At 39.8% G+C, this 56,692-nt stretch overlaps 3 protein-coding genes across 4 annotated transcripts in view; all 3 read left to right on the forward strand.

Annotated features, from left to right (window-relative positions):
- The window catches only part of EFCC1 (EF-hand and coiled-coil domain containing 1), a 49,526-nt gene extending 35,512 nt beyond the window's left edge, over nt 1-14,014 (forward strand). Inside the window, exons 4-8 of the mRNA XM_042823162.1 lie at nt 320-455; nt 786-948; nt 6,815-6,973; nt 9,865-9,934; nt 11,389-14,014. Coding sequence (XP_042679096.1) covers nt 320-455; nt 786-948; nt 6,815-6,973; nt 9,865-9,934; nt 11,389-11,522 — 662 coding nt within the window. The 3' untranslated portion in view covers nt 11,523-14,014. The remainder of the gene's footprint in view (nt 1-319; nt 456-785; nt 949-6,814; nt 6,974-9,864; nt 9,935-11,388) is intronic.
- A 12,896-nt stretch (nt 14,015-26,910) lies between these two features.
- Nucleotides 26,911-30,050, forward strand: GP9 (glycoprotein IX platelet). The gene is made up of 2 exons (XM_042823165.1): nt 26,911-26,974; nt 28,835-30,050. Exon 2 carries the CDS (start codon nt 28,842-28,844, stop codon nt 29,466-29,468), a length of 627 nt encoding a protein of 208 aa, XP_042679099.1. The 5' UTR covers nt 26,911-26,974; nt 28,835-28,841; the 3' UTR covers nt 29,469-30,050.
- A 10,263-nt stretch (nt 30,051-40,313) lies between these two features.
- On the forward strand, nt 40,314-53,249 carry RAB43 (RAB43, member RAS oncogene family). 2 transcript variants are annotated; one of them, XM_042823163.1, is made up of 3 exons: nt 40,314-40,541; nt 50,131-50,314; nt 51,280-53,249. In XM_042823163.1, the coding sequence occupies exons 1-3, from the start codon at nt 40,332-40,334 to the stop codon at nt 51,531-51,533; spliced, it is 648 nt and encodes a 215-aa protein (XP_042679097.1). In that variant the 5' UTR covers nt 40,314-40,331; the 3' UTR covers nt 51,534-53,249. The 2 variants fall into 2 exon arrangements, with proteins under 2 accessions (XP_042679097.1, XP_042679098.1); XM_042823164.1 differs by having other exon boundaries at nt 50,137-50,314.
- The last annotated feature ends 3,443 nt before the right edge of the window (nt 53,250-56,692 follow it).

A 56,692-nucleotide genomic window follows, 5' to 3' on the forward strand; every position in this document is an offset into this window, starting at 1 on the left:
CCTGCTGAAGATCATATATTCAATTTCATACGTGAAAGGCAATTGTGCTCCTTAATAATACATCATCTATTCACACTTAAATGAAAGTAAAGAAACCTTTACTTTACCCTGCAAGAGAGTGCTGAAGTGCTCAGCATTCCTAAAATAATAATCTCTGCTGAGATGACATTGCCCAAGCTCTAAGCCTCTTTCCACAGTTGAGGAAAGACCCAGTACTGTGCCTTACTCAACCAATTTAAACCTCTGTCTCACCAGTGTCAGTTGTCACAGCTGTGGTACATTGGGGTTGTTTTGCAGCTGAGCAGCTTTGATTTCTCAGCAGATGAGCAGCTGTTCCGGGCAGTGGAGGGCCAGGCGGCCTCTGATGAAGAGGAGGAGAAGTGGGCAGGAGGCCAGCAGCCCCAGACAACCTATGTAAAGGAAATAGTGGCCAAGCTCCCTTGCTGTGGCAGTGGGTATGTTCCTGAGATTTGTTTTACTTGAGCCCTTTGAGAATGTTCCCTCGTGATCTGTGGGCACTGTGGCTTCAGTAAGAGGCAGCAATCTTGTAGAACCAAAATCAGCAGGCCCATGTGCAGCATGGGGCAAACAATGACTTAAATGCTCACACCTAATCCTAATGAGCATCAGCTGGGACCTATTCATTGCCTGCTCTGCCAAAAGATCTGGGGGAAGGTTGATTTGGGTTTTTTTTTGTGTGTTTTTGATGTTGTTTTATATATATTTTTAAAACACAGATCATCATGAGTTTTCACTCACTTTTTTCTTCATATATATACTCATAGATGTGATGAAAAAAAACGGAAAAAGTTCTTGACTTACTTGGAGACCAGCAGTGCTGATGGCTATGAAGCTGCTGAGGAGCTAGAGGAGCGAATCAGCCAGCTCTGTGAGCAGCTGGAGCTTAAGGGGCACGAGGTGAAGAAACTGGAAACAGATATGGAGGAGGTAACAGGTGCCAAGCATATGCTGAAGCAGTTGCTTCTGTACCTTTAAGTGGCTACGCCTGTATCCATATGAATTTTATTCTAACCCTTTCACTTTCTCTCCCTGGCATTTCTCCCTCTGCTACTCTTTTGCAAAACTATGTCATGCTTTCCCGTGCCACCTGCATTTTCAGCATGGCTCCAACCTGAACCTCCATTTGTCTGGAGTATGAAATGTGCACCAGCTGCAGTCAAACCCAAGCTCTTCAAATACCATTCTTTACTGAACTGGCCTAAGATGTTCACTGATAGTGTTTTTAGGACAGGTGCTGCTATAGCCCAAAGGGCAACGTGCTAACAACAGGATTACCATAGGCAGCTGTCAGTGGTCCCTCAGCTCTGGATGATGCACACTTCGTGTCCTCCTACTCCTCTGGGAGCACAACAACTTCAAGAAATCCTTCCAGCTGACTGAGATGCAGATATTCACCGTTTTTCTATCCTTAAAAGAAAATCATTTAGGTTAGTCTGGCTAGCTCTGAGACTTAAAACTAGCATATTTGTAAATCAAAAAATAGTTCCCAGGTTTAGCAGCATGCTCATCTTTGCTTTAACAGAAGTTGTAACCATAGTAGTTCAAAGCCTCAGTGCAGCATCCTGATAGTCCCGTGTGATGTAACTTTGAATCCTGCAAATGGCAGCAAATGAAAGACATAGATTTAAATACTATCAATCTTTCTATGAAACAAAATAAGACAGATTGCTGACTCATTGCAATGTAAATTTAAAATCAGAAGGATTAGTCATTTTGAGCCTGGTAGAAATGTATTCTTAAGGTCCTTTACATTTACTTACCCAGTATTGTATCTCGTGCACAGCTTTTGGTATTTTTTTTTGCTGCAATACAAGCAGAAGAGTAATAAGTAATTTCTGCCAAGACGTTTACCATCCTTGTAATCAGTGCCACATGAACTGGAAGACTGAGAAATGCTCTCTCAGATCTGATTTGCAAATAAATATATTTGGTGGTTTAATAAACAAACCACCAAAACGCTTTTACTGACCTGAAAAAAATACTTTATGTGTTGCTCTATGTACTTCTGTTTGGACTTGCTCAAGGCTGAAAGAATAGACAAATAACAGCAAAGCTAACAAGGAAACTCGGCAGGCAAGTGCAAAGCAACACTCTCAAACACTGATTAATAACTGATCCAATCTAACACTGTAAAACCAGGGTGAATTTTTTTCATGTCTTGAAAGTTCTTCTTTCAAACAACTGAACTATTAAAAAAAAAATACTGAAGACCTGGGAGGAAGATGTCAGGACAGGGGCACAACGGGTGGAGAAAATATGACCAAATTCTAACAATACAGAGAGATGCTGCCAGGTGTTGTGTTGTAAAGAAATGCCAATGGTTTTCTCTAAAAGATCCCTTTAAAACTGTCAGTCTAATTAGAAGACAGTAATTAATGATCTGTCATACAGGTTCAAATGAAAAGTTCATTCTAACCTCACATGCTTGATGGCAACAAGCAGTGGTTATTTAGAGAAAAGGAATGAAGAACAGCACAGAGAATTTTCCTCTTGGTATTAGTCACCTGGTTTCCAATGAACAGGGAACAGACGCACCTTCAACCAGACAATGCACTGACAGCTTCACGTTTAATGGCCAGTTTTGGAGCTATTTAACATCTACTTTCTCTACATCCTCTTTCATTCGCTGGCAATGCATTTGGTATCTCCCAGCTAGGAGTCACACAAATTAGTTACAAAGAGACAAGCTTTGAGGACTTGTTTTTGTTCACTTTAAATCCGTCGCTGAATCATCCACTCTTACTTAGTTCTTTTCCTTGGGAAAAATAGCTTATAGTCTTTTGCAGTGAGTGTAACCAACTACTCCTAGCCTGCTTCAGCTCTCTTTGTATAGAAACCATTCCTTCCCTTATTCTATTTTATTTTTCAATGTACCTTTCAAGCTCTATTACCCTTTTTTTGAATGAGAAAAGCTGAATACAAGTCCATCACAGCATAATTATTGTTTCTGTTCTGTTCCCACTTCCTATTCTGATAGCTCCTAGCAAATATCCTTTTGATCTTTGGTGACCACAGAGCTATTCCCAGGAGATTACAGCTCTCCTAGATCTCCTTGAATTGTAGTAATCATCACTGCATGTTTATGACATGGTGTACCTTTCCTATATGCCTTATTTTGCTATATTGGCATTGAACTTCTTCTGCTCTTTTATTGCAGTTATTCAGTTTCATGCAATCCAGCAGTAATTCTTTGCAGACAGCTTTGATTACATCCTTCCTCCCACCCCCTCAAAACGTATCAGTAGCAAACAAACACTTTGATGTTCACTCCTCCTCGAAATAATTAATGAAAATGCTCAGGTCTTAAATCAGATCTTTGTGAGATCCTTGCTAGTGAATGCTGACCCTCCAGTCTGGGTCTGCCATTCTGTGCTCAACCCCCATCTTTTAATCACTGTGCGTCCAGTTACATTTTGGCTATGTATCTTCTCAAAACTTTTATTTTGAGAAGAACTTTTATTTATTTTTTCAAAATACACTCATCTGAATTAACATTATTCATACACGCTCTCAAATATATCTAATGGATTCCTTCTTTATGTTTGTCTACATATTCACCAAGTCCCTTGTGCATTACAGTTCCTGACAATTTGCCAGACAGCATAACTGATACTCCCAAGGCGACGTGCTGCTCCTCAAATCTCTGCAGCATCTCTTAAAAACTGGTGCTACATTGGCCACCCTCCATTCCTTTGAGGGTGAATTGATTTAAAAGATAGTTTGCACAGCACAGTTCATCACTTCATTCTGGAGTTTTGTTGCTGTTTTCTTCCTGTTCTGGGAAACTTTTCTCAGCTTCATTGCTGGCAAACATGAGACTAATATGACAGCCTCCTTAACTTCAGTAGAAAATACAATGCAGTCCTTCAGGGACTTCTGCAGACTAATTAATCATAGAATCATAGAATGGCCTGGGTTGAAAAGGACCACAATGATCACCTGTTCCAACCCCCTGCTGTGTGCAGGTCGCCAACCAGCAGCCCAGGCTGCCCAGAGCCACATCCAGCCTGGGCTTGAATGCCTCCAGGGATGGGGCATCCACAGCCTCCTTGGGCAACCTGTTCCAGTGCCTCACCACCCTCTGGGTGAAAAACTTCCTCCTAATATCCAACCTAAACCTCCCGTCTTAGTTTAAAACCATTCCCCATTGTCCTATCACTGTCCACCCTCACAAACAGCTGTTCCCCCTCTTGTTTATACGCTCCCTCCAAGTACTGGAAGGCCACACTGAGGTCTCCCTGGAGCCTTCTGTTCTTCAAGCTGAACAAGCCCAGTTCCCTCAACCTTTCTCACAGGAGAGGTGCTTCAGTTCTCAGATCATCTTAGTGGCCATCCTCTGGATCCTCTCCAAGAGCTCCACATCTTTCTTATTCATTATCCTTCTTATTCATTATTCTAGCTTTATTTGCGTGCTGTACTCCAGAGCTCAGGTTTTTCCTGCAGCATTCTCTCTCTTTTTTAAGCGTACCACCTACCAGCAAACGGCTTATTCTCAAAACTGACATTTGGCAAGGTAGTATTTCCATTTCACAACCAAGGCGCAGATCCAAAATCGGGCTGTGCTAAGGGACTTGGGTAGAACCCAGGACACAGCCCACTCCTCTGAGCCCTGCAACCCAATTATTCACCACCCCTCCTCATTATCTAAGTTTTAAGAATAGCTTGTGCTCTACAATCATCATTTTCTTGTTTGCAAATGTTAAGTTATCAGCAGCTGTTAGATGTAACCTATCTAGGGAAAGCAGTCAGAATGTTTTAACACTACATTGAGCTACTGTCTGAAAGCACATAAGATGAGAGAAAAAACCCAACATATGCATACATACAAATGTATGTAAATATAACAGTATCCAGAAACTAGCATGCTTACATAGGACAAGAAGACCGTTATACTAAAACAGCTAAGAAAAAAGGTTAACTACAAGCCAACACGACTAAAGCAGCAGCTAAAAGCAGTGGCAACATGATGGTATGGGCACAGGGACCTGGCAGGGTGTACCAGGATAGATGGGCACCAGTTACCAATTTCCATGAGCATCTGTTTGACTGCATTTTTGGAAAGTCCATTTCCCACATAAAAATAATGACATTTCTTCCTTTTGTGTAACTTTGTATGACTGTTTCTGCTCTACAGGGAAATATAACCACTTCCTGTGTTTAGTGAACATCTGTGGCAGGTGGCATTTACAATGCAGAGGCTTTCTGCAATGTAATAAAGGAAACCTTCTGTTTAATTCAATGAAAGCCTCACATAGCCTCTAGAGCATCCCAGTCAGACTGCTGCCACGTTAGGGTAACAAAGTTGGCTCAACATACAGGAAAATATTAGTTTCTTTGTCTAAAAAGGTGTTCAGACAGTGATGTTGAAATCACTGTTTGCAGATGGGCCAGGTTAAGTGATTCAAGCTTCTGTAGCTGTTCTGAGATGCATAGCTCAGATGAGCTGGAAAGCCTCACACAGCAAAGCACACAGAGAGTTAATGTAACAGGGAAATTTGCATCTGATGGAGCAATAAGTGCCAACTAACAGCCAACTTTTAGCACTGTCAGAAACTAAAACCTTCTGCAAGGCTCATTGTGAATCAGGGACTAATTTATTTTTTTACTCTAATGACATTTATGCGTTAGGGAACTGAAATTCTTTCCCATTTATTAAAAATCCATTAGGATAGAAATCTCCACAAATAAAATCTATTAAGTACTGCATATATTGAGGTCTGCAGCCCTTCTGGTTCTCTGTAAATACTCCTAAAACTGCAATAAAGATAAAAGATGACAAACAAATGCCAGCAAACTTAGCATTTACCTCACATGATTTTGATTTTCAGTGTAATGTTAATAAACAGATTTAGATTCTATTTGCAACAAGAAATTTCATAAACTGGTAATTTCAGAATGCTGGTTTCAGCAACGAGTGGGAAATGAAGTTCATAAAACTGAAATCTGTCAGTGCTCTCAAAGGTCCAGAATTGACATATAAGTGTCATAGTTTCCAGAGGATGCTTTCCAGGCTCAAGTTAGCAATGCATCTGCAGTGGGTGTGGGTCTGTGGCAAACAAAGATATTCACTTTTTCAAAAGGTGCAGTGGCATTCTAGTACAGTATTAGTCACTTAAGTTCTGCATTAAAAAGTAATGTTCAAATCCTAAACATTTTTTTTCACAGGCAGGTTTAGAAAACTTACAGATTGGTTCAGCTTTGGTAGGTCCAGATCTAAGAAGACCACTCCTGTGCAGAATTTCTGTACATCATTCTAAAGTCTTGCTGAATCTGGACCTTTATGTGCTTAGTTGCAAAGCGTGCCAGTGTTTTGCAGAACCAGAATCTTGGAAATCATTCTGTAGGACTTTTCTTTTTTTCCCTCAGCCAAAATACTTTGAAGAAATTGGGTAATTACCTTCCTGTTTCAGTGAATATACAGAGAACTGACTTGGAGAAGCTGCAAGACCAAAACACAACGACATTGGTGAGGGAACACAAATCAGTTATGTTTTATAGAGGACCACAGGAATGCAAAGTGTTAGAAAGCTGAAGTAGGAAAGCCAGTACTTACAAGATCTAGAATGATCTGCTAGCATCCGAACTTGAATGAATTGCCATTATGTGCAAGTGTGAAGCATGCATTTCCTAGCAATTATTAATTCTTTATGTAGTACATTAAAGAAATGTATTTTTCAAGATAATCTTCTCAAGAGAACTAACATTTACCAGATAAAGGGGATAATTCAGCTTTGCAATTGTTAGGCAAGAAAGTTAAAAGCTCCAGTGCTTTAATTCCTGTGTCATTATCCAGATGAAAGGCCCATTGCTAACTGAACTGCAGCAAAAGGTGGAGGAAACGGAAATGTTGAAGATGGAGCTACAGATGTTGGAGACTGAGAGAGTTAGGCTGTCACTGGTGGAAGAAAAGCTCATGGATGTTTTACAGCTTCTTCAACAGCTGCGAGACTTGGTATGGCAAGAAAGTAGTCCAGTAACTTAAAGCTCCTTATGATAGTGTTTTTTCAAACCAAAAAATGATATTCATACATTCCATTCAGCACAAAATCCTTTACACCAAGAAACATTTTTACATGCATTTGCCTTTGGAACTGCCTAGTGATTTCAAAAAACTTTTAAACTACTCAGGATGACTTTCAAAAAGAGTCCTAGAGGTCTCCTTGGATGTGGGTCCTCAGGTTCTCATTATTTAGGGGAAACAAGATAAACTTCCTTTGAAATTACATATCAGCATGGACTGCACGGAGGTGTGGTAAAATGCAGCAACAACACCATCCCCTTCAGTACATTACATGACATTATGGTGAAGGAAGTGAAAATATTTGTCAAGTACTTAGGTAAGCAGAAAGTGGCCTTCCAGGCTAGAATTTGGCTAAAACACTCTAATCTCTTTTTTCACAAACCTTTTTATGTCTCAGTCTCAAGTCACAAGTTGTAGAAGGCTAGGAAGTGAGCACTCCATGACAGCTTGTCCAGGAGCACCAGCAACACTGTGCTCAGGCTCAGGCTCTACCTGCTGTACAGCACCCATGCACAGTGGCATCTTCTGCCTTGCCATAGCAGCTGATCAGAGGGATCCTGCCTTTGCAAAGCACGGGCTCCTGGCACCAATGGAGGCCAAGACCTGAGCCTGAACCTGAGGTCAGTGTTCTGTAGTTGAATAAGAGTCCAGCTTCTCCTCAGCAGTTTAGGAAGCCTGCAGCAAAATTTAAAAAAAAAAAAAAAGAAAAAGAAAAAGCTGGGAGCCTTTTTTAAACTGCATCCTACAATAGCATTGATTCAGTATTAAAAATACCCCTTCTTATATACCAATATTGTATTTTTCTGTGAGAAGTTTCTTATCTGATTAATAATCCAAGCATGGATTTATAAAGGTGCATACAAGGACATCACAGAAGTACACGGCCAGGGTGGTAAGCCTTTAGAAAACAAATCTCAGTCTCTTTCTTGGGGACTGATAATGGCCAGCCAAAAGACAGGCAAATTGGGTAATCTGCAGAACATGGGGTATGTTGGGAGCCATACTGTACTGCTGGGAGCTAATATCTTGGATAATGATTCAGAATTCTCCTCAATTTTCAGCAAAGCTTTACTTAATCTGTGTGAGATGAGAATGCTTCCTCAGATGAGCACTGTGCTCTGGTAGGAGCATGTTCATGTTCCACTGATGACTCCAGGGAACAAGTGCAATATCTCATAATGTGGTAACTTATTCTACACTTGACAAGGAAATTCTCCTTTCATATTGTTAGTCTGACATATGCATCAATAACAATCCAGTGGAGGATTAAACTAGTAACAATTATGAGTGGCAGCCTGCATAATAACTTCCTGTGTCAAGACTTCAACATGTCATTCACTGGTCACTTATATTATTGCAAATCATTTCTGCTTAGGAGACAATCCATCTCCCAGCGTGCCATGTCTTGGTGATAGTAGCACTTAATGCTAATCTTTGCTAGAAATAAGCCATCGCATGCTGCCAGCTTCCATAGCACGAGTACGGACAATGATATTGTCAATGAACAAAGAGATTTACAGCATTCCCAGTAGAATTGAGCAAGGATCCCCTAAATCTCTAATGGGTTACAATTCAAGCAAAAGAAAACTTATTCATGAGTAACTATAGTTTTAAATGCCATTTTTTTTTTTATTACATATTCCTTCATGTTACAAACATCCCAGTATCTCATTTGCAACAGAATCTACTAGAGAGCAATGACTTTCCAAAGGCAAACACACTTTGTCAGGAGTATTAAAAGCTCACAATGTGTTGCAGAGATCCTGCGTAATCCCAGCCTGCCACGAAAGTCTCCTTTTCTGGAGATATTCAAAACTTATCTGGACACTTTCCTGTGGAATCTACTATAGGGAACCTGCTTTAACAGCAGGGTTGGACTTGACGATCCCTAAACATCCCTTCCAACCCCTAAGATTCTGTGATTCTGTTATTTTTGATTCTGTGAACCTGTTTTTTCACTGTGCACCAGCCCCACTGGGGCAGATAGGCAGAAGGCAGATGACCGACTTTAGAAAGCAGTGGCAGTGTTGCCTGAGCTGCTGGTAGGTGCATCATCTTTCCTCCAGAACAGCTTTCATCTAATTTCAGTTTGCAAAGTTTTAACAAGAACAATCTGTCCCTGTAGACATGGAGGCTCTAAGTGTTAATTAAAATAATTGCAAGACCATTTCCCATAAAGCACGCATTAGTGTCTAGATAGCAAAATTAAGAGAGTTTGCTTTCCAGATTATTATGAACGTCACAACAAATTTCTAATATAAAACTATTAGTAAAGCAGACTGTCCAAATCCTATGTAGTTTTTACAGTCCTCTTTTGCTAATGATTATTACATCTCAATCTCAAGGTAATAGCAGGCCTGCCACATGGCATAAACAATCTCTGATTTGTCTACACCTAAAATAGTCCCCAGTAAATCTTAGAACAGATGGGGCTGAGAAGCTCCTTCTGAGATAACACTACAATATTTGACCATTTCTTTTTCAACACAGGCTTAGCAGAGGCCTGAACATTTATTATGCACCTGCTGCTTACACTGCTTGCCATCTAGATTTGTTCACACACAAGACTCAGAAAACAACACTGACTGACTACAGATTCTCTTTTTACATCCACATTAAGGGACTGGGGACAAACTGCCGTTATTAGAGCAGTATCTAAGTTAAAATGCATGAAAATAAAGCCAGTACCAGGTCTTGTATCATCAGGATTCAGTTTTGTTTTGATTTTTCAAATGCAAACACATCGTGCATAGATTTTACTGCCTACATTTAAACTGGTGAAGAACATAATTGTGCCATAATATTATTTTGTTTTTTCAAAGAACATATCTAAGCGAGCCTTGGGGAAAATCTTGCTGAGCACTTTGGAATCCTGTCATGACCCCCAGCATGGTAAGAAAGTAAATCATGCATGAAGACCAAGAAGGATGAAAATAGTCCTTTTAGGAACAACACTGGATAATGAAAAAACAAGTGTGAAAAAAATACTCCAAATGCTGGGGGAGAGGGTGAGAGAAAGAAATACTATCCAGGAAGATTACGAGGAGACAATGATGCTTTCTAGTCTACTACACTTCAGAAACAGAAAAGCATCCATGGCATTTTTTAGCTAGATTGTAATTGGAGTTTGGCAGTAGGGGAACAGTTCAGTACTCCACTAATGTCTTTAGGGCCTCATTCAAAAACATGACGCTGAATATGTAAGCCAGCTATTTATTAGGTTCCTCTCTGGGTGCATGTCGTATTCTTGTTCTGCAGCAACAACAAGGGATTAAAAAAATATTTTCATAAACTGCTTCAACCTTGAACTCCTCTAATAATCTTTCATTTTCCCCTTATGAAAATTGAGCTTGCAATATCCTCTCCCTGGACAATGGTCCAGTGTACCAGAGCTGTCTTTGTAGGAACTATACAGGGATCACAACCCAGAGGTTTAGACTTGATTACTTTGTTCCTATTAGCAGAGCATTTGTACTTACCTTCAAAGAAGGAACATTCTGTACCAAGTTTCAGAACATGGTTTGTGGGGATTTTTAACAGGGAGATGGTAATCAAAGACAAGATTATAGAAGAGTAGATGTGGCCCAAAGGTTTGGTTTTGGAGAATATTAGTAACAGTGATTTAGGAAGAACAAATACAAAGCATCCTGGATTTTTCTGTTCCAAAGCCTTGCTGTTACTACTGTGCAGCAACTGGCTCCAAGACACCCATACAGAAAGAAACTGTATCTGACCTATAGATCAGGTATTGCCTTGTCAAACACAAGAGGAGAATCCACACTACACATGTCCAAAGGCACTACTCATGCTGCAGGGGAGTGGTGACTCTGAATGATGCTGCTGAAACAAACTACCTCCCTCTGTAACTGCAGCACAGTTCAGCTTTCTAAAATGAGTTAAATATTGAAGTAGCCTTATGAAGCTCTCTGTACATTCTGTATCACCATTGCCATAAGCTCTTCACCTTCTCTGCTTTCCATTTTCTGACTGCGCACTTAATGTGACTTAAGCAGCTTTCCTAAGTCTCTGAATCAAACATTTCCTACATGTTTGACAAGACTAAGTAAGTGGATAGTTGGATGAGCAACTTTTCACTGTGATACAAAATAGTAATTTTTATACAAGTACATGAGAACTCAACAAGCAGTGAGTAAAGCAAGAGAAATAGTAAAGAAAGCAGACCCTTTTTCTGTAGAAATGGGAATTTATCATTTGATCTCAGAATGTAGATATTGTTTTAACTACTTGCACTGGTACCTGTAAAGAAGACAGCTTGAGTTATGATAGCTTAAGTGCAAATTTCTGTCTTTGTTCAAATGATAATGTTTGCCATTTTCTTTTTAAAGGAAAAGCCCACCTGTTTGAAGTCCTAGATACTCTTTACCATGAGTTGACAGCCTGTGAAATCTTACAAAGCCAGCCTCTGGAGAAGGCTCAGAGTCGCCAGTCCTTGTCTAACCCACTGGTCATCTCCTGCTGAGCAGCAGTGCCAGCTACAGCCACACAACCAACTGAGCAACAGCTCTCATTCATTCAAAGATGGGATGAATGAATAAGATTTGTCAAATTCAAAGTAGCTCAGTAATGGAGAAGAGCAACAGAATAATAAAGCCATGATATCAAACGTCTGCCATTTCTGGGAAGAGCATTGGTTTGTCAGCTAACATCACGTCCTCCCTTAAGTTAAAGAGCATTACCTTACTTAGCAGCTTAGCCACGCTTGCACAGTGGACCTGGAACTGAACTGGTTAACCAAATAAAAAGAATTCCAAATACATCAACCTGACCCATGTAGATTTACAGCCCTGGTTATGCGCTGCCTGAGCACAAATTCTAACTTTTGTCATAACTCAGTTCAAAAGCAAAAGTCTGCCTATGTATTCAGTGGCAAGTAAACTGCTTCTGTAACACACAAGTAACCAAATGACTATATTAAAAACATACACTCAAGTGTATGCCAGTAGTGCAAGTCTTAAGGACTCATGTATAAAATATATTTGTGTGCGTCTGTATATGTGATTCAGTTATTCATTTTATTTAATGCTAAAGATAGATTTGCTATCACTATGCTGAATTTCATATTTGCAATTACACAGATGCCTACAATAGCCCTTGCTGACAAAAGGCTTAGATTTTATATTAAAATTTGCATTTTACTTCTTGGAAAAGGCATAATACAACATTGCTCCCCAGCCCAAGGGAAAGGACTGAAACATTCACTTTGCAGCAGCTGCCATTGTTGCACAAGCAAAAGCCACGTGCAGTACCTGACCTTGTTTTCTCATTTAATTTCCCTCAGTGCAAATGGACTTACACAAAGATGGACCCCACTAGCAAACAAATTAAAGTAAAATGCTGAGCCTAACCATGGTGTCATTTTAATCAGCAACCAAATAATTCCTGGGGGCAGAGTTGGAAGAAAAATACATATTGCTTCCATAATACTTTCACTGTTTTATTCAACTCTCAAACATAGAAATTAAGAAGCAAAGTCCCTAAACCATTCAGTTGAACTTACGTTGTTTAGAAAATGCACTGGAGATCTTCTAAGAATATGAATTTATTTGCCTGAGATAGTGCCAGCGATGAAATAAGGCCATTCAATTCAGAACTGTGCATATATGAATTTTTTTTCCATGAAAATTGATTTCATATGAAAAAAAAGATCCATGCCACAATCCAATTTGGGGATTAAGAGGATTTCTATTTCTTTTTGTTCATAATGCACTCATATATATATGCCTAGGAATTTCCCAGAAAGAGAGAAAATGTCATGAAATTATTAGATAAGCATGATCTGTGTGTGTATTTGGCAGTAGGAGCATTTCAGAAATAGGTTTGTAATACACGTACATGCCTGATTATGGCTACCTTAATGTATTGCAGGATTCTATCAGCATCCAAATTAGTCATATTTACTGTATCCACTCTAGATATACATATGCATGTGTACTTGTATTATATATACTTAACAATGCCTTAATAGTGCTACGTTAATTGTATACTTTTTGTATCTTTTTCACCAAGTTTCTACTTAACCTTCTCATCTGTTTCTCTAGATGTAAGCAGACTGACGTGCTAATAACAAAAGAGGGGAGGAGCAATACAGTCTGAGTGAGTGCTGCCCAGCTCAGCCAAGCAGCAGTCGAGCCGTAAACAGAAATTGGAAAATGCCACTTATCACCTAAGCTGGTGTTAAGGAAATAGCAAACAGCTGAGATAAATGGAAGATTTTCTGAATAAACAAACACCATTTAACTGACATAAGAAACACCTAAATCATATCTTGTTAAGTTAGCTTCAATTCATTTCCTTAGAAATGGCTATATCAAAATGATTTTTGATACATCAGCATATCCTGATTAATCTTTAGAGTTGCACTTCCCTCTGTAATTTTCAGTGTAGCTGGAGAGAATGTTTCATTGCTGCAGCAATTCAGGTGCATATAAAAAAGGCTGATTATTTTAACTTCAAAAGGCAATTTATGTGGAGCAAGTCAAACTTACAGTATTTCCTAAGAAGAATGTTCTTCAGGATGGATCAAGAGGCAGCCCTCATATCCTGTAAATCAGAGGCAGAATAAGGCATTGCGCTTTTTAAAGACCTTCTTTATTGACCTTAAAATTGATTATTTTCTGAAATACTTTTACCTCAATGTTTTATACTAAGTCTGTCAACCTCAGTGTTACTGGGCCTGATTAATATTTAATACGAAGCTGTATAAATCTCTGATTTTAGATCAATGTAACTGAGAAACTTCTAGCTCTGCCTCAAAAGCAGGTAGGCTTCCACAGCTTAATTTATTATTTGGAATTCATTCAAGAGAGACTGTATAGAAATCCTGAGAAGCAAACCCAGCGCCCTAGGTTTTCTGGAGACCTCCTTCAGTCCAATTACCTCAGCAGATTTCAGCTTCTTTTTATTAAAAAAAAATAAATAAATCTTGCCTTTTGTAGTGTTTGAATTTTTACCAAATAAACAGAAATACCTGATCATGTCTCATTATTATCTTCACACCATTTCAAACATTAATGTGGGAGCAGTTATGACCCGCACTGTTGGCTGCATAACAAATGCCTCCTTTGAATGGCCCTTGCTGTGTGATTTCTCATTAGCATGTGGATCTTAGATTTTCAGAGATGAGTGCTTCACATTGCAGGGAACAGATCACCTTTTGTAAAAAAAATTGTCCACGTGACAAAAACTGAGAAGATAACAGAGCACATTCAAGAGCATCCCATTTAAAAAGTACAACTGCAAACCCCTATCACAGATCTCTGCAAACTCTTTTATGTTTACCACACGGTAATAAAATGGCCATTTGCTTCCATGTTTACTTGTCAGTTAAAAAAAATTCACAGCACATGTGCTGCAAACATAGCAAGTGTAATTGCCCATCTAAAACTTTGCATACGTAGTCAAAAGCCCTCAGAACATACCTTCCCAGCATTTCTTTGTTCAGTAGGAAGAACAGTATGGAAGAGCACACATGGCATGCTACCAGATGAGACCAGAGCTCTGCTGCACAGGTTCCAGCTGGTAAAAGGTCACTTAGGTCTTGGCTCGAAGGTAACCGAACTATTGTCTTTGTTTAAAAAGCCAATGGGCATCTATAAATGGGCTAAAAAGACTACAAGGGCTAAATAGTTATGCTGGATTTGAGACACTGTAGTTGAACTCCGGCCTCATATCATGCTGGATTTCATTCTGCCACCAGCATGCTCATTACAAAATCTACATTTTTTTTCCCCAGATAGTAATTCCATTCTTACAGAAAACAGAAAATTTCCTTTGATTCACGTCTGCTGGAACTCCCGAATATAATTAATTTCCCACAGAGAGTTCCTTGCTCACCACTAACTACAGAGCAGTAAGTCCTCAGGCTCTCAGATATTACGCTTTAACACTGATGTCCACTCTTTCCCCAAAGAGCTGCCTGGAATGGTCCAGCACTTCTGACCTCACCCGTACAAGTCTCCTCCATTTTTTACTTACTACAAGGTATGAACTACTAGTGTTTTAAACTCCATCTGATATATAAAATTATATAATGATTAAACCATTTGTTTTCATTGAACTTCTCTCTGAAACAGCTGAAAGTGACCTCTTGTCACCTATGGGATTTACAGAATTTTAGCACCAAATGAAAGTGGAAGTCTCCAGCCAGAGCTGCTCTAAAAGGCTCAAAACTGGTGTTTGCATACACTTTGGGAAGAAAAAAATCCCTGGCATTGGCATGTATGTTTGCTGAATTTGCTGACATTGAATTTCCTCTCCTTTATGATACGGTCAATTAATTTACTAGATGGTGCATTTCATGATAAAAGACTGTTTAGACTTCAGTCTTTGTATTCATTTTACTGCTAAGAACACTATTAAACAGTGCTGCATAAAATGGAATTGCTAGGTATGATAGAATGGCAATACATATTCCCAGCATGTGTGTCTTATCACATTACCAGCTGAAGGGTTTCTCATAGATTTATAATTTAATGGAATTTAAAGACATTCAATCCTTTTATATTTACATTATCTTGTTTTATAATTTTATTCATAATTCTGCATAATGCAAAAGTACCAGATTGTGTTTCTTAGTGTGCAATTCAGTTGTGCTCCAAACTACACTCAGATACTCTATTCTGTGTGGGTTTTTTTGTATGAATGGCACTCTTGAGAGCATGACACAATTACCCTACAAATTACTATTTTATGATTCTGCCTCAAAGAACTATGAGCTAACTTATCTTTGTCAAGGAGTAAGCAAAGACTGTAGGATGACATTGAAAAATATCACCATTCAAGTGGTTTTACCCACATCCTCACTGCAAAGCAAAAAGGTCATAAGATCTAAGTGTCTGTAGTTGAAAATAATTTTAGTTCTTGAAAAAAGTTTCATTGTTCTGGCTGTGCTGACTCTTTAGTATTGATTTTTTATTTTTTTTTTTCCAAGTACGAGTGGAAAAAATTACTCTGATAAAGTAAATGTTCAGTACATTATCAGGAATTTTCTATCTGGATGATGGCAAAAAAATAAAAAAATAAAAAAAATAAAAAACTGAAGAAAAAAAAAAAAAACACAAGAAAAAAAGCAAAACCAGAAAATAAATGGAGGGTCACATGAAAGCTGAAAATACAAGGAGACAACTTGCCCTAACCATATTTAGACATGGGGGGCCGGCGGGGGGGGCCCCCCCCCAAAAAAAAGAGCAATAGCAAGGGAAGGTCATTTTGTTTTTAAACTGATTATACACTCACAGTGCTAGTCCAGCACTGTGTACTGCTTTCTTTCTTGTCAAGCACTGTAGTTCTAACCAGCAGGGATCAGCTCTGAGGACACCCAAAGAAGTCAGTGCTGCTGCTAATTGCTCATGAACAAACATCTGTCATGTGCTGGGCTGAGACACCACTGCCTCATCCACTGAAAGACTGATAGTCACCCAAAAACGTCACTGGGTTTTGAGAGTCATTTGAAAGACTCTTGAATGTGCTCAGATTTTAAACACAACAGCCTCCCAGGGCCCCTCTGAGAGCTGCCATTGAGAGTGTGTAGCACATGCTACTACCATGGAAACCATTTCTAGGTCACCTTTACATAACAGCACAGAGAAAACATCACCAGCTCCACCATTACAGCACACTTCTTTCCAATGAAGAATGCAGTAAACAGCTTAACTGTTACTGTAATTGCACATAATATGCCACAAATAACAAGGTATACTCTCCTCGGTATAAAAACGGGAATGTACAGACTATGTGTGAGGTGTTCTCTCAGACTCTGCTGTTACACTTCTAGTCTTGTAGGGAGGGAAGCAAAATGCCTGATCCCATGCATCCATTTTGTAACTCCAGACGTATGACAACTTGTGTTAAACTTATGCTTTAGGGAAAATCATTAATGCTAGAGAGAATCTATCAAGAAGGAAAACACACTGGAGCTGCTTTTATGCATCTGGCTGAAGCTACATATAAATAAAAGTGACAGAACTAATAATTGGAGTCACAAAATCAGATTTAAGGAGTCACTGAACCAAACAACAATCTAGGGAGTAGAGACAGAAAAGAAATGGGAAACATTTCAAATCCTGAAACAGAAATATTTCAGGACATGAGAAATAAGAAATAATTGCATATCAGATGCTTTTCTACTCAGAGAACACCAAAGGTTTGCTGATGCAGATGGGAGAATCTGAGTTTTTTGCAGTGAACACTCTAACCTAATTATTTGAAGTATGGAATCAAGATGTCACATCTATGAAGGAAGTGTCTTTAGCATGGAATTTGGAAAGCAAACTTATTAATGAACATAAATAAGGTTTTTGTATTGTATTGATAAATGTGAACATTTTATTTCTGTGGTGATATTTTTAACAAAAATGTGTTGCTCTCACTTACACTACAAGATTTTTAGCTTATGCATATAGCCCTCCATTTCAACAGCTATAAAGCCTCAAGAAAGACATTAATATTTATAACTATTGTTTGGTTTCTTTTTTCTAACTTTTTCTTCCAAAGAGAGAAGAATTGCTCATCTAGAAACCATTATTTCATAAAAAGGCAGTTGTTGCAAGTCATTGAGTGTTGACCTCAATCTATACTGTTCCATTGAATGTACAAATCATCTCCAAACTCTTTCATGTTCTTTTTCTATCTCCCGTGTGAACAGGATAGCAGCAGGTGTAGAACTGAAGCAACACTGGCAAGGTAGAACTGCTGCTTTTGTACGTGGCATTTTAAATGTTACCACTAATATTTTAAAAATTTTGAATGTGAAGAACTTCATGGCAAGTTAGGATAAAAATCTTCCTTTTTTGAGGAATGTTTCTGAAGGTACATTAGCAGAACTTGGATTAGTATTTGAAAAAGTCTGTAAAATTAGGGAGAATATAATTCAGTAGAATTTAATATAAGCTTAAATATAGATTACTGACTAGTAAATCATATGAGAAATAACTAAACATCATGCTTGTTTGTACTATAAGACCACATAGGTCTAAGAGATCAAATATTTGGTGGCCCTGCTAGGCAGGGGGGTTGGAACTACATGATCCTTGAGGTCCCTTCCAACCCGGGTGATTTTGTGATTCTGTGATTCTGTGATTCTGTGATTCTGTGATTTGATCAACCCACATGAAGACAAATAATTAAATATTCAATAGCCTATTGATAGAATGACATCATCAGAGAGGAACTAAGAATACAGAGGTACACGGTTTTGCCCCGGAATGGTACTACATTCAAACTGCAGCACTGCAGCAGGATTACACCCACCTTCACACAAAAAGTCTGAACAGTACAGTAGCTACAGTAACCATCTGGGAAAAGTGGAGTGGAAATTCAGGTTTGTGCACTGGATCAGGAAGGACTTAAATCACAGTGTCTTCCAACCTAGATGAAGGCCAATGGAATCCTGGGCTGCAGGTTAGAGATTGATCCTTTCTTTCTGCTCAGCACTGTATCTGCAGTGCTGAGTGCAGCGCTTGCTTCTGGTACGAGAGTCCTTTCCCGAATTTCCAAAGGGAGCCTAGTGAGTGGCCACAGAGATGATCGAGAGACTGGAGAAGCTGACAGAGAGGCTGAGAAAGAGGCTGAGAAAGCTAGGGCTGCTCAGCCTGGGCAAGACGGGCCTTCTACCCTAATAGGCAGGAACAGAATTAGTAACAAAAAATCAACATATAGGCCCAAGTGCTACTAAAAAATAGAAAGAACCAAATCCAGCTATTTGTACGTATTCTTTGGAAATTCCTTGTTACAGACTGCAGATTCGATTCACTTCTGTGCAGATAAATAAACTGTGTAAATAATTTTGAAGTTGGACCTGCTATTGAATGATAACATTTTGGAGACCTGGTTAGAACTTCTGCTGAAAATTAGCAGTTGGAGATCTTTGGAAGATAGCGGAAGTGTAGTTTGACTGGCTCATAAATTGTCAGACAAATAAATAGCAAATACAATTCACATTTTCCCTTATTTTTTCACTGTCACTCCTTTTCCAGCCAATATTACATAAAAATTTCAATGCAAAGTACTGCAGCTACAGACCAAGGAGTTCTGACAAGTCACTTTGTGGCCTACAGTGGCTATGTTACCTTGCAAGTGTGTTCAGCAGACCCCCAGAAAGGTCTTTGGAAAGATTTTTCACCGTGATAAGGAGAAAAATGAACTATAGTTGAAAAGTCATTCAGATTTGAGCTTATTTCCTTGAAATAAGTTACAAGAATGTTCAGAAAATACCTTCAGCAAGCACTGTGCTGTTTACACACTACCTCATCCTAACTAAACACAATGTAATTTTGCTACTCAAACAATTTGTGCATTCCATGTTTGCTTTGTTTAATCAGCAATGACAATGAAATGATAAATTGCTATTCAGCTACATCTGGAGCACTTAGCCAATCACTGAAATCCAACCTTCCCCAGTTTCAGATCTTCCAGTATCCACTGTTTCCTCTGACCCTAGATTTTGTCTCAGAAGAATAAATGGTGCTTTGTCTGGCAGAAAGCAGATAAGAGATATTTCCCAACAACCAGCTTCTACACTGCCTGGTCAAGGACAACTACTTGTGTCAGTGCTTTATATTCCCTGCTCATTTCTAACAATTCTCATTTGTCTTTGTGCTCTAAAACACATGTATTATTTATTATGAACCAGCCCACAGAACTCCCACCAACTTCACAATGTTATGTGGAAAACTCTCCTTAGGAGGGAAATATCCATAATTATTGTTTCATCAGTTGATATTCACATATTTTTCTGAACAAAATAAATATTGGATACGCAAGAATAAGGAAATATTTCTCTTCATACCATGAGCAGAAACTGTAAGCATAACAATCAAAAATGCTTGCATTTGAAAAGCAAGAGAAAGGCAGCAAGCACATGCCTTCTTTATTTTGTTTGCTTCGCAGACAGATAATATTATTCCCACCCATCCTCTATGCACTTTTTTCAGCAGTCTGAGACAGCCTGGTGGCCAAAATCTCAAAAGCCAAAAGATTTGCATCTACTCCAAAAGCCTAGTGCAAGGCATTCTCATACTCAGAGCTGTGATGAAGTTGCATTAGTAGAAGATCATTCAATGCCTTGTTTCTTACACCCACTTATCTCTAACATGAAAATAGCAGAAAATGGTCTTTAGCTTACAGTCTGGACAAGCAGAAGTTTTTAAGGAAAACTACCACATAAAAAGTACTAAATCTCAAGATGTGATATATTATGATTCTTATACAATAATAGGCTGAGTGCAACTTTGTTGATTAAGAGTTGGAATATAGTCCTAACAACAGAATTTCAGCAGGGCTCTAAACCTAGGCTGGTTTTGGGCAGCTTTCATGCATGCTCATATACTCACAGTCATTCTGAATGCTTGAAAGAATGAAACTACATAAAGACAAATGACCTGTTCTAGAACAAGTAGGCCTGAACCAGGTTATGAATTACTACAAACTATGCCTCTTCTTCTCAGGACAACAGCTGCAGGATAAATCTGCATATTGCATACATCTCTGTTGAAAATAATGGAGTTGTAATAGCTGGAACAGATGGAAGGATGAAAGAGAAAAACTAAGTGGTGAAGAATATACATCTGTCTCTGGTAGCATCATAATGCTGAAATAAGAATCTGGAGTAGACAGAAAGAAGTGCTTTTAGAGAGAGAAATTGAAAAAGGTATATTAGCTATTCAATTTCTTTTTCTTCCCTATTAATTAAAGATAAGTTGTGCTGATTTGTAAATTGTAACTATTACTGTGTTTGGATATTATTTTGGAATAATATGCCCTTCTCTTCTTCAGTTTTGACAAATGTTTTTGGATTAAAGAAAAGGAAACAGTTTCTGCAGCATGCGTCCACAAAGAATTCATCAAGAGTAGCTGTTTTTGAAGAGGCTGCTGAACAAATGAGACCTCCACGATCCATGTCTACTCTGGTTCTCTAAAGAGGAAATATATATCCCTACTATCACTATAATTCTTAATTCGCTTAAGGCTTTACATGGAGTTTGAGTGATTCCTTGGCTTTCTGCATGTGATGAACACCATGATGCATCACCAAGGCTGTCTTGTAAAGAATGTAGTGACAGCTGTTCGTTTGCAGGTCCTCTTTTTCACACTGCCAAGGATGACCACAAAAGCCTTTGTCATGGTCAGATTGCACAAGCAGATTTATACACTTGTCTGCTTTTCCGCAGCGGCTGTACAATGATATTGCTGTTATTTTTGTACTGTATCAGGTAGCACCCAGGCTGTTCATTGTATTTTAAGCATTCTGCCCTTGGGGCTTTTCCACATATAAATGAAAAATGCCGTTAGCAACTCTGGACTCATGAAAATTCCCATCACGCCAGCAACTTTAAAACCTCTCAGAGATGAATATCAGGAGCGTTTGTTCAGAGTCACAAGTATTTTCACCCTCTTCAAGACATTGGTTTATGTGCTGACTCTGAGGAAAAAAGACAGGTATTGAATATCAGTTCACAGACTTCCCTGGAAATAATAGAAGCCTAAAAATAAGGTGGCATCTGCACTGTGCATTAGTTGTATCCAGTATCCTGCAGGCTGAGAAAATCTCAGTCTTCACTGAATTGAGAATTAGTTCCTCTGTTTCTTTTCTCAGATGTTCAATTTACGTCCACTAAGAACTTTGCCCCAAGTAAAATTGCTGACTGCTCTGTATGTTCTTTTATTTCCACAATTAATCACAGCCAAAACAAGATGCTTCTTGAACAAGCTTAGGGCTTTGATGGTGATGCTTGACAAGTCCGGAAAAAGAAAAAGAAAAAAAAAGTAATTTTAGAACTCTGAAAATTAAGAGATTCACATTTTTCTCTTCCCACATGAAACAGATTTTTTTTCACCCACAACATACGCCTATTTACTGATCATATAAAAGAAAGTCCTGGCCTCAAGCCATAGGTCCTAGCCCTAGAAGTTAGTTTTTTTCTCTTCCAAGAATCCCTCTTTCAGCCAGGTGCTGACACACATTAAGATTAAAAAAAAAAATGCTTATGTATAGGCACTGTTTTCTACAACAAAACTATAGGCTCTTAATTCACTACCTTGAGTAGCAATTTCATCATTTCCATTTCCATGTATACATCTACCATAGCTTCCTTATCATACACCTGGCTGTGGAGTGGTGAAATAGTTGTCGCCCACCTTACTGATTTAGATTTATCAGAAATGCCCCTGTGTAAAGAGAGGAAGAAAAGGGAAAATAACAGGGGTCTTTAGGGAAGTATTAAAACATCCCAAATAGTGCAGAAGATAAGTAATAGCAAAAAGCAAAACATGGAAGTAAAACATCAGACAAAGTACTCTGATCTCACCAACACGCTCTAGGATCATAATGAAAGGCCCCCCCTTTAAAAGAGGGAAAACTACCATGTATTTCTGAAGGAAGCTGATCACAGGGATTCGATGGCAAAGGGAGGGAAGCAGAATCTCATGGATTTCATTTTTTCATCCTTTTATCTGAAAAAAAAAACCCCTAGGATTTCAGAATAATTCACAGGAGTTGTTGGCATTAAAAAAAATTGAAAGAGAAAATAATCATTTTTGCATTCACAAAACCTGAACAATGTTCTTTAGCTTCTGTAAACTAAGCTAGGCCTTCAGAAAGAAGCCAGCAAGGTATGAGATAAATACCAGTTGATTTCACGTGTATAATCGGCACAAGCTGTTGACTAAAGTAGATAAAAAACTTTTCTCTCTCAGAGTTCCGTTTTTCCCTGTTAGATGCTGAGATACCGCCGGTCCTTCCCTGCCTGCCAGCACAGACAGAACTACGCTGTGTTACTGCAGGACAACATCATACCACCAACATTCATCAAAATTGATGTGGAAATGAATTATAAATAACCTCCAACTAGCTCCATTAGGAAATTTCACTGCAGTACAGCCATCAACACTGTGTTTGAGCTAGAAGGAGCAAATGAGGGCAAAGAAAGAATTAGATTATGTGGGAAGAGACTTACAGCATCTTTAAATGAATTTCCAAACCTCCTCAGAGGAACATTGCTTATTTGTTCCCCACTATATGTGGTCACATCATTAATTCATCTGTCAGCTTGATAAAACTGACTCTCCAAGCTGCTAAGTATATTAGGATTCAGTAATAGAAAAAAACAGGATTAGCATAGCAGCATTTCTGCTCTTACGATTTTATCATGGATCACATTATATGAAGATTTCCTTCGGAACCTAACACTTGAAGTCAGGTTATGATAGATGAAGCTCTGGTTTTACTAATACTACTAGTGACTGTGAGCAGAACTTGAAAAAAATGTAAGCTTTAATGACCACAATCTTAAATAAAAAAAAAAAAAAAAAAAAAAAAGAAAGAAAAATAAATCAATATATTTATGCTATTAGGGATGCAGTGCAAGAATTGGAAAACTGGGATTGACAGTAAAGTTAACTCCCATACCAAAGCAAATACTGTACGGTAATACATTTTTGGGAGCATTGTTCATGACTATCTTCCCAGCCACATGAAAACTGCAGTTTTGTCAGCACCTTCTAAATAGGCTAAGTGTGTTAGCTAGAGAGTGCATTCTTAGCAATCCATCTGCTTTGCAGCAGAGTTCAAAGGCAGCAGAGCCTAATCTGTTCAGTGACTTTCTGTCCATGATCAGAAGTCCAGGCAGAATTTTCTGCAGGTCCCTGTGGCACAAAGAACTGCAGATAAGTCTGCAAATTTGCAAGATTGAGCAATGCTGATCTAGTACTCGATCTAGTGGTTGGCAACCCTGCCTGCTGCAGGGGGGTTGGTAATTGATGATCCTTAAGGTGCCTTCCAACCAAAGCCATTCTATGATTCTATGAATACAAACAGTACATAAATACAACACTAGTACGGAAAAAAATAATGTGACTGCAGCTGGTCACACCAGAAGAAAATATCTCATCACTGAAAACATATCCAAAATCAAATGCTTTATTTAATATATATATATATGTAGTCACAGCTTTATAAAGGGTAATGTAAAAACTCAGTTCTAATTCATTATGAACAGTGACTTAAATTCTACAATTAATTACCACAGGAAACTCATTGCTTAGGCTTTTCCAATACAGTCTTTTAAATCAGATACTAATTAATTTCTAATTGATCTTCCCAAGATCTAACTGTTCAGCGTGACCATGAAGTTCAATGTCCTGCCTTCAACATTTCTAACTCTTCAAGCAGAAAACAGCAGAACCTTAGCTAATGGCACTGAAGACTGACTTTGTTTATTATCAAACTTCTTAAACAAGGAGCTCATCACAGCACTCAGCAATGCTCACTCTCATGAATAAGCTCACCACATTTACCACTCTGTAACTTGGTAAGAACACTTGGGTATCTTTGGCAGGCTTGACTACATTGTTACCAGGGAATTGACTGGCATTCTGACATGGTTCAATTGCAGAGAGTTCTTTGGCTGTCACTCTGGCTACATCCATATACTCAAACTGGATCTGGGCAGTGAAACAATCTGGAACTGAAGATATCTCATCCAACCATGCATACCTGGAGGGAAGATGTTATTTTGGACTATCTTTGGTCTGGCCCCTACTACTGAACTTCTATTAGCACCTGGAGCAGGCCAGATGCGTTTCCAGAGTGTCTATCACAATTTAGGCACACACAGAAAATGCAGAAGATTGTGAGATTCGTTCTGAAAGCTCAATCCTGATCCCAGAAAAATATTAAAATAAATGGTGCTTTGTGTTGTAACACTTCAAGTGGAACTCAGCGTTGCTTTTTGAAAATGGTGACTGCAGCTAAAGAGCTGGAAAACTGATTATTTTAAATTGGAGCAAAATACTAAACTAAACAAAGCAGCACGGCAGAGAGGGGTGCAGCTGACTCTGTTTTACCAAGCCCAGCGCTTCCCATCGAGGCAGCAACCTTCAGCTAATGAGATGCATGAAAGAAACACTGACAGCACTGACTGCAGTGAGATTACCGGGCTCCCTGCTGCCTGTCCAGAGCTGATTAATTGAACTGTGTGCAGGGAACTGCCAAGGCATGATGATCCTGTTGTGGGGAGTACTGTCTTGATGGTGCTTTTTAAAGATGAGGCTCTTAGAGATCCTCTCTCTAGAAATTCCCTACGTGCACTCCAACATTGCTACAACTTAGCATACATGATAGCAGTATATTCCTAAGGACATTTTGAATTCAAACCATCTACTAGTATTTTCTTTCATTAACAGTCTCAAAGCCTAAAACTTTTGTCTTGGATGTGATGGAGAAGTCAGTATTTCAAATGAGTATTTCAGTCTTTCTGACAATCATTATGAATTGATAAACTCCATCAAAAGGCTGATTCGATGTAGGTGCAACATTAAAGAAAAGAATAACATGAATGACACCTAGTGGAAAGACGAGCAATAGCTGAGAGTTACACAGTAAGCGTGCAGTTTTGCTCAGTGAAAACAAGGAGAGATTTTTTTTATGAGAATGGGCAGAGAAAGGAAAGAATTATTTGATAAAATTGGTGGAGTATAATTTAGGAGAAGAATTTCCTAAGTAATCAGAGCTTACCTCCTGTAGTAAATTGGGTATTTAGTTTGACACTGGCAAAATTAAATTAAGCTAACTGCAGTTTGAAAGAACACAATAAGTAGAATATGTACTGGATGAAATTTAGAGCAAAAATTTAAGCAAACTACTATTTCCCTTAAAAAAAAAAATCACTTTAATCTGGTCTCTTGCTATCTGAATGCATTGCCACCACAATTGACACCTGTTATCTGGAAATTCTAATCTCTGCTGAAGGTGCTTCAACTTCATAAAGACTGACAAATCAGAAACTGGTTATCCCACATATATCCATCCTTTTATGAAACGACCCCAAAGACAGAAGGATTTTCCCATTATCAGCAGTTCACTCATGGGTCCAGCTGCCGGACATCTGAGAGGCAGGAGGACTATTCATTTCTCAGTGGAGGAATTACTTCCCCCATCTTATAGAAAAATAAAATTCAAAACAGGTTCGAAGTAGTTTTGCCTCCTCTCTTCATAGCTGTATTAAAATACCTCTTAAAGTACTTTTTAAAAGTACCTTTTAAAGTACCTTTACAGTATCATTTAAAGAAGAGCAGAAATACACAGAAATACATTTTCTTACGGAAGCTCGTAACAAACTTCAGGCTATGGTAACTGATTTGGACTCAAACAAGACAAGTATTTAAAAATAAACAATAATTAAATAGTAATCACTATCCAAATAATCTTACATGTAAGACATTTTCCTACCTGCAAGAACAGCATGTTACAAAGAAACAAGAGTTTAGAAGCAGGTCTGTGCAGCACATCTGCAAGACAGGAAACTCACCTGAGTTTCATTCCAAAACACAGAACAAGCTCAAAGCCTTTCTCCAAAACAACACACTATCCCAGGACTGGGCAACTTTTTCACCCCTATGTCAACATAATGCCATTAATGCTTCCCTATCCCCTAACAATCTCATCTGACTAAAACACGTTATCTTGGTGTTATGGCGTTTCTTTAATCCTACAAATTTTGCTTTTCAGTGAAATGCTTGCACGTACCAAGGTGAAGCTGAAGCTAACATATATACTTGCATACAGATTACTACAGCAAGGCAGAAATTTATCAGATGAGTTATTTTAAATTTGTATGAAATTAAAATGTTCAGGTTTATTGCAAAAAATAGGTATATATTGGCAATAAAAGTAACTGAGAAGTATTTCCTCTTGTCTGTAACAGACAAAACATGTCTGAAGCACTATATGCCATGACAGATGTCAACCATTTGACAAGACAATTTCCACTGAGAGTGGTTTCCTATTTGTGCACAGAAAAAAGCTCATCAACTTTATCCTGTTTCCTTACTGACTCTTTAAAAAGCCAGTTCTGGTTGCTATATGCACTCCAGCTCTTAGCCAAGCAGAGGAAAGGAAGCAAGAGGTGAAAAATAAAGGTAAGTGTCAGCGTCTGCCTTCTCATCAGCCCTTCCTTTCTGCATTTTTGCCAGTTCTTAATTTTACCGGATGTGAAGTATCTCATGCTTAAATACTAAACCTGAAGAGATTCTTATTTTTATAAGATATTACTTTTCAGTTATATCTGAGGACATTAATCTGTCCTTTTAAAATGTCTACTTAAAAAAAAAAAAAATCTAATAGAATTTCAAAAATATTGGATAAGGATGTAGGTTCAGACCAAAAATATCCAGGCCAAATACATGCTAACAGAGGCACACAAGATCAAGATTAATATCTCAGCTACTCTGTTATTGAAGTTTGTACTTTTATGTAGCATTAATTCCATTTAAAATATAGAAATGTAGCATTTAGAACAGGAATCTAAAGTTGTCTAACTTTGAGAAGCTAACTATATAAAGAAAATTAATTTAAAACAAAATCAATCCTTTTCCCCCACATACAATTTTAGCCTTTATTAAATGAAACTTCCTTGACAAACAAAAAATCAGTGACAAACTATTGTAAACCTGAGAAAAAAAAAATCATTTTTAGTTCTAAAATTTTCTCCATTTTATAACACTGAATTGAAAACTTTTTTTTTTAAATCCCATTCTGCATAAGTAAAATGTAAGCTCTGTGTCACCTTAGGTAAGTAAAAAACTCTTTCACTCTGTGTTTGTTGCTGTTTATAGGACAGTCATATTTTATATCTGATAATAGCCTGATATTTTTAAGGCTTGATCAGTCTAACTGTAAATCACATCCAGAGTTCTTCTAAGGTGTGCCTGCAAACAAAATGATTTGCCAGTTTTCACCATCTTCATGGAAGAAGGAGGTTTTCTAAGTGTGTAGTGATACAAAAAACATCATTTTTACATCACCTGTAGCATCTCCAAGTAGCAACCAAGGCAATGCACAGTCAGATATTTTTATCTCAATACTTACTTATTCCAAGTGAATTGGAAAGGAAAAAAAAGTGTATTCACTAGATCAGGTATTAAATTCAAAAAAATGTGGTTCCAAGATCAAAACTTATCCAAGTAAGGAGGTTTGTATTTACATCAAAATAATAGTAATAACAACAAAGGCAGAATAGCAAACATGTTAGGAGGCTTTAAATTGGAAAAAAAAAAAAAGGAAACAAGGAAAAAAAAAAAAAGCACTACGGTGGAAATCTAGTGGGAGCCTCTCTATATAACTTAATCCTTAAAAGATAAGCAGTAATAAATATGCAAAATTTCCCTTTATCCAGATCTTATTGTCTTTTGTCAGACATGATGAAATGAAGCTACAGGACAGGGGAAAAAAACAAACTTTTTACCACAAAATCCTCTCTTCTGGTTATAAGTCCCAGAAAGAACATTTTTTAGTTTACAGTAATTCAATCTTTTAAACTTAATTTCGAAATCTGACTTTAACAAATAACTTTAACACTATATAAGTACAGAAACTGAATCAAAATCTTTGCTTAAAACTAATCTAGTTTTTACCATCATCTCCTGCTGTCATTCTGTTCCAGAACTTTAAACAATAACAAATTTTGCACACTTATAAAGGAAAAACAGTAAATTAGAGGCAAAAAATGGAACCTCTGTGCTCTCTCTCAGTTGTATTTACTGTACTTAGGAGTTGGACTTGTAGAGTCCTTTCCAACTCTGGTTATTCTACCATTCTGAGATACTTAGTGTGAGAAAGAATGGCTCATAGGAAATAAAGAAAGGTAAAGACTGTCCTCCAAAAACCGAAGCCTCATGAGCCATCCTGAGAAAGAAACAATTGTGTTCTAGTTCTGCAATTAGACATAGCTAATTAATTAATCATACTTATTGCTACTATTGTTGTTGTTCTCTGGGTAGCTAAAGCATGAACAAGGCAGAATTCATCACTGCTGCAGGATTTGCCATATCATTGCTGCTGCACGTGATCCAAACTGAAGTCTGTCCTCCTTCCTGCAATTGTAAGCCCCTGGAGGAAATGAAGGGCTTGCAGATAGACTGCAGTTCAAGGAAGCTGAAGGAAGTGCCCTCCTTACCCATTAACACCAAGAGGCTTTATCTGCAGAATAACAGCCTGACCACGGTTTCTCCTGGTGCCTTTGACAGCTTGCTCAGCCTGGAGGAAATAAAAATATTTGACAATCCATGGAACTGTGACTGTCATATTCTGTATTTAAAACTCTGGCTGGAAGATATCTCTGAATCCTCTCTTGCAAACATCAGATGTGCAACGCCTGCGTCTGTGAGGATGAAGCCCTTGAATCAGTTGACTGGGAATGAGCTGGGGATCTGCAAAAGGCTTCTCCCAATAAAAAGCCTTGAGTTCTTTTGGAGAGACCTCATTTTAATTGCCGCAGCAATCCTTACCCTTATTTTACTAGGATGGGCTCTGAGATCCTCAAAAAAGCTGGTGTGCCAAATAGAACTAAGTCAATACGCTTCTAGGCGTTCGCATTTGCGGAGACATATCTCCAAAAGCTACAAGCTGCAATGAGCTCTTCACTAGCTTGAGCAGAACCATCAAACCATTCGACCACAGAAAACACGCATGCACAGGCAATGCTAGCTGCAACAGTAAGACGCTACTGAGGGATCCCAGAACACAAAGTCTGGGTCCTCAGATAAGCAAGTTTAATTTCCTTTCAAAAACAAGATTGGTGATACGTTGAATGACAAATTTCAATCTGCCACTACCTACTCATACAGAAAGTAGTTTCTATGTTTTCTAAAAAATCCTTTAATTTTGCATTTTTCCAGTGAATTCTCTGCCCTACCAAAACCTACACTTTTTAATATGTGGATATGAGCACTGATCATGGTATTTTAGCAATTCTTTTCTTATTTTGTGTGAGTTTCTGCTTCCCCTTCAGAGTCCCAGTGGCCTGTAGGATCATACATGTGTGCAGACAAATTCAGTTCTCTTCCTCGGGTTCAGAAGTTTCCTATCAGTAGAACCACTAACATATTATAGATCAGCCACTGAATGTATCCCATAATATGTCTAAGACAGATAATGAGAAAATAATCAGTAAAAATTATTTTAAATATCATTGAATTTCCCAGATTAAAAAATAAAAATAAAAATGTACGCGAAATTAAAATAAAGGATGCTTATTGAACATTCATACTCTCTTCAGTCTGATCTCTCACAGTTCTACAGATTTCTGACTAAACTGCCAAGAAATTTCCAGAGATTTTCTTCCAGTTTTACTACTGACATTTGATACACAGGATTTTATGCACGTTCCTCTTCTCAATTCTTGTGCTCCTCATGGGCATATCATTTTTTCTTTGCTGTGATTATTCATAAGACTCCACGAACACCATGTCATGCCGTGATCCCATCTAGTCAGTTGAAGCTATGCTGATCAGGTGGGAGATCTCCAAAGGCCTCCTACATTCATACAGCTGTTGGCAGTTCAAACTGAGACACACCCTGCCCCAACTTACCTTCCCTGCTGGTCCTCTCTTCCTCCTAGCACAGACAGGCCAACAGAGACATCACCACCTGCTAACCTAAACTGACACCTGTCCCTGCCTGGCATACAAGGGAAGGCCAAGTCCAGATGAACTGCTGAGAGACACTTTCATGAGGGACGAATAGTTAGATTAAGGGAAAAAGCATGCACTGCAGGCAGAGGGTTCCACAGCTCAGTAACAAAGCGTAGGATGGGGCTTCAGGCTGAGACAAGGAAAGGAAGAGTCTGATGTTTCCTTTGTAAAATCATTACATAGCCAGGAGACAACATGCACTGTGGAATGTTAGTCTGCAGTGACACATAGCGGGGAACGAGGAGGAACAGATAAATGCAAAGAACAGTGGGTTACATGGAGTGCTGACCCAAAGCAAGGTCATGCATCTAGAAATAAAAAAGGGGTTGAGGACAGTTCGGAGAAGTCAAATTATGCGGTACTAATGACGTTTGCACTTGCCGTTTTAGGGTATTTTCTCTGCAGTGAACTTTTCAAGTCTTCAAAAGGCAACCACCAGTTTGTGATCATGCAGAACGGTACACAAGAAATGCACTCTACAATTGAGAGTTTCCTAAATGATATTTTTTGTTTCTCTGAAATAACTCATTAATACTAAAAGCTCCTTTGTGCCTACAAAGCTAGATAAGCATTTTTTGTCACAAAAATAAGCAATGAAACTAAATGAATTTGAATGAATATAGCCCTGGACCTACACCAAACCAACAATCAATGCAGGTGAATGGATGAAGTTATAACTGAAGTCATAAAGCACTGGAATCCAGTCAACTTGAAAGTTTGCTACTATAGATAAAAGAGTAACACGCCCTACTGTAGAGCTTTACTTGTATAAACGTATCGAATGAGCACTTAGCAAACTTCTCTGCTTGTGTCAACACACAGGATACAGAAAAAAATGGCAGTTTGAGGAAATGTTTTTCAGGCCTCATAAGTTGAAAGAAGGGGGAATTTCCTCTTTGACGATTTCACTTTCCACTATAACAGAATTGTGTTTATCACCTGTGAACCACTTGGCTTTTATCTGAAAAAAGTCTGAATAGAGGAAAGCTGGAACCACTAAGTAAAGGCTCACAAGCAACATTCATGTGTTTATCAGCAAGGCCACGGTATCCTGCTTAAGCCATGTACTCCACCAAATGGCTATAAATAATACTTCAGATGCTAACAATATGCAAAGACAAGAGAATACAGTGTCAGCTACCTAAAAAAAAAAAAAAGCAGGAAGTATTCCCAAAGGAGTTTGTAAGGATCACAGAATCTACTGTGAAAGCATTAGTATATTATGCCTGCAAAAATGCAAACCAGTAATAAATGCTGCACATTCTCCTAGAACTTACAGCGAGTGCAGTGCTTTAAAAAGGTGGATGCAATCTTTGGTGGCACAGACGTGACTGTGGGGATTAATTGCACTTAAAAGGTTTTGGGTTTTTTGATGTTTAGCAAGACAAGTGGTCACGTGCAGAATTATGGAGCATGAATAACAAATATTTTTACACAGTTCACTGTAACATGCAGAGTAGATTTGTGCATACTGCAATTCAATTAACAGGGCATATATATGTGGGCTTCATTTATTAAAAAGAATGGCCAATTGGTCATAATTTTTCTTGAAATGCTTAATATTTTCTTAACATTGAAGAACGTTGCTGTTCAACCTGAACAACTTCTGTTTAGTTCAGTGCATTATTTCTGTCTACCCTTAGGTTTGTTACAGATGAATTGCTGGAGTTCATGATCAGGAAATTTTGCTGCTGTTTGGATTTTGTTCAACAGTAATAAATGTTCAGCACATTTTGCAAAATAGCTGCTTATTTTTAAGTAAATAAATAGAAAGGGAGGCTTACAAACTAGATCCTTTTGTTCTGTCCTTACAATTGCATCCTGCACCCAAATTACTGCAAATGTTATTGAAGAGAATGGCAGACTTCCTATTTTATTTATTTTTTTCAACAGCTCATCCCACACATTGTCTTGGGTTGGTTTCTGATGCACTTAATTTGGTTGGATTTTTGTTCTTATTTTTCTTTTCCATAAATTCAGTAACTCAGATGTGCCCTACCTTCATGTTAGAGTTACACATGCAACACACAGTGTTATTCACTATTGCACTTAAGGCCTCAGTTTTATTAATGGAAGGCATTTATTTCAACAAATATGCTAACAGCATTGCAGCTCTATAAAGTAAAACAAAAAAGCTCACTCTCTACAAATGACATCTCAGCTCAGGGTATGCTGAAAGACACATACACTGTGTCAATTACAGCTGCCTCCGTGCATTAATGGAGTCAAATTGTAATATCATTACACAGCTCTTTAGATCTGGCAGCTTTGCTTAGTGTCACTAACGCCTTCTTCTGAATGCAGCCACCCTGGATAGTGTATTCTGGTTAGCTACAAATGCTGTTTTCTTCACCAGAGGTAGCCTGGCACTTAAGAATTAAAGCATTTCTGCTAATTTACAAGATTGCAAGCAACAAGGAAAGCAAAACAAAATTTTGACAGAATGTGACCAAAAAAACCCAAAAACCAACAACAGAAGTGCCATTTCCAGTTGGGCAGCAGTAGCCTGGCCAGGTCCTCAGCTCCTCAGGATAAATTGCAGGAAGTGCAGAGAAACCAGGGGAGTAAAAGCACAGCATGCCCTGTACATGAAGGGAGGAACTAAAAAGGAAAATGAGTGGAGGTGGCAAACAGATAACTGCAGCACCACAGCTACCAGCTGCAGTGTCAGGAAGGGCTGAGCATTTCTGGGCTCTGTATGTAACTACATGGCTTCCAAACAGCAAGCTCATTTCTCTCTGCCTTGGCACAAGTGTCTGCTTCTAAAAAATCATTCCACTTGCTGTGGATTCAGTGTATTTGATCTTTTTACCCTTGTTTTCTAAGGATGCCAGTATTTTGAGAATATAAATTTATTGTTTCAAATACCACCTTCTGCAAGTGAAAGTCTGATTTCATTTGCCAAATACTGATGCCACAACTGAGTCTGCAACTACCCTTAACAGAACTCAACTTCCCTTTTTTTACATCAACAGGAAAAATTGACTACACTGAAAAAATTAACAATTCCTGTCTAATTATTGCTTTAAGCTTACTGTATTGCTTTCTTCAGAGCACTACACAAAACAGTTTCAAAAGCCCTTAGTCTGTTGCTAAAATCCATGTAAATATTTTGCTATTCCATCAATACCAATTGCATTTAGATTACACTCAGTAACAAGAGCATGACAACAAATTGCTTTAGTTGCATAACAGCCACGTGGCTGCTTTTTGTGCCAAACTCCTTTCCTGGGGCAATCTGCTCCATGGCAGACCTCTCAGCAGGCCTTCCCCTGGTTCTGGGTGCATCCAAGCAATGCCCATGGGCAGCAGCACTGATGTCACTTCAGCAGGTACCTGGCTGCTCACTGACACAGCAAGCTCCTTTGAGGCAACAAATCTGAGCTACCTGACAGAAGTTCATTCACATTTAATTTAGCTTTAGGTGTGAGTTTCCTGTTTGGCCATCAAGTATCCATAGCTGTTAAAGGTCGCTTGCACTGTTCTGTACAGGTACAATCTGTAGGAAAAGTGGATGGACACCTCTTTCCTCTCAAGAATATCTAATGCTAAGGAAATTCAGGGCTCATTTAGAGTTCATCTTAGATCAGAAATAAACAAACAAATAAATAATAAAAATTAAAAAATCACAAGTCCATCCTTTAATGGCCTTGGTATGAAAGAAGTCCTTTGGAGTCAAAAGTTTTTGTTTGTCTGGTTTTGCCTCTGATACTAAGAAGTCATCTTATATCATCTTATGTCATCTTAAATCATCTTATAAGGATTCTTATTTTGTGTCTGCTGACCACAGAGCAGGAGCACGGAATCTCCTGCTGACAGGTCTGCACAAAATGCCTCTCGCCACCCACTCAGGCCAGCAGCAGCACAAAGCAGCAGAAGATGTCAGCAATTACTCCCCACAGGCTGCCATCAGCTCACTTAGAAGCAAGCGTGTGTTCTATTCTATTTCTATTCTATTGGAGCCCGAACAAAAAGAGCAATTGCTGCTTATGAATCACAAACCGAAGTCCTGAAGTGGTTCTTTTAACTTCCTAACAGCGTGCTCAGACTCACACGGCTTGAAACTGAATCAACATCGCCACCCAATGGCTCCCTGGAGCTCCCCGCCCTTTCCTATCAGCATCTCAGTAGTGGGTTGATATAGAGTGATTTTCCAAACAAGCCACAAGCTGCTGTTTGCTCTTTCTAAAGCGTTAATATAATTTCTGCAATGAAATTTCAGATGTTACAGAAAAAAAATTCCTTTTCTTGACAGAAACCTAAAGTTAGTATACTTTTGGATGTTGGGCAATACACGTAAAAATTTATTTTACACACTTTGATTAATAACTTTTAGGCCCACTTCAGGTTTTCTGCTACTACAACCCAAAGTCACAGCTCCATCTTTACATTAAAGCTTCCCACATTTTCTTTCTTCCATCCTCCAAAGTCTTGAAGAGCTTAAATGCAAATCATAATTTGAATAACCGCTTTACCATTGTAATATCATGCTATCAAAGTACAATAAAATAAAGAGGGAATAAATGTAGATTAAGTAAATAAAGCAAAGAAATTGAAGAAAACAGCATGTGGTGATTGGTGGAAAAATACCAACAGCACAGCTGCTAAAACAGAGACACAAGACAAGCTGTCAGCCTGGCGCTGCAGCTGTGAGCCAGAAGCATGTTGGATCTGCTCAGGACAGCCTCAGCTCGCCCAGCAATCTGTACCAGGGAAGACAAAAGTTATCATCAAGAACTCCAACTCTTCTGACACGTCGCAGACGGACATACAGATACTGCAAGAACGCTGCTGTTAGGATGTCTGGTGAATTTACATGCACCACATTAATCTCGCCTAGAAGAATCAAAGTCAATGAACCATGCAGATTTCCAGCTGTTTCTTTACTGAGCACATCAAGCAACATTTTGGGAATGTGCACACGTGGACCAACTGGTACTGTCTATACATGTACACACTGCTGTTCCATGGGATTTGGATTGAAGTTGGAAAAAAAAAAGGGGAATACTAATGGGAACACACATTGTTCAAAGGGATTTCAGTATTCCCCTTGCCCTACAGTCCTGAAGTGGCACCTCCAGTCTGCAGTGATGATGGTAGACGTCAACAATCAACTCAAGGAACCACACAAAGATGCCAGGAATTAGGCTCTGGTGTGTGGTGACTTGCCAAGTCTGACTGAAAGGTACCAAGGTTTTCAGTTTCATCAGCAACCCTTTGGTGTATGAAACTGTGATTAACAGCTGTGTTTTAAGAAATCTGTTCTGATAACAGGAAAAGTTTCTGAAGCTGAACGTCCTCTCTTACACTCCTGAAAACAGACAAGGAAAATGGATGGGTGACTAAGACAGATAAAAGCCTTCGGAATCTTAACAGAGGAGAATCTGCACTGCATTCATACAGATGATTAAGCTACGTACACGAATTTGGAATTTTAAATGACAATTAACCCAGTATCCACAATCATGCGGATTGTCACATGATATCACACAGATATACGAAAGCTTATGGCTTCTAACACTCAAAACAGTAAGTTCAAAAACCACATGAAGGCTTTTTTTATTTTTTACCAGCTTGCTCTGAAGCTTGGCTGATAAACACAGCACTTGCCTTGGGTAACAAACACGTCACATAAGACGAAGAGGTACACTCTGCCTAGCAGCTGTATAACATTAGTTACATCGCTTATGATGATGATGAAGGAGACACTGAACATTCTGAACATTTTCTCAGAGCAAGATAAGGCTCTGCAAACGTACAAGAAGAATGCAAAAATTCTTCATTGGAGGAGTTTCAGCCACCAAATTCTTCCCTGTTTACTAAGTCAGCAACTTCCTTACCACTTGACAGCTTCACTGCCACAATGATAAGAGAATGCCAAGCAAAAACAACAATTCTTTAGAATAGGCCACAAGCACTACATGGTCCATCACTCTTCAGGACTCCAGGAGTCTTCCTAGTGCCTCCTAATGCAGGAACCACGGTGGTTTTGAGGAACAAAGCACTTAAGACTCTCCAGGACAAAACCATTCTAAAATTTTGGGGCTTCCCAATTAATTGTGATTATTACCATTACATTAAAGAACATCTCCACCTACATGCAGTTCCCTCATTATTTCTCATGCAGTGCAAACATACAGATTTGGAAAAACAGAGGCTGTATTGTTAACTGATTCTCCTGCTGTACTGGTGAGAGACCTCAAGGTAACTTTATTAATATTTGTCTTGGCCCTCTGCAAATCATAGAATCATAGAATCACCAAGGTTGGAAAAGACCTAAAAGATCACCCAGTCCAACCGTTCACCTATTCCCAATAGCTCCCACTAAACCATGTCCCTCAACACAACATCCAGTCTTTCCTTGAACACCCCCAGGCTCGGTGACTCCACCACCTCCCTGTGCATCCATTCCAGTGCCTGACCACCCTTTCTGAAAAGTAATACTTCCTCACGTCCAGCCTGAATCTCCCCTGCCGTAGCTTGAAGCCATTCCACCTGGTCCTATCACTAATGACACGAGAGAAGAGGCCGACCCCCAGCTCACTACAACCTCCCTTCAGGAAGTTATAGAGAGCAATGAGGTCTCCCCTGAGCCTCCTCTTCTCCAGGCTGAACATTCCCAGCTCCTTCAGCCTCTCCTCATATGGCCTGTGTTCCAGACCCCTCACCAGCTTTGTTGCCCTCCTTTGAACACGTTCCAGGGCCTCAATATCTTTCTTGCAGTGAGGGGCCCAAAACTGGACACAGTACTCGAGGTGCGGCCTCACCAGTGCTGAATACAGGGGAACAATCACCTCTCTGCTCCTGCTTGCAACACTGTTTCTGATGCAAGCCAGGATGCCATTGGCCTTCTTGGCCACCTGGGCACACTGTCAGCTCATGTTCAGCCGAGCATCAATCAATACCCCCAGGACCTTTTCCTCTATGCAGTCCTCCAGCCACACCGCCCCAAGCCTGTAGCGTCGCCTGGGGTTGTTGTGGCCGAAGTGCAGGACCCGGCATTTGGCCTTGTTGAAACTCATCCCATTGGCTTCAGCCCAGCTCTCCAGCCTGTCCAGATCCCTCTGTAGGGCCTCGCCACCCCCAGGCAGATCCACACTTCCAGCCAATTTGGTGTCATCTGCAAACTTACTGAGGGTGCACTCGATGCCCTCATCGAGGTCATCAATAAAGATATTGAAGAGGACAGGCCCCAGCACCGACCCCTGGGGAACACCACTCACAACTGGTCGCCAGCTGGATTTGACTCCATTTACCACCACTCTCTGTGCCCGGCCCTCCAACCAGCTCCTTACCCAGCCAAGAGTGTATCCATCCAAGCCTCTGGCTGCCAGCTTCTGCAGGAGAATGCTGTGGGAGACAGTGTCAAAGGCAAATGAATTAAAAGGTCTCCATCCTATCCACGTACAAAATCTCCTCTCTTCTGTAAATATCAAACACTCAAAAAAACTTCATAATTGCTTTTTTTCTTCTCAAAAAGGCTGTCGAACATTAACAAATTAAATCTAATAGTATTTTAAACTAGCAAACATCAGGAGCTGCTAAACTGGATACAAATTTACTTATATCAGCATATCCTTCAGTTTAGGATGAATTACTAAATAATATAATACTACAAAATTATTCTAGCTAAAACTCAGAACAATTCATTTCTATAATAGAGCATAGTCTGTAATATGAGCAGCAGTGCCTCGGAAGACTGTGTAGTATATTTTAGGATTCCTCTGTGGGTTTTCTTCCACAGCATTTCATGTAAAGTCACTGTATACATTTATTAGAAGGGTCAGAACTTAATTAATTTGCTTTGTAACTTCAAATCTCAAGCAGTTGCTCTGAAATATAACCACCAACCAAATTCCATTATCAAATGCGGAAATGTGCAAGCAATCTTGCACCTGTAACAAAGGCTTTGCAACTCAATCTCTTTATTAGACATGAGAAATTGGACTGCTTCTTAAACTGAGTTAGCTGAGAGAAAAGGATTGTGACGAAGGCCAGCCTAGGGGATCCTCCCACCATGTTCTGGTGCTTTTTTTCTATCATTCTGCTCTTGTCTGATGAATGACTCTCAAGCACACAGGCAGATACAAATTGAAATTGGCTCAAACCCTTGCTTCTCCTAAGCTTTCCATGCAATAGGTGCTAATCCTCAGTAGAACCTGGGGATCAAAGACAAGTGTTTCAACATTCAAACCACTATTTGCAGCTTTCACAATTTGAAAAGTAACAAAAAACCTTCTACACAAGCATAGCAACAGAAAACGTTAAGTCAGAAGACTGTGTTTGGGCAATTCTTTGTTTTAACTGATTCTAAAAGCTAACTAAGACAAGCAACAGTGACTGCCGATGTAATAGGTATGATCTATAGCAAAGACAGAGGAATTCTTGGTCATGTAATTATCTCAGTGGAGGTAGTATAATTATTTGCACTAAAATGAGATTGTACAATTAATTCTAAATATTAAGAATCAAATCTCTATGAATGTATCTTCCTAAATCAAAATACTTTGAAGTGCCTTGCTTAGACACTGAAAACATAAGAAGTGCTAATTAATGTGAGAGTGATGTCTTCTTTCTTCTAACACTTTGTCCTGGCTGATCAACAAACTAGAAGTCAGTGGCCTGTTGAATTCACAGCTGCAGACTACCTGAAACAAAGCCCAACCAAGTACTCATATGTCTGCTCACACTAGAAGGTTACTATGGATTGCCAAACGGGAACTTGAAAAGGAATAACCACGAAGCTACCCAAAAATCCACTGACTCGGAGTAATCCAAGCTGGCCTATGCTAGCTCAGTCACAAAGCTAGCTGTGGCCAGCTGTCCTGCAGAGCTATCTAAGAAAAATGCACCTCTCATTCAGCAATGCTACCATTAATATACTCCATTTCACAATTCTGTCCATTCAAACTGAGAAGAGAATTTGGCTTTTTTTTTTTTTTTTTTAAACAAAGAACGGAGTATCAAGAAGCGCTGTATCAAAGTATTAGCAAAACTGATTTTATTAGCATCTTGACTCATTACATAATCTAAAAGGGAGTATCTATTAAACAGCAGCTTGTTTTGCAGATAAGCTAGGTAGCAGTTAAAATACAACACCAGATTGCTGAGACAATTTCTCTTAGTGCACAGCCAATTTATAAGGCGATACACAACCGCACAGACACGTGTCACATGTCAGACGCTTAGCATGATGTTAACAGACTGAAAGATGAGCGGCACAGCACCGTGCAGGGAGAAACCATCGCCCCGAGCCTTGGGCTGGAACTCTGGAAACAAACCACACCCCAGCTCAGGCCGAAAAATGAAAAGCAAGATGAAGTAAATCGGCTGCACTTCCCGGATGACTTAATGGTGCAATTGCACCTGCTTATTTCAGCGTATATGTAACTGTAAACGGGCCAGAAATAACGTATCGGGAAAACGTCACTCCAAACAAATGGGGACACTTGCACGCGTAGCTTCCCCAGCGGCAGCGACCGGCAGCCCACAGCTACCCGTGACAGCTGACGTTTTCGTGCCACTCGTCGGTGGGACCGCGACCCGAGTCCCACCGAGGCCCCAGCAGCGGCTCGGGGGCGGCCACAGGCCGTCGAGCGAAACGAGGCTGCGGCGGAGCCGAGAGCGACACCGCCCCGCCGCCGGCCCGGCCGGACGTGGCCGGAGGCGGCGAGCGGAGGGAGGCGGGCGTGGGGCGGGACCAGGCTGAGGCCGGGGCCGGGCGGCGCGGCGGGGGGCGGCGGGCGCTGCGCAGAGCCCGGCTCCCCTCGGCGGCGGCGGGCGGAAGGCCGAGGGCGTCGGCGCCATGCCCGGCCCGGTGGCGCCGGGGTCTGGCCCCGACCCCGAGGAGAGCTACGACTTCCTCTTCAAGCTGGTGCTCATCGGGGACGCCAGCGTGGGCAAGACCTGCCTCGTACAGCGCTTCAAAACAGGGGCCTTCGCGGAGCGCCAGGGCAGCACCATCGGCGTGGACTTCACCATGAAGAGCCTGGAGATCCAGGGCAAGCGGGTGAAGGTGAGCAGCGAGGCCGAGGGACGGCCGCTACCCCGTGCTGCGGTGCCGGCCCGGCGGGAAGAACTGCGGGGGGAACTGCGGCCGGCTCGGTTCGGCTCGGCACGGCACAGCCCTCGGCTGCCGCAGGGCTGCCCGGCCCGCTGCCGGCTTCCCCAGCCCTCTGCGTACTTATCCATCCCTGCGGTGCTGCCGTGCTTGGAGGAAGGGCTGCGCAGCTCCGGTGCCTCCTTCCCAAACGGCCTCGGGCACTAGGCTGAACGGAGCCTATATATTAACTTCTCTAACTGCAGTGGGACCAGCTGTGTAACCACTCGGCTCCCGGCTGGGAGAAGCCCAGCTGCAAACCCGCGCCCCGGGACGCTCTGCTGGGTTGTACTTTAACAGCGGTGCCGCTCTTTCCAGCCGGGCGGCCGGCGGTGGTTTGTTTGCAAACCAGAAAGAACCTCGGCTGCGGTGTTCTATTTGCAGAACGGGATTTGGAGCTGGCAGCCTCCGAGGAGGCAGGCAACACTTTTTAAATTAGATATATTTAAAAGTTGTCTTAAGGCACTGTTAATGGAGTGTGCTAGAAAGTGCAGCTTCTATAGTTCTCAAATCCAAAAAAAAAAAAAAACACAAAACCCTAAATTTGACTTCTGCACCTCTCGTGCTATAGAAAATTAGCTAATTGTTTGGGTAGACCCGATTTTTACCCAGTGAAGTTATCCTTACTCTGTGGCACAAACTCCGTACAACAGACGTGACCTCTGGGTGCAGGAGTGCTGTCAGACAGTAGGAAAGAGAGGCTGAAGCACACAGCAACTTGTGGGGGGCTGCGGTACAAAAACCTGTGCTGTTCCCCTCTGGAATGAGGACATACAGCTATCTCTGCTTACTCCCAATGGGACTAAAAAGAACAAATTCAGTCATTGCCCAGAAAATGACCGTAAAACTGTAAAGCTTTTGAAATGAAACATGGAAAGAAATATGATAATTGCAGCTGAATTTTGTTTAACAAAGTAGGGGTGAAAGTTCTCTGTTGTTTTTTTCTTACAAATTAATTGTGGTGAGCAGAATATTAAGCAGATAAAGTTCTAGAAAATGGAAGAAATGAAGGCTCACCTTTTACAAAAAGATGAGAAGTCCAAGACCTAGCAAAGATATCTCTTTTCTTTGTGGTGTTCCACCTTTTTCTATGACATATGAGGTTAGCTGCTGAACAGGAAACACAGATGCTCAGCTTGTGCTCTTCTGCGCTTTCCAGGAAGTGAGCAGCTAGTAGAGAGGTTTCTCCTCTCACACTGAAACCAGGCTGACTTTAGATGACACACAGATTGACACACGTATCTGTTACTGGTGCCAGGGGTCTCAGCTAGGGACTTCAGGACTAGGAGACGACTAGCCCTGGAAATAAAGCTAACTCCCTAGGTGTGCTCTTCCATGTTGGCAGTACTTAAGCTTGAGTATCCCCGCGTTAGTTGCCAGTCTGTAGCAAAACCTGTGGATTATTTCTCAGTACTTTACAGAAGACAAGAAAATGTAGGCCTCTTGAGACTTCCTTTTGCTTAAGATTGTCCTGTACTTCTGCTTAGAAAAATTCAGGGGTGCACAGGCTGAAGAATGTTATTCTAAGCACAAATTTAGGCAAATTGATCCAATATTGCTGCTGATTTACCTTGTAAGTGTTTTTGTTAGCTGCCGAGCCAGGGCCGCAGCTAGAATATGAAAACATTGCTTGGGGTTTTTGTTTGTTTTGTTTTGTTTGCTCTGTTAAGGTGTGAATTATATGCAAAGGTTAAATTTCAGTCAGGCTTTTCCAGTTGGATTGAGATTTCAGAGCAGACCATCTAATGTAGAAAGGTTTGCTCTGCATTTCATAGGAAAAAGAAAATAAGGAGGCATTATTTTACACTGTTGTGAGCTCCCTTCTCTAGTAGTTAAATTCAGTGTCAGGTGTGTGTGTCTGACCCGTTGTACAGGTGTGGTTGTGCTGGAGGTTTTCCTGATGCTAGGAAGAGTTCTTCAGCTGTCCGAACAGGTCACATCCTAAGGTGTTGGCAAACAAGCCTGCACATGTTCTCCACAAGAGCAACTTCTCATTGTGCCAGTCGCGTGAGACACACTTGCTTAAAAGTGTTTCACATAAGTTGTTAATTGGGGTTGCTCAAATTAAGAAGCATCCAAGATGTGTTTAAAATAAAGTTTGATTGTTAAGACCCTTACAATGCATGCCAGGCAATGTCCCTGTGCAGCTCCAACTTCATTGTGGATTTATGCGACTCAAGGCAGAATCTTCCTAAGGAATGAGAAGGCTTGTTTTGTGTTCAGCAAACGGTGCACAAATGAGAAAAATCCATTTTTTTAACTGGATCATCTTTAGAAGTTCTTTCAGAGCAACAGCGTGTCCAAAAAAGTCCCAAGGAGCATTTGGACACTACCTCCTCCACATCCCCAGTAGCCTGTGCTTCATTTTTAGTTGGGCTAAGGATAGTATTTCAACACAGCTGAGTGAGTATGAATCAGATACTTATTTTGAGATTCAAGCAAACATTTTCAAGTTAATTGTGTTAGTGTTCCTTTCTGTGTCAAACCTTGAATGTTTTCACTATCATTATATGTGCCTGAAATAGCTGGAGCCCAAGGATTTTAAGTCTGATTTCCTTTAGATGCATTTTTGTTGAACAGGGGAAAAGAAACGTGTTGGGGGAGTAAAGTTGAAGGATCTGCAGATAATGGTTTTTTTTTCCTAACTCAAACAAGACTTTCATCTTAAAGTTGTATTCTTTCAAATGTCTCAAATGACGTCTCATACACCAGTGCTTCAGCAGCTACTGAAGCTGACTAAGCATCATACATAAAGAGAGGCTAGTGCCTGAGAAAGAAGCTATTCAAGATGGTCCTGGTAACTGAAACTTTCTCTGTAGTAACAAAACATAAAGAACTGGTAGTGTAAGAATCCCCAGTATGTGGTATCACAGATTTGCAGAGATTTACCACTTCCAGAGAGGAAGAACAAGTACACTCTCTGTGCCAACGAGTCTGTTTCTTTTCTTGTACTTTCTTTAAGATTTCTGTTTGCAGTTTGAGATACTGTCCAGTGGATTAAATGAGCCAGCTATCTTGGGACAGGCTTCTGTGAGCCATGGGCTAAAAAGCAGACCATGTCACACAGAGCCACGTGGGGATGTGGCACGTGGGGATGTGGCACGTGGGGATGTGGCACGTGGGGATGTGGCAGGTCCATTAGAATGTCAAAATCCAAACTGCATGTGATTACCATCTTGATTTCCAAGTTGCACTTGGGTTGAGGCAATCCCAGATATGTATACAGAATGGGAAAAGAACTCCTTGAGAAGAGCCCTACAAAGAGACTTGGGGGGGTCCTGATGGACAAAAAGCTGGATGTGAGCCAGCTGTGTGCTCTCACTGTTCAGAGGCCAACAGTATCCACAGAGGGGTGTCAGCAGGGAGAGGGTCATCCCCCTCTACTCTGCCCTCGTGAGGCTCCATGCTGTGTCCAAGCCTGAGACTCCCTGTACAGGAGGGATGTGGAACTGCTGGAGGTGTGTCTGGAGGAGAGCACTGAAGATGACCAATGGGCTGGAGCACCTCTATCTCCTGTGATGAAAGGTTGATGGAGCTCAGCTTGTTTAGATTGGAGAAGAGAAGATTCTGGGGAGACCTCACTGTGGCCTTCCAGAGGGGAGCTTACGATCAGGAGTGGGACCAACTTCCTACAAAGTCTGATAATGACAGGACAAGGGGGAATGGCTTCAAACTAAAAGGGGAGATTTAGACGTTAGACGTTGAGAAGACATTTTTTGCTCAGAGATGCCCTACTGCTGGAGGCATTCAAGGCCAGGTTGGGTGGGATCCTGGGCAGCCTCATCTAGTGGCTGGCAGTCCAACCCATAGCAGGGGGCTTGGAATACATCATCTTTAAGGTCCCCTCCAACTTAAGCCATTCTACTGTTGATTTCGTAAAGCTATCTTCATGAACAAAAATGCTTTATTGTGTGCTGTCTTATAAGCTGCAGTTGTGGTTTATTACATGCTCTCTCCTTAGCAAACTAAACCCTAGATAACAGAGACCATAGTTCTCAAAAGTCATGGTTGTTTGTGTAATGCATAGTAGTTAAAATCCTATTGATAAAATAATTCTTTGTTCTTTGACTGATAGAAAGAATGTGGCAAACAGAACAAAAATTTTTAACAGTTATGTCACTGTAAGAAAATATAAAACTGGAACTGAGATTTTGCACAATGAAAATCAAGGATATTCCTAAGTCCAAGTTTGTGACTTGTGGTTAGAAATAACAAAATTCCATTTCTTTTCATGAACCTCCTTGTGGACTGATGAATTAATAGAGTATCTTTAAAGTCTATTTCATGCTGCCATTTTAAAGTATTTTACATACAGCAAATATTTTTTTCCATTATGATATTTTTTTCTCTTACTGTGTCTTCAGAAAAGCAGCAGAAGAGAATTGTTGAAAACAAACATTCATTTTAAAAAAAATACTTCTTTATGTACCACTGCACTTTTTAACTTACAGGCTTTTTCAGTCCATATGTTATGAAGGTTCTGGCCTTTTATTCAGACTTTATGGCTGTAAATAGGAGGGCTGCTCTGAAAGTAATGCCTCCTGTTTTATTATGTTGGCCCACAATGTCAGAGGCAGATGGTGGTGGTATGGAAGTGGAGGCTGAACCTTCCCCACCAATACTCCATTGCCTTTTGTCGCCATGTGACAGATGGCAGCAGAGGGGCAGCCTGACAGAATGGTGTCTGACATGGAAGCGTGTATGAAGCAAGGGAGTGGATCTGAATTCCTCCATGCAGAAAAAATTGTACAAATTGACATTCATCAACACTTGCTGAACGCTTATGGAGACAAACAGTGGGTGTGAGCACAGTGGTGAGGTGGGTGATACATTTTTAGCAGTGGCCACTGTGACTGTGGGTCACCTCCACTTGTGCATTATTTTTATGAGCATGGCATGCAGGCTCTTGTTCATCACTAATGAAAATGCACAGCTAATGGTGGTGCCTGTGTTGAGAAAGTGCATTCTGTAGCTGAGAATTGACACTATCAAATGGTGGTATTGTGCTCCTTGTAAGTGTGGTAGTTTCTGTGGAAATAAATAAGAAGCACTGCTTTCAGAGCAACATATGTATATTCTGTTCATAATGTAATGTGTTATTATCTGGCCAAATAGCAAGTAATATAAAATTACAGCTTGTTAGCTGTATTGCCTCCTGACTGATGGGAGAGTCGACTCCAAATAAATCCCAAATTTATTGTGCAGTGGTATCATATATAGTAGAAAGAATAAAATGGGAAATGCGTAATATTTGAGGAAGAAGACAAAAATCAAAGATAGGAATGAAAGGAAGATGGAAGAAAGAGTTGTATTTACTAACATTGCTAAAAACACCAAATCAATTGGTTATTACATGGAAGCAGTAATCTGATATTCAGAGGAAAGTATAGCTCTCTTTTCAACTACTTTGACACTCCTGACACGAGAGCAAACAGGAATGCAGAATGCTTAGCAAACAGTGATTCTTCATTCTCTGAAAATTCTGTAGTGAAAATAATCAAGAGGATCAGTTTATCATACCTGTTGCATGTGTGAATGTTACTTTAGATATATTGCTATACAGAGCTTGTTTTTTGCGCTTCTGTCAAAGTTGCAAGATTGTTTCAGTAAGACTTGTTAGGAGTAGTGTTGTGATTTGTTAGACACAGCCTATTGGTTTAGAATCATTTAGCAGAGATTTTGCATCCACCATTTAGTGCTGGGAAAATTTAAGGAAGTTGCTATATTTTGAAGAATTCATAACATAAAATGACATTTCTATCTTTGTAATAGAAGTTATTGGCTGCAGGACTCCTAGTTATTATTAATGCTGCTTCACAAACAAAGGTAAACCTGGACTCCTGCAGTATTTTAGAAGAATTGGAAAAGTACTTTATAAATTATGTAGGAAATAAGGGAAGGGGAATTTATTTAAATAGTCCTGAGGCCAGTTGTTAAGCATTAACCTTTGATAAACAATATGTTTATCAATGCAAGACAAGTCCAAATTAAATCATTTGATAACACTAATTTACTGTGCTCTTTGGTCAGTCTATCACTCACCATTTTCAACGTGGTCAGTTTCTGTGGTTGAAACTCTGATTTCTTTGAGCCTAATCAGACAATCAAGAATGATTTTCCAGAAAGCCATCATATATTTTACCACCTTCTGACTTAAAGGCATGTGTGATTTTCTGGAGTTCGTAACTCCATATGGCTTCTCCATCTTCCTTCCTCACATACTCTGAATGTGTGTGCATCTTAGTTAAAGCAGCACACCTCAGATAACCAGGTTGGTAAAGTAACTCCACGAGTCCCATAAAAATGGCTGTTTATTTACAGTTCCATAACACAGTGCAGGTTTGGTTTAGATATATCAGACTCGTGCACATTGATAGATCAAATAAACAGTACAAACACTATAAATCTGAAACATCTGCAGAAAATCTGAAGTGCCTACAAAGCATTTGGCTTATCTTACCATCCAAGGAGCATGGGTGCATATAAATACATGGAATGTTTTCCTATATTTTGCCTAATGTTTTCTCAGCAGAACCGTAAGAGTCCTGTGCACATGCTCTCAGATAACAAGAGTTGACTGTGCAACCTGTGTATTAGGGTTGATCTACTCTTCTAAGTGCAAAGCAGGTCTCTTTGAATTGGCTTTGTTAAACATGATTGCCTGCCATCATTTATTTTCAGGCAGATATATATGCGTTTTTAAATCTAAAAGCATAGAATCAAGAGTATTGCAGGTTGAAAGAACTTCATGTCTTTCATCCAGCCTCCTGATCAAACTAGTCAGCTTTGAGAACATACCAGGTTGTTCAGGGTCTAAACTGGTCTGGTCTTGAAAATCTCCAGGGATTTTGACTACAAAGTGTTAACTCTTCAAACGAAAGAAAAATCCTTATTTTTTAGGTACATTTGTGAGTGAAGCCATATAGTGAGTCAGATTAACAGCTGCTAGCACAAAGAGGGCAAGGTTATGCAGCTGGGAGGGCAAGTCTTTGATGACGGTGTAGCCTTAGTTTAGCTTAAGCAAATCATGTCCTTATTTGCCTGACTTTGTTTGAAATAGAGTGATCACTCACCTAGCTCCTTCTGCAAGAAGCGAGGGGAGCAGCGACAGAAAAGTCTGTCAGGCGGTATGTATGCTTATGGGTTATGTCACAGAGATAGAGCTAACACGTACTGTAGTTTCAGCGCTGGAAAAAAACCCACAATAAATGAGATCTCACAAAAAGCTGAATGATTCTGTCTTTACATAAAAGAGAAATGACAATTAGAGAAGCACAAGCATCAAAATTCTATGAGAACCTACCTGGAGCACATGGGCTGGGAGGAAGATTGCTGTTTGAGCTCCTCAGAAGATCAAGCCTGTGGTCTGTGCTGTTCCCAGCAGAGATTTGGAGCTTCAGCAACTTTGTACATTTAGTCCTGTGAAGACACAGACATAAACACTTGAGTAAAAAATGTCTGGGAGTGCTGTAAGAGCTTCCTGATGTCACTGTGATGTTGCTATACTGCTGTGGAACAACTGTGGAAATCTGTGAGGATCAGAGACACCAGGTCATACGCGAGTTCAGAAAGAGCAAGAAATGCTGACAACTACAGGCTGATCAGATTCATTTTGGTCACTCAGAAAATTATGGAGCAAATCCTCCTCAGAGAATTAAGTTTTGATCTCACTTTGAGCAGGTGGTTGTCTCTGTCAACTCTTCAAATCTGTCCCAACTTCCATGATTCTGTGATTCTATGGAAGGTACATGTAGAGATGGTTTTGAAATTCAGTATATGGCATAAGGCCCAAGACCAGCTTGCTTAGTCTCTCTACAGGTAAATCATTTTATACCACATGAAAAGTTTTTATTTAAAAAAATATTTTAAGTCTTCTATATGTGTAATATCTCTCAGTTCCTCCCAGGAGTTGGGTAATCATCATTAGCCTTATTTTGCACATGACCTTAAGAGCTGAAACTTAAACTACATAAAGAACAAAAAGGTCTAGTGGGAGACTTGAGTACAGAGAACATAAAAAGCCTGCCATTAACTTCCTTATCAAGCAATTGCCTGCTTGCTTCTCTAGATCATTAACAGTTCCAATAATAAGTGTGGTTTTGTGGTTTCTTGAGTCCATTACAGTCCCTTTCCCTTCTCTGAGAAAACTTACCAAAACTGAGAAGTACTTCTTCACTGAATCGATTCCTTTTAAGCTGTACATACATTGTTTGAGATCTAAATGCTTACTTAGCGTAGGAACGTTATCTGATCAATACAGCCTTTTTCAAAATGAAAATTTCTGCTTGAGCATAGAATCATAGAATCACAAGGTTGGAAAGGACCTACAAGATCATCTGGTCCAACTGTCCTCCCATTACCATTGCTAGCACAAGCTACTAAACCCTATCCTGTAGCTCCTCACCCAGGCGCCTCTTGAAGTAAGTCTTATCCTTTCATGCAGCAGAATCAGATGATAGAAACAAAATACTGATTTGTAAAATAATACATTGAACATGGTTCTGTACTGCTTGGTGTAAAACATCACTGAAGTTACTGCCAGCTTTTTAAAAGAAAGAGGTTCAGAGCGGGGAACAAATTAACAAAAGGTCCACAATAAGGAATAAGACTCAAGAGTATTTACTTATGTCCGATCCAATTAAGAGGAGGTACAGAATGTAATGAATTGTACAAACACACACATGCACACAAAAAAGCAATGGTGTCTCATTTATCATCGTTTGGGAATGAGGAGGAGGGGAAGTGAAATTTAAAATTATTAAAAAACAAATCTTTGCTTCCATTATTACTATTGCTTGCACCCAAGAGTTGTGAAGGATTCAGAAAGAATTAGAGATTTATATGGAGAATGGGAATCCACAGTTACTTTACATTAAAAGCTCCTATGATACAAGCTGTCATGTTCCAGGACATTAGACAACCTGCAAAACAAGAGGATTTAAAAATAAACTTTCCCTATGAGCAGGATATTATATTTGTGTACTCTCTCTCTTTATTTGGCTTCTTCCTCTGGAACATCTAGTACTGGGAACTCAAAACTTGACACTAAATCTTTAGTTTTTACACTACTGGATTTAGGCAAAAGTACATCAGCTGAGCATTTCTTCTTCCTTCCCATATGAAGTCTGTTCTACCACCTAAAAGCAAAGTGTCTGGAAGCTCTTTGTATCTGAAAGGGACAGAGGCATAGGTCTAAACACTCCAAAGTGATAATTTCATAGTCTGCTGCAGCAGACTGCATCAGAGCTTCGCTGGCTGGAACCCAAAGCATCTCAGTGCAGATATCAAGTTCAGGCAGCCAAGTATGGAAAAGTTCTCTAGTATACACTGTTATCCTTAAATCATGATCAAAGGACATGAAAAGTATAATGCCACAGTGTGTTACACATAAGGGAGATTTATGACAAGGTGATTGAATCAAGTCCTATCTTTTGACTCAGGAAAACTTAATGTATTTTAAAACCTTTACTAGCCAGTGTGTCATTGCATGCTTTGTTTTATTTAGTTGCAGATCTGGGACACAGCTGGCCAGGAGAGATTCCGAACGATCACACAGAGTTATTACCGCAGCGCCAACGGAGCAATCCTAGCCTATGATATCAGCAAGAGAGGCTCCTTCCTGTCCATTCCTCGCTGGATCGAGGATGTGAGAAAGTATGCTGGTTCCAACATTGTGCAGTTACTGATTGGTGAGTCAAAATCACAGACTGAAAATATTAATACTCAGTACTGCAGGATGCTGGGCAATGTGGCAGTACCTACTGATGGTTGAAAGTTTTGGTTTTGCTTGAAATCACAGTGTACATAATAGAGTTTATTGGAAATTTTCTTTTTTTTCTTTTTTTTTTTTAAATCGGAAAGTGCTGATTCATCAGGCAAATATGCTTAAGAAGCCTGTCTGCTTTGATTAAGTTCTTGTAAGCATTAGGCAGCTCTGTATCAGAAGCCAGCTTTTAAACCCTTGTGTCTCACTTAGTGGTGAAGTAAGTACCCAAATACCCAGGTTCTGAAGGAGAGCTGCTATATAGCTATTCTGATGAGTACAACTGTAAAGTTTCTAGGGCAGGAAGTTCCATCATATCAAGCAGTCGTGTTTTGATGGACCAGTGTACCCACATCCTTCAGCAGACCGAGGATTTTGGAAGAACTTCAGTGCAATTAGAATCCATCAGTTCCCTATTTGAAATACTGCCTCCCAGCTCCAGTGTTTCTGACTCAGACACCATTTTTGAGGCTTGTGAATCTGTTAGCACTTCAGTATCCCAGATGTCCTTAGGAACCAGAAGACTGCTGTTGTTTTCACTCGGTCTTTCTTTTCTTTTTTTTCTCACAAAATGATTTTAGCTCTCATTTCTAACCCACTTTTCTTTCTCCAGCCATTGCTCTTCAGTCCTGTCACTTTGGTTGTTGACTTTTTCTGTTCTATATATGAGTCACACTGAAATACAAGTTGGAAGGGTCTTATGGAGATGACCTAGTCCAACCTTTTGCTGAAAGCAAGGTTGATGTCAGGTTGGTCAGGACCTTTTCAGTTAAATTTTGAAAATCTCCAAGAATGGAAATTCTACAGCTGCTCTTGGTGACATGACAACCTTCTACCAAACTCTAGCTCTGGCATAAACAGTCATCATAAATTTCTCTTTCTTATTTCCAGGAAACAAGTCTGACCTAAGTGACCTTCGAGAGGTTCAGCTGGAAGAAGCTCAGAGTCTGGCTGAACACTATGATAATATCATCTGTGCCATAGAGACCTCTGCAAAAGACTCCAGCAACGTGGAGGAGGCTTTTGTGAAGATGGCTACAGAGCTCATGATGAGGCATGGAGGCCCAATGTTCAGTGAGAAGAATACTGACAGCATCAAGCTTGACAGCAAAGACGTTGTAGAAGGCTGGGGGTGTGGTTGCTGATATGAGCTAGGTGAAATCCCTGACTTTACTGGAATTTAGATGGTGCTTTACCCTAATGCTGAGTAGCACAGTAGCCATATTCTCCTCCTCCTGTGAAACCAGCCATTTTGTAGAAGTTAGTTAGACACAATCCTGGTTGCTTTGGTGTTGTTTTTTTTTTTTCTTTTTTTAATAAGGGGACTTCTGAGAGGTAGTCCTGAAAGTTAGGCCCTTTGTAAAAACATAATCAGCATTGTTCCCTGCCATTTCCTTTTCTGTAACGTCATACCAGGAACGACATGGGAAAAGAAACTCTGAACTGGTGATGCAGGGTAGGAGGCAGATGGCTGGAAAAGACTGCCTCACATCCAAAGTACTGAAGCACTTAGCATGGAATTGTTGGCAAAGGTTACTTCTAGAATAGGCACGCTTGACAGCGTCTCTTCAAATCCTCAGTGCTCCACCAGTGACCAGAAAGCCTAGAAGTGACAAGGAATGTCTTTGATAAAGATATTTCAATTTCCAAAATACCCATAATACAGGACCAAATAGCAGTCATCTGTCCAAGGGCATGTGGATTGCTAGCTAGTAATGGAACAGGCCCAGGAAGGGCAGCCTTCTCTCAGGTTGGTTTTTTTTTTTTTCATTTTCTGAAGTTATCATTTTAACAGATAGCAAAATCACCCTGAGCGATATCACGCTGATATGTGACTTGCTGTCAGGCAGGGTTGGACCAGTTCAGTCATTTTAAATATAGTCTTGAGAAGAGGGAAAATGTATTGCATTTGTTACTGTTTGCAGTGATAACACCCTTTTACTAGTGAGCGTCGTGGATTTTTTGCCCTCAGGTCTGTTAATTTCATTTGAAACTCAAGACCTGCACCACTGGAAACAGGAACTGGAGAAACCTTGAACTGAGTGGTAGCCATCCCTTGCCACGTGCCTCACGGTCATATACAGGGTTAATTCTGGTCATACATTTGACATAATGTTACCAGAGTGTTTATTGTTTAAGTGGTGTAAGTAGGATTCGGTTGATTTTTAACCATCTTTTTTAAATCTAATCTGGGCATGTAATTAGAAAGAAGACTTCCACATCAGCTGAGAACTGCATGCATTGCAGCTTCTTGGTTTTAAGAGTCTAGTATCTTCATGAGGGATTGCCTCCCCCTTTGTATTCCTCTGCTTCTCTCTCTCCCTGTCACTAATTGCTGTTTATTTCTTAAAAACAATTAGCAGGGAAAATCTTTTACTGTTGCTCAAAACTCACATTATGAAGTAAAATAGATTTCATAATCACATAGTTGTCTTTCAGATTCAGCTCTGTACTGCACGTTGTAGATACAGTTGAAATGCTGATGGCAGCAGTCCTCCCTGGATTTACACGTGAAGCACCTCACAAACTCAGATTAGAAAAAGGAGCAGAAGCAGGCTTATCTTCAGATCTGCACTTAAAGCAAAGGTGTTCAGAAGTGACAAATGATTTTTCCAATCTAGATAATTTAAAGTAGCTCATTTACAGAAAGCACCCACATGAAGTGAAGTCACTTTGTTCCTTTTGAAAATCTTGGATCTTGACCAGGTGGATTGGTTTGCTACCAAGGCTACACCTGTTTTCAGCCATTCAGCATATCAGGTATCCTGAAAGTCTGGAAGACTGAAGAAAGGGCTATTAGATCCTAATTTCAGTGCTATTCATTTTCATACAGAAAATATTAAATCATTCCTTGGTCTTTCTGTTTGTGGGTTTTTGTTGCGTTTTTTTTTTGTTGTTGTTTGTTTGTTGAAGTATGAGGTAGGATTATTGAAGAATTGCTTGGCTTTGTATCCTGTTTGCTTCTAACCTGAGGGCCTAGATTTCAAGTTTTATAGTTGTAAGACTGAAAGGGCTTTACCTTTTTCAATTAGCATTGTTTTCACAACTGTTTTATATGGAAGGGCAGATTAAGCCACAGTATTCAGTAGCATTTAGAGGACATACCCAGTAGCACTGCAGGACATATTCAGCTCTCCTACATCCAAAGATAGCAGGCAGTGAATTCCCAGTGGTAGCTAAAAACCAAAAATTAGAATCATCCAAACTTTGCCTGGAAATCATGCATTCCGCTCCCAGGAAAATCTATGAAGACAGTCCAAGCTAAAATTCAGTCCTGATTGCTGTTTTTCCTCCTAGTTAGATGGTCCTTAAGCTACAGAATACTGGCAAGCATTGGACTTGTCATGACTTCTCATAGTTTACATCTGTAGGTTACAGTCCTGCAGGTCTGCATGCATGCACATGGACACTCAGATAAGCTCAGCCTCCAGTATCTGCAGGATTAGTGCCAAATTATTTAATCCATGCAGATAAAATTTCATGTGCATTTAAGGACAGTATTGCTACTACTCAAAATCAGTAGTTTATACAGCAAATCAACTTAAAACTGCATCAAGACACAAAAGTAACATAAATCTTCCAGTGCAGTCAGTGATTTTTTTTTAAATTATTGTTATTATTTTTTTTTTTTTTACAGTAAATGGAGAAATCCATTTCCTTAGTTTCAAGTCCCGTCTAGTAAATGAGTAGCCACAGACCAAGGAGCTGACCTTTCCTTAGTATTAGCTCCCATTTCTCTCTTACTCTACAGTTGAAGGTTGTGACTCTGCCTGTAGGCTGGGTTTGTCTCAGTCAGAAAACAGGAGATTTGTCAGTGATTTGTTCACTGCATTTCCCAGTGATGACCCTCACTGGTTCAGTGGTTTGTTTTTTGTAAAAAGACAGGGACTGTGGCTTCAGGTAAGCTTTGTCCTTTAACTCTAAAGGCTGCCTGGATGAAGAGAGCGAGTAGCAATAAATCTGAGATTTACAGGTAAAAAAAATGGTTTCAGCTCTCAGGTTACAAATGTGCTGATGTACATCAAGTGAATAATCCAGGAGCACATGATTACAGTTCACAGCGTAAACTTTTGCCAAGAGACCTGTTTACTGGCAGCTGATCATTAACAAGACTATGGTGCACTAACTGCCTTTAAGCAGATCTCCTTGGCTGACCAGGTATTTATCATTTGGTTTTGGCAGTGCCCAAAGTATGCAAAATATTACATAAACACAGAAGGGAACATTGATCCCTGCCCTATAACAATTAAGAATGGAATGCAGAGGCAAATACTGAACTGAAATCATCAGCAGAACGTGGTTCCCAGGAGCGTGGGCAGTGTTATTCTCTGTACTGATTTTTGATTTAAGCTAATTTTACCTCTGGTTAGCCATCCAGTCCATCATAATGGATGGGATTTTATAATTACATAACCATTGTATCAAATAAATGTAAACCTAGAAACATGCTAATATTTGTTTTGCAAAACAAATTATATATATATATATATATATACATAATTTAAAACATGAGAACAGAAGAAAAGTCCTAATGATTTTACTGCTGTCAGTGTAGTGGAGGTGACTTTATGAGGGAGTAACAAAACCAAATGAAGCTCTCTGTACACAGCGTAGATTTCTTAGAGCTTCCTGAAAACCAGGGCTCTTACTGCTGTTTCTTTGACTTCAGAGGAAACCAGATTTATATGAAGAACAGATTGTCACATGTAGTTTAAATGCATTACTGCAGTAAACCTTAACATTCTGCATACATCTGAGCAGTGGTACACTCAAATAACACCAAAGCCTTTCCCTAGTGATTCCCTGGTGTATATTATTCCACTGAGACTTACACCTCCATCATTTAATCTCATAGCCAGTCAGCATCCAGTTTACCCTTTGAATGCCTTTTGCCATCTCAGGTCAGTCCTGGGAGCTCTTCCCAGATTTCGTAGTTCTTTTTCTCCCTACAGGAAGAGACTTAAAGATCTGGGAAATATGATCTCAGTTCTAATGTTGTAGTATTTTTAGTGCTGACCATCCCACTGAGATTTTGGTCTGAAAGTGAGCCTCCTGCACACGTTAGTTTTTCTGGGCAGGTCATGCTGGTTCTCTACTGAACATAGTCATAGAACTATTCAAAGCAAAAATCTCAGATGCAAGCACTTCCATGCAGTCCCCACCACATACTTTAGGAAAAAAAAGCTATTCTACAACAAGACATTCTGATTCCTGGCATGTTTAGCCCTCTGTACCCCTTTTTATCATTTCATTTTAGTCTGAAGAACAAAAGAGCTTTTTCTTTTTTTTCTTTTTTTAAATTTTTATTTCCTTTGTTTTTACTGTCTTTTTTCAACAAGGGTTTCTGTCACGCTAATACTGATAACAGCAGGTACCCCGATTACCTCTATACCTTTAGGTGTGACTGAAGGCAGACTGTATCAACAGTGGCCTTGTTCTGACGTACTGATTTGTATGAGGCCACTGGAAAACAAATTAACAGTAAGTTCCCGAGAATGAGAAAAGTAAAGCCTATGCTTGAGTTAGCCAAGAAGAATTTTCTATTTTATCTCATTAAATCTGGGCAGTTTAGTCAATGATTACTCAGTTTAAAGCAGGTAATTTTCTTCTCAAAGTAATATTCTGCACTAGTAGTTACAGGTTTTCCTGCTTGACTTTTGATGGCTGTCTACCTCCAACAAAAGTGGAATGCTGAACTATAGCTGACATAACAGAGTAGCTTAATGTAAAAGTACATCACCTTTCTCCAGGGACATCCTCTGAGAATAGTGGGGGATCAGATACAACCTCATTGCAATCAATAAAAGAAAAAATTGAGACTCTTTTATCATTAAAAAGTTACTATGTATTTTTCTTTTGCAAGACACTTTTAGATTTCACTTGAGTTACTTCCAAATTGATTATTGAACTGAACTGCTGATCCTGATTTCTATTCTCTCAACCTCAAATATACAAAAAAAAAAAAAAAAAGAAGAATCTCCTCACAAATCTCTAAAGGGGCACAGTGGCACTGTAACCCAGAGGTTTTCTGCACATGTAATTACAGTTCTCCCACCTCTGTGACAGTGACTTAAGATCTTAACATGCATATAATACTGTACTCTGAAAAAAAAAAAAGTTAAGTTTAGCTTTGCACTCATTCTGCTGATGAGGTGCTGTAAGCAGGGTAAGACATCTGGTAGGTACAGCAGCTTCCCAAAGCTTCTATCTAAGCCACTTCCATCTAAAGCTTGCTTAACCATGCAAACTTGGGTATTCCAGCTGAATTACTACAAGTGAAATGTCCTTTTAAAATCACTCATAA

The sequence above is a fragment of the Centrocercus urophasianus genome, unplaced genomic scaffold (genome assembly GCF_019232065.1).
Source record: "Centrocercus urophasianus isolate 14NV4802_14NV808 unplaced genomic scaffold, USGS_Curo_1.0 seq_22, whole genome shotgun sequence".
NCBI lineage: Eukaryota > Metazoa > Chordata > Aves > Galliformes > Phasianidae > Centrocercus > Centrocercus urophasianus.

Bases quoted from the DNA above. Each gene is read 5' to 3' on its own strand.
- GP9 (XM_042823165.1), top strand. From the start codon at position 28,842: ATGAACAAGGCAGAATTCATCACTGCTGCAGGATTTGCCATATCATTG.
- RAB43 (XM_042823163.1), top strand. From the start codon at position 40,332: ATGCCCGGCCCGGTGGCGCCGGGGTCTGGCCCCGACCCCGAGGAGAGC. The intron at 40,542-50,130 runs GTGAGCAGCGAG...TGTTTTATTTAG, and splicing joins TCCAGGGCAAGCGGGTGAAG to TTGCAGATCTGGGACACAGC. The intron at 50,315-51,279 runs GTGAGTCAAAAT...TCTTATTTCCAG, and splicing joins CATTGTGCAGTTACTGATTG to GAAACAAGTCTGACCTAAGT.